The sequence below is a fragment of the Xiphias gladius genome, unplaced genomic scaffold (assembly GCF_016859285.1).
Source record: "Xiphias gladius isolate SHS-SW01 ecotype Sanya breed wild unplaced genomic scaffold, ASM1685928v1 HiC_scaffold_884, whole genome shotgun sequence".
Taxonomy (NCBI): domain Eukaryota; kingdom Metazoa; phylum Chordata; class Actinopteri; order Istiophoriformes; family Xiphiidae; genus Xiphias; species Xiphias gladius.
The window spans coordinates 1-53591 of NW_024402612.1; the positions used below are offsets into that span (position 1 = coordinate 1).

At 42.1% G+C, this 53591-nt stretch overlaps 4 long non-coding RNA genes across 6 annotated transcripts; all 4 read left to right on the forward strand.

The window, feature by feature from the left end:
• The first annotated feature begins 2250 nt into the window (after positions 1 to 2250).
• Positions 2251 to 4723, forward strand: LOC120787947. Its single transcript, XR_005707135.1, has 3 exons — positions 2251 to 2645; positions 3648 to 3680; positions 4594 to 4723. It is a non-coding gene; the product is annotated as an uncharacterized LOC120787947 (long non-coding RNA).
• A 10302-nt stretch (positions 4724 to 15025) lies between these two features.
• Positions 15026 to 20499, forward strand: LOC120787944. Of its 3 annotated transcripts, XR_005707131.1 has the most exons (5): positions 15026 to 15072; positions 18224 to 18338; positions 18457 to 18596; positions 19667 to 19736; positions 20105 to 20499. It is a non-coding gene; the product is annotated as an uncharacterized LOC120787944 (long non-coding RNA). The 3 variants fall into 3 exon arrangements; XR_005707130.1 differs by lacking the exon at positions 15026 to 15072 and having other exon boundaries at positions 18151 to 18338; XR_005707132.1 differs by lacking the exon at positions 15026 to 15072 and having other exon boundaries at positions 18151 to 18338; positions 19695 to 19736.
• Positions 20500 to 23789: 3290 nt separating this feature from the next.
• LOC120787945 lies at positions 23790 to 25655 on the forward strand. The gene is made up of 4 exons (XR_005707133.1): positions 23790 to 23946; positions 24098 to 24170; positions 24281 to 24453; positions 25313 to 25655. It is a non-coding gene; the product is annotated as an uncharacterized LOC120787945 (long non-coding RNA).
• Positions 25656 to 40972: 15317 nt separating this feature from the next.
• Positions 40973 to 42815, forward strand: LOC120787946. The gene is made up of 3 exons (XR_005707134.1): positions 40973 to 41037; positions 41156 to 41295; positions 42368 to 42815. It is a non-coding gene; the product is annotated as an uncharacterized LOC120787946 (long non-coding RNA).
• Positions 42816 to 53591: the final 10776 nt, after the last annotated feature.

Below are 53591 nucleotides of genomic sequence, written 5' to 3' on the forward strand. Positions count from 1 at the left end.
TAACTTTCTACAACTTCAACTTTACATTCTAACTGAAACGTCTAGAACTCTATACAATTTATTAATTTTATTTTCTAGAACTGTATTTTAACATTCCAGAACTGAAACTTAACATTCTAGAATTGTAACCCGAATTGAAACTCCAGGTATAAATGTTAAACTCATAATTGTTGAATGGTACATTCAAATTCTATAACTGTTCCACTATTGTAACCTTACTCTCTACAACTATACCTTGACAATCGAAAAGTGAAATCAACATAGTTGAAATTCCATTCTTGTGCTGTGTATCAATAGAAAACTGTAACTTAACATACTTACAAGCTTTTGTAGGTAGATAGATCATTGCTAGTGTTTGTAAATATTTAAAATATAATAATAATAATAAATAATGTTTTATATTTAGTGTAAAATATTTTTGTATTTAACTTTCTACAAAGTACTTTACGCACATGGGAAGTTTCTACCTGCCTCACCTCAGTTGATTCCTCAACAGAACTGACAAAGTATAATGCATCAGACTGAGTCATCCATTTTCGCTAACCTTAAAATGCTCTTTTTTTCCTTTTTTTGCTGCAGCGGCGAACTCCTCAGTGCTATAGGTTCGGGTTGTTACTTATTCACGTTGCATCGCTGTTGATGCTAGGTATGCAGCGACAACACAAAAAAGCCGTGATTTTTATTTGTCTAGAATTTGCCGATTGGACTTGGGATTGCATGAATCGGGGTTAACGGTTCTGATAAGGTCCATCTCGTGAGCTCACCGAGTTACCAGGATGTAGGCTAATATAGAGTCAGCTAATTAGCAAAGTAATATGGATCTAATTGTACTTTGGTGAGTTATTGTGATGGCCCAGCAACTCCAGCTCCAGGTACCGTCAGGGAAGCGGGAGATGGAATGAGCCCGGAGCCTCTACGCTACCCTCAGTTAACACTCAACCGTGGAGTGGCTCTCAAGCTGTACGACGTCCACGTGGCAGGCAGAAAGTGGCCATTACGATGTCGCCGGCTGCACTGCAGCCACGCTATGCGTGACGTGGCCACGCAGGGGGGCCGAGCGGCTACCGCGGACAGTGAGAGGCCGAGGCCTGCCGGCCTGTCCCATTCCCTTGCCTAGCCAGGAACACCAGGCAGGACACTGACAATTCCCCCCCGAACCAAAGAGGTCGGTGACCGGCTGTCCCAAGTCACGCCGCAGTTAACCGTACGTACAGGTGGAGTCGCAACACGAGGCCCCCTGAAGGCCCCTGAACATCACACCCGCTATATAACTGTACTGTATGCCTGCCCCGTAGCTGCTGAGAGTGAAGCTGTACATTCTGTCGACGTGCATTTTATTTTATGGCGAGCGCGTTAACTGATGAATAGGTTACCTGAGGAGAGCAGATTGTATTTTCAAGTACAGCAGCAATACGCGGTACGTCGAAGCACTCTTCTCCGAGTGCATGGCTATGTCGATATCTATGCATGTTTGTAATGTACTGCTGTTCTATCCTTACGCTTGTTGAGTCCATGCTTCAAAACATCAGGACTCGCAAGATTCGCTTAGTGAAGTATGCAGGACGCAAAAACTTAAATCCACATCTATTTATTAAAATACGGCCGTGTCTTAAAGATTGAGGTTGCTCACGGAGCTCTGGACCAGACTGTGCATCCCTGACAAGCATACGGCGTCCACATCAGTTCACCAAGTCTGAGTGTCTATTCTCTCCCCGGTCCAGCAGATACCAGGTTTAAACATTGCAAATAACATCGTCGGCAGGGTCATCTTCTTATTCACTCCTCAGGTACGTGCCTCCCTCGTAGGGAGATTTGCCTCTGGACATGATCGACTCTCCCACTTAAGGACTTATCTGTAGGAAAAGAGGTAGAAAAGACGAGACACAGGACAGCACCCAAGGACAGTCCTGCCGCCTCCATATAAGGGGTCGCTTTGTCACATATAGACAACCATATGTGTTTGGGTGCATTCCTTGCAGAATAACACCTCGGTTTAGTACCAGCACCTGAGTGTAATAAGCACCACAAGCCACTTTCTTTTAGTCTCCTAAGGAGATAATATGTAAAAACACATAAAAGTAGCCTTTCACACTCCACTACATTTAAGGAGGGAACGTTTTTACTCCACTACATTCATTTGCTTACCGTAGTTCCTCACCGATCAGCAAGTAAGTCACGGTCGATGACCACAAGTTGAAAGGAGACTTTCACTCACCAAGGAGTATGTAAAGTTGCCAACGATAGCTCCACCTTTGCCAGCTGCAACGACCGAGTGTCTTCGTACTGTGATACTGCTACTTTCACTGATTTGCATACTGTGTATATGGTTCGACTTTGCTCTCAAGAGAGGGACTTGAACGTTAAGCGACAAATGGGACCGGTCTTTCGTTTTCCACAGTCAAGAGAGGGTTAAGAGTTGGAGAACACTGTGGTGTCCCCTCCCTGCCCTCAGCTCAGCCTTAATTGACGGCCCATCGAGGAGAGGGGCACTCCCCCCGCACCTGCGCTGCCGCCGCCTCAAGGGGCAGTTCAGTAAGGGCAGCGTGCAGTCAGGAGCTACAGGGAGCGGTCCCGACAGCGACCTGGAGAGATTTACGGGAAGACCGGGACGACTAAGACGGTTTGCCCGAAGCCTTTCTGCGCAGGTAGCAGTCGGTGCTGTTTGCGCAGCATCATTTTATCAGGCGCGTTTGTTGAATTTTGGCGCTATCGCGGTCTACCGCATCTTTAGCTGCGACTAAAATGCTTAAGCTAAACGGCGCTTTGAAGACACCTGAGCTACACTTTAGAGAAGTCACTGCAGTAAACGCAGAAGAGTCTCTCGTGGCTTGTTTGTAAACTGAACACGTAGCAGCTACCGTTAGATGGATGTCGGGCCATTTGTACAGGCTCCTCTTACTCAGGCCAATACGGTATTTAAGTTTTGCCCGCAATGAGTTTCACAAAGTTACCGGATAAAGCTACTGTTCTGGCGTAAAGTCCGATGCACAAAGGCGCCTAGCATTCCGCCCTGCTGATGGATGCAGGGAGCGCCGTGGAAAAATGTGAATACTACTCTCATCTGCAGAAAGCACTGGCCTTCGGTGGTAAAACGATGCCGGGGCATGGCCTTCCTCCCCGCAGCTGCGATGGAACAATTGCTACGGTTCCCTTCCGTACTCGCTAAAGTGTAGAAACGCTTACTAAGTGTTGCGCTCTTTGCTCATGGCCGTGTGACCTTTGATCTCCGTATGCTTGAGACCATCTGCAGATGATGAATTCCACTTACCAGAAGACGAGAGTCGACTCCTAGTACCTCATGGAACAGAGAGGACGTCGATAAAGAAATGAATACAGAAAAAATACATAGAAAGAAATGAGTAAATAATAATAGAGGAAGAGAAACACCTCTAATGTAAAATTTAATGGCAGAGCTAAGACTCAAACCAAAAGGTGATCGGCTTTTGAATTTGTCATTGATACATTCAGTTTTAAACGTGGTATGAAATTAAGATTTGAAATGTCTTCGTGTCACGAGAAGATGAATGTAGTACTAAAACGTATAACGTATAACACACCGCTACTTTCTGCCCGTGAATGGAATTACTTGGTTTGAATTATTCAAACGATATCATGAAATACGTTGTCCATCTTATCTTTGGTGTTAGGTCCGGGAAGTGATGGCTGCGAGGCCGAGACCGGTAGGTGCCTTCATGAAATCTTCACTATCCTTGTGTAGACTCTTCACTAGACTAGTTGCTAGTAGTTATAATTCAGCGTGTAAAGAGGAGTTTTAAGTATCAATGAGACACCGTGAAAGCAGATAAGTTCATACTCATAAGTGATCAATGTGGCAACTATTCCTTTGAGGTTGACTGACACAAGGCTCAGATTCCTAGCTCTACTATTAGGCTCCTATGACTCTTTTTCTGGAAAACCCTCAGCACACAGAAACCATCACCGCTCATACGCAACGTCACGGATGACGGTAATGTCCAAGTAACCAACGCGGGATCAAAAAACTGTGCCCGACTGCAAGTTAAAAGGATCGACCTCATGACTTGTCGCTCGGTGAGCAGATGAGATGCTGTAAGTTCGGCTATTTACGGGGACCTAAGAAACACAAGATGGACGGCTCAAGTTTTATACGATAGAGGTGCCAAGTCAACTCTGTGGTGACACATTTTAGGGGACAGTTTCATGGGTCTTATCCGTACGTCCAAATTAATACAACTATAGAGCAGTTTCAGTGTGCTAGATGAATTACAACTAACTCTAAATAGAAGGCTAAATATATATATATATATATATATATATATAATACACACATATATGTGTGTGTGTGTATTTATGTAGCTTATTTGTAGATCTTAAAACCCATTGTACAAGGGTTGATGGTGTTCACTGACGTTTGTCTTCTGACTGTGATAAAACTGTTTTTCAGCATGAATGAGTAATCAAAACATCTTGACATCGGCCTTTTCCAAACAAATCATTTTGAGATTTTCCAAAGGATATTTTAATCTCACGTTTTCAATATGAAACTGATGACAGTCATGATGCTAAGCATGGTGAAATTGACGACTTTCTCATGGTTATGCTTTATACTTACAGGGGGACTTTGTCCTTGATGAGGCAGAGTGCGATTCCTCCGTGTCTGAACTGTTCAGCCGTACGGGATCGGACCCAGAGTCCAGTCCACGTCAGGATGCATCATCGTCCGGTGACGAGGAAGATTTGAAAAGCCCGGCAAAGCTGAGAAATTGTCCAGGAAGATGAAGCTGCTTAAAAGGCAAGTGTACCGCCGAAAAACACAAAAACCCAACACCTTATGGGAAAAGACAAAATAAAGAACGAAAGAGGAACAAAAAAGGTGAGTTGAATTTAACTGCGACCTTTAAAAACGTGCACAAAGAGATAAGACGACAAAAGAGTACGGTACAAAAGACATCATTGCCTCTGCTTTGGCCACTCGAACTTGAAGATGGCGAGGCATTTGCAGATAAAGCGTATGGAGAACAAGGATGGAGCATAAGCCCTCGGCTTTCCTTTTGGATCAACTGCGAAATAAAGTCGATTTCAAGCACAGTAGCAAAATCCTGGAACAAGGCAGGGGACAACTGGTGACATGGAAGCAGCCCTCTGAAAAAGGAATGTTTGCTAAAAAGGGTTTTGTGGAGCAGATGCTGTAAGTTCAGTCCTCATGCAAAAGTAAAACGTCAGGCGTGAGAGAAGACAAAAGAAAAAGACGGGAAAAGTACAAGGTCGTGCTGCACGCCTGCTTTCAAATAACGACTTCCTCCGGCGGATGCCAGAGTAGCAACAACAACATGCAACCAGATGACGTGTCCTTGATTTGCAGATATGGAGATTCACTGTATGCAAAACATGGCCGTGTGAAGTCTAGGCCCCAGTACGTTGCACAAAGAGTCAGGGCGCTTGGCAGCTTCATGTTGGTTGCGAAACATTGGGACAAGACTGCGAGGGGCCCTGGAGGATTTACGTGCACCGTCAAAATTTCAACTTGTTGTCAGTGTAGCTGAGAGGCCTAAAGACTTAAGTCCAGGCAAAAATGAGACCGGAAAACCTTCAAAGGCGGTCGAAATTGGGTTCTGTCTTAAAGGAGCAGTGGAGGTCCTGATTGGACAGACTCGAGTGATGATGACCGGCCGAGAAGAAGGCAAAAACCCCTTGGAAAACAGATGGATTTAAAACGAGATGAATTCCCCCTCACCAAAACTGTGTTGGCTCTGAGAAATCATCAGTATCCCCCTCACAAAGCAGGGGGATACTGACGCAACAGTAGCGCTTCAATCGCATCCTCTATTGCTTTGTTTCAAATCCATTGAGGTGGTGTTCAGAGGCCAAATTACAAATATTGTGTCACTGTCCAAATACTAATCTACCTCACTGTACTTCAAAGCTACCATTAGACGCTTTCTGTCAGTAGGTGCTCCTGAATTATTTTATCGCTCGTCAAACACAAAGCAACAAACGCTCTACACGTTTGAACAACCCCCACATTTCATGGCAGCAATCAGTGGATACCTACTGGCGAAAACTCTCGCATATCGATAATTATAGGCCTCTCTGCAGATACAGATTCATGCTTTCAGTATGTCTTCCTTTCGTACATACTCCTTGTTTGCTCTCGTTTTTCAGTTGGGCGTTCTGAGCTCTTCTCACCCAAAAAGAGTCCTGATCCCTGTGGTGAGGATGGGAGTACAGATATAGATGGTGAGTTAATGTTTATTACGAAATGTACAGAAACTCCTGCCTTTTGGCAAAGGAACCTGCTGGTTGTTTTTCATACTTTAATCTATCAGTTAAAGAACAAGTAGAGTACTACTTTACTGTCAAGAGTTTGAATTACAGTACTTGTCACGATTCAGTTCTTTAATTTCAGTAGGGATTTTTATAAGTTTGAGTAAATAATTAGTGTCCAATTTTATGGCAGTTGAATTATTTTCCCATGTTGACCCATTTGTGAGGATGAACTGTCTTGTAATGTTCAAGGAGACGCTGCTGCTGCGTACAGTTTTGCCCTCTGAAATTTACGTGTTAGCAGCCAACTGCAGATGCCTCCAGTCAGGACACGAAGAGTCACTGAATGGTTTGATGAGATGATGTGAATCATATGCTGTGGCCTTCGCAGCCACCGGATCTCAACCCAGTTGAACACCCATGGGAGATTTTGGACTGACACGTTAGAAAGCGCTCTCCACCACCATCATCAAAACACCAAATGAGGGATTGTCTTTTGGAAGAATGGTGTTCATCCCTGCAGTAGACTTCCAGAGACTTGTAGAATCAATGGCAAGGCGCACTGAAGTTTTTCTGGGGGCTCGTGGTGGCCCCAACACCTTACTAAGACGCTTTATGTTGGTTTTTCCTTTGTCAGTAGGTGCTCCTGATTATTTTATCGCTCGTCAAACACAAATCAACAAACGTTTTACACGTTTGGACAACCCACACATTTCATGGCAGGTATCAGTAGATACCTGTTGGGGAAAACTCTCGCGTATCAATAATTTCGGTCCTCTGCAGATACAGATTTATGCTTTCAGTATGTCTTCCTTTCGTACATACTCCTTGTTTGCTCTCGTTTTTTCAGTTGGGCGTTCTGAGCTCTTCTCCCCCAAAAAGAGTCCTGATCCCTGTGGTGAGGATGGGAGTGCAGATATAGATGGTGAGTTAATGTTTATTACGAAATGTACAGAAACTCCTGCCTTTTGGCAAAAGAACCTGCTGGTTGTTTTTCATACTTTAATCTATCAGTTAAAAAACAAGTAGAGTACTACTTTACTCTCAAGAGTTTTAATTACAGTACTTGTCACGATTCAGTTCTTTTTTTTCAGTAGGGATTTTTACAACAATTTTGAGTAAATAATTAGTGTCCTTTTTATGGCAGTTGAATTATTTTCCCATGTTGACCCATTTGTGAGGATGAACTGTCTTGTAATGTTCAAGGAGACGCTGCTGCTGCGTACAGTTTTGTCCTCTGAAATTTACGTGTTAGCAGCCAACTGCAGATGCCTCCAGTCAGGACACGAAGAGTCACTGAATGGTTTGTTGAGATGATGTGAATCATATGCTGTGGCCTTCTCAGCCACCGGATCTCAACCCAGTTGAACACCCATGGGAGATTTTGGACTGACGCATTAGACAGCGCTCTCCACCACCATCATCAAAACACCAAATGAGGGAATGTCTTTTGAAAGAATGGTGTTCATCCCTGCAGTAGACTTCCAGAGACTTGTAGATACAATGGCAAGGCGCACTGAAGTTTTTCTGGGGGCTCGTGGTGGCCCCAACACCTTACTAAGACGCTTTATGTTGGTTTTTCCTTTGTCAGTAGGTGCTCCTGAATTATTTTATCGCTCGTCAAACACAAATCAACAAACGTTCTACACATTTGAACAACCCCCACATTTCATGGCAGGTATCAGTAGATACATGCTGGCGAAAACTCTCATGTATCAATAATTATAGGCCTCTCTGCAGATACAGTTTTATGCTTTCAGTATGTCTTCCTATCGTACATACTCCTTGTTTGCTCTCGTTTTTCAGTTGGGCGTTCTGAGCTCTCCCCCCCCAAAAAGAGTCCTGATCCCTGTGGTGAGGATGGGAGTGCAGATATAGATGGTGAGTTAATGTTTATTACGAAATGTACAGAAACTCCTGCCTTTTGGCAAAGGAACCTGCTGGTTGTTTTTAATACTTTAATCTATCAGTTAAAAAACAAGTAGAGTACTACTTTACTCTCAAGAGTTTTAATTACAGTACTTGTCACGATTCCGTTCTTTTGTTTCAGTAGAGATTTTTACAATTTTGAGTAAACAATTAGTGTCCTTTTTTATGGCAGTTGAATTATTTTCCCATGTTGACCCATTTGTGAGGACGAACTGTCTTGTAATGTTCAAGGAGACGCTGCTGCTGCGTACAGTTTTGTCCTCTGAAATTTACGTGTTAGCAGCCAACTGCAGATGCCTCCAGTCAGGACACGAAGAGTCACTGAATGGTTTGTTGAGATGATGTGAATCATATGCTGTGGCCTTCTCAGCCACCGGATCTCAACCCAGTTGAACACCCATGGGAGATTTTGGACTGTCGCATTAGACAGCGCTCTCCCCCACCATCATCAAAACACCAAATGAGGGAATGTCTTTTGAAAGAATGGTGTTCATCCCTGCAGTAGACTTCCAGAGACTTGTAGATACAATGGCAAGGCGCACTGAAGCTTTTCTGGGGGCTCGTGGTGGCCCCAACACCTTACTAAGACGCTTTATGTTGGTTTTTCCTTTGTCAGTAGGTGCTCCTGAATTATTTTATCGCTCGTCAAACACAAATCAACAAACGTTCTACACATTTGAACAACCCCCACATTTCATGGCAGGTATCAGTAGATACCTGCTGGGGAAAACTCTCATGTATCAATAATTATAGGCCTCTCTGCAGATACAGTTTTATGCTTTCAGTATGTCTTCCTTTCGTACACAGTTTTTCTTTTGCTCTCGTTTTTCAGTTGGGCGTTCTGAGCTCTCCCCAAAAGAGTCCTGATCCCTGTGGTGAGGATGGGAGTACAGATATAGATGGTGAGTTAATGTTTATTACGAAATGTACAGAAACTCCTGCCTTTTGGCAAAAGAACCTGCTGGTTGTTTTTCATACTTTAATCTATCAGTTAAAGAACAAGTAGAGTACTACTTTACTGTCAAGAGTTTGAATTACAGTACTTGTCACGATTCCGTTCTTTCGTTTCAGTAGAGATTTTTACAATTTTGAGTAAATAATTAGTGTCCTTTTTTATGGCAGTTGAATTATTTTCCCATGTTGACCCATTTGTGAGGACGAACTGTCTTGTAATGTTCAAGGAGACGCTGCTGCTGCGTACAGTTTTGCCCTCTGAAATTTACGTGTTAGCAGCCAACTGCAGATGCCTCCAGTCAGGACACGAAGAGTCACTGAATGGTTTGATGAGATGATGTGAATCATATGCTGTGGCCTTCGCTGCCACTGGATCGATACCCAGTTGAACACCTATGTGAGTTTTTGGACTGACGCATTAGACAGCGCTCTCCACCACCACCATCATCAAAACACCAAATGAGGGAATGTCTTGTGAAAGAATGGTGTTCACCCCTGCAGTAGACTTCCAGAGACTTGTGGATACAATGGCAAGGCGCACTGAAGCTTTTCTGGGGGCTCGTGGTGGCTCCAACACCTTACTAAGACGCTTTATGTTGGTTTTTCCTTTGTCAGTAGGTGCTCCTGAATTTTTTTATCGCCGTCAAACGAAAATCAACAAACGTTTTACACGTTTGGACAACCCACACATTTCATGGCAGGTATCAGTAGATACCTGTTGGGGAAAACTCTCGCGTATCAATAATTATAGGCCTCTCTGCAGATACAGTTTTATGCTTTCAGTATGTCTTCCTATCGTACATACTCCTTGTTTGCTCTCGTTTTTCAGTTGGGCGTTCTGAGCTCTCCCCCCCCAAAAAGAGTCCTGATCCCTGTGGTGAGGATGGGAGTGCAGATATAGATGGTGAGTTAATGTTTATTACCAAATGTACAGGAGCTCTTGCCTTTTGGCAAAGGAACCTGCTGGTTGTTTTTAATACTTTAATCTATCAGTTAAAAAACAAGTAGAGTACTACTTTACTGTCAAGAGTTTTAATTACAGTACTTGTCACGATTCCGTTCTTTTGTTTCAGTAGAGATTTTTACAATTTTGAGTAAATAATTAGTGTCCATTTTTATGGCAGTTGAATTATTTTCCCATGTTGACCCATTTGTGAGGACGAACTGTCTTGTAATGTTCAAGGAGACGCTGCTGCTGCGTACAGTTTTGTCCTCTGAAATTTACGTGTTAGCAGCCAACTGCAGATGCCTCCAGTCAGGACACGAAGAGTCACTGAATGGTTCGATGATATGATGTGACTCATATGCTGTGGCCTTCGCTGCCACTGGATCTCAACCCAGTTGAACACCTATGGGAGATTTTGGACTGTCGCATTAGACAGCGCTCTCCACCACCATCATCAAAACACCAAATGAGGGAATGTCTTTGAATGAATGGTGTTCATCCCTGCAGTAGACTTCCAGAGACTTGTAGATACAATGGCAAGGCGCACTGAAGTTTTTCTGGGGGCTCGTGGTGGCCCCAACACCTTACTAAGACGCTTTATGTTGGTTTTTCCTTTGTCAGTAGGTGCTCCTGAATTATTTTATCGCTCGTCAAACACAAATCAACAAACGTTCTACACATTTGAACAACCCCCACATTTCATGGCAGGTATCAGTAGATACATGCTGGCGAAAACTCTCATGTATCAATAATTATAGGCCTCTCTGCAGATACAGTTTTATGCTTTCAGTATGTCTTCCTATCGTACATACTCCTTGTTTGCTCTCGTTTTTCAGTTGGGCGTTCTGAGCTCTTCTCCCCCAAAAAGAGTCCTGATCCCTGTGGTGAGGATGGGAGTACAGATATCGATGGTGAGTTAATGTCTATTACGAAATGTACCCTCCTTTGGCAAAGTAAACCGCTGGTTGTTTTTCATACTTTACCCACTTTTTGACCTCTGAAATTTACGTGTTAGTGGCCAACTGTCAGATTTGGGTAGTCACATTTTACAGTCAGCATTTAAATAGACATCATGCCATCATACCTGAGATTTCACTGACTCACGTAACGGATGCTAATGTTGAGTAGTGTAGAAAGAACTGTGTGTGGCTGTACTTGTCTCAACTGTACTGGATCTTAAAGCAAAACCACAATAGGAGTCAAGAAATCTACACTGAGCTTTATGTATTTAAGGTTACAAAATCTACATTGTCTTCTCTTTCATTTGTAGAGCGAACCATAGTGAAGGCGAAGAGGCCGTGGAGTGAAGTAGAGAGGAGTGCGGTAAAGAAACACTTGGCATAGTTTATTAAAGAGCGCCAAGTTCCTGGAAAAGAACCCTGCATGCAATGTGTAAAAGAAGAGAAAGCCTTGGATAAAAGATCCTGGAAAGATGTTAAGAACTTTGTGTGCAAGACAATTGTCTCTTTGAGCCACAGGTCTGCTTCAAAGCAGCTTTACCACTGAAGATCTTCAATGTACCGCTGTGTTCTAGTTAATATTGTCTGGTTCAGCCAATAGTTGCTACGTTTTAATCCTGTTTACCGCCGTTTGGTTTGTGCAGTACTGTTTCGGTAGTGTTTCAGAACATAACAGTAAGACTTATTTAATGCTGCAACTAACATTTATTTTCAGCATCCATTTATCAGATAAATATTTTCTCCGTTAATTTGTTATATAAAATGTCGGAATGTCATTTATTTTGTCCAACTGACAAAGCAGCAAATACTCAGTTGAGAAGTTTGAACAAAATTAAATAAAGATAATTCTGGTCACATGCAGTGATGTTTAAATTATGTGTCCGTCGGTTTGTGACATGCAATCACATATTGTGCAGCTAAGTCTGCTGATGTCTCTCCCCTAATAGAATCTGTTGCTTTTCACCGTCATCAGCTCTGTGAAGTTTGGGATTAACAGATCGAATTTCTCAAAGTAGGAGGAGGAGCAGCCGGTCTGAGAGCAGCAGCAGCAGCAGCAGCAGGAGGAGCTCTTCGTACCACAGGTGATGCCGGCGGAGGACGAGAAGATGCTGTGAATCACAGAAAAGGAAATTTAAGATTTATCCTGTTTTACACACAATCGGATAAAGTAACGCAAGCACCGATTCATGAAACACTCACAAGGCTACGCGTCGTACCACCTGCTCCCTCTCCCTGTACCGACTACATGAAAAGGAAAAGACAACGCTGGCGCTGCCCTTATACACGGCTAGATAACGACTGAGGCTGCACCTCAGCACGATTAACGTGACGCGGCGAAACACCTGCCGCTGAGGCCTCTGATAGCGCAGAGTAACTGACGCTGGCGACAGTTACTGGCTGGCAAAGGAAGAAACAGGTGGCATCTGATTGAAACTGGGTGATTTAGCGCAGTAAATCAGCTGAATGGCACACATCCATGTTGCCTTTACTAACACAAAAACTTCCTCAAAGCAGAATTTGAATCAGCAAATCATTATCACGGTAATTCTTTAAATTGGCTTGTTCACCTGAGCGGCTGGTGGAGGCACTGTTCGTAGGGCTGCGTGTCCGTCCTCCTGGCAGCGAGAGGGCGATGGTCTGCCTCCTGACCCGCTGCACCCTGGTTGTGGGGGACTACGACACCATCCGGAACGTGGTCACCGTGCACCTAAGAACCAGAACACCTATCCAGCTGTTTGTGGTGAACCGGGACACCCTCTCTCCACCGTGAGACTCTCTTCTTGATTCACAGCTGACTCAGGGATTATAACCTTTAGTGTCTTCGTGACATTTAGCACATCTGATGGTCAACACTAACCGTTCTGTGTTCACCCTGCAGGCACAACAGGTTCACAGCCTCCCAGGAGAGGACCACACTGTCCACTGCAGCTGCATCGCCCTGATGGTAAAAACACACTAGCCATTTCAAAACATGCACTCGACACATTTCAAACTTCATTTATATAGAAAAATTCTGTGCTGTTTGGTCATTATAATTATTCCTCTAAACCGTCTCCTGTAACTTGCTCATCATAGTTGCTGAATGTGCAGAGCCAATAACCTCCTTCCTTTGCTGCCTGTTTTGTGCTCATGCAGAGACGACTGAATGCTCTGATCTATTAAAAAAATAAACAACTATTTACTCGATCAAACAAAAAAGAAAAAGGAAACTTACCACATGCATTCGTCCTTTAATCATTTGATCTTGTGTCTTGATTGCTTTTGTTCATCCCAAGTGCTTGTTAGTAGTTCTATTTCACGTCCCTGAATGTTATTGTTTTCTCTCATTGATCCCTCTGCTCTTGCTGTTAGTTACTTTCATCGTAACTGTTGAAATGTGGGATTCAGATTTTGTCAGGAGGGTAAATTGTTTGTTGTCTGTAGTTCACCGTATGTAGTCTAGTTCACTGTATATATTCCAGGTGAGGACCACGTCATCAGGAGGGTGGAAGGAGGGAGGAGGCCGGGACAAACCCTGAGAGGAATATACGATTACATCGGGAGGGCAAGCTGCCTTTTGTTTGATTTTGTACATAGTTTTTGACAAATTAGTTTTTACATGGATCATTAGAGGAATGTTCATCATGGTAAGTTTCCTTTTCCTTTTGTTTTCGTTTTGTAAATAGTTTTTGGTGTTTTTCAATATATCGTTAGAGGACAGTTAGTTTCCTTTTCCCTTTTTTTTGGATTTTGTAAATAGTTTTTGTTTTTTTGTTTTTCTTCATCACAAGGTTTTGTAAATAGTTGTATTTCATGTATCTTTTTTATTTGTCCGCTTTTATTATGGTAATTTTTTTTATTTTGTACATAGTTTTTGATAAATTAGTTTTTACATGGATCATTAGAGGAATGTTCATCATGGTAAGTTTCCTTTTCCTTTTGTTTTCGTTTTGTAAATAGTTTTTGGTGTTTTTAAATAGATCGTTAGAGGAAAGTTTTCAATGTTTTTCGTGGATCGTAGAAGAGAAAATTATCATGGTAAGTTACTTTTTTTAAGTTACAGTTTTTTTCCGTTTTTTTGAAATTTCATGAATAGTTTTGGATTATTTTTTCCCTTTGGATACAGTTCACTTGTATATAGGTCTGGTGCCGACCACATCATCAGGTCCCTCTGGTGGAGGCCCGTCTGTCACTGCAGCTTGTTAGACGCAGGAGAAAAACTGTAAATGATTTGATATAGCAAAAGAACATTAATCAACAGATGACAAATAGTTAAAACTTTAAATTGCATTTCAGCGGGGATGATTTTTTTTGTTTTTTTTGTCCATTACTTTCAGGTTTTTTTTCCTTTTTCAGTTCTTGTTTGAACAGATTATGAAGGGTTGTCATCGATGCTTTATGATGCCTTAAGATCAGTAACACAGTGTAAAAAGTGTGATAGTATCAGTGAGAGCATGTAGCGTTTTTCTCTGCATCTGTGCTCAGTGGATTTCTTGTTCATTCTACCAACACTACTAACATTTCTACTTGTACTTCAATGACCTCTTCCTCTTCTTGTGTTCCTGTATGTTCAGACCGGCTCATCAATTTGAGATGGTCACATCGAGCGATCAGCTGATCTGTGCTGCTGACGATGAGGGGAGTCTGCAGACTCACCTGGTCCATGTACTGAAGGTAAACCTGACTCTGTAAGTGTGTTCTCCTCTCTGTGTGAGGACTGGTTTCAGTTTTGAAAACTGAGGAAGAAGCGAAGACAGTAAGTGTTCATTTCTTCAGATGTCCGTTTCAGGGTTTAGCCTTGGATTTCGGGTTCAGAATCAGGTATTCTAGTTTTTAATATGCCCTGAGTTCTTGTTTGCAGGTGATTCTTCCAGGAGGCGTGTCTTATGCAGAGGTGGGCGGGCTTCTGCGGTCAGTAAAGTACACGCGTTGAAGTGGGCAGAGCCAGGAGTCATTCCGATGCCTGGTTGTTACTGGGGGGAGGATGGAGTCAGTGTTCACCCGTTCACAGATACTCAAAACAGGGTCTGAGGATGCTACTGAGCACGCTCATTCACCACGGTAACAGTCTTTTAACTATTCACACCTCGCACCTCCTAACACCTGAAGTTTTATGAATTTCTCGTGAGCTCCACCTGCAGGAACACGTCGGAGTCAAAATTGATCCAAACTGGTCTGCTCCTTCTAATCAATCAATCAATTGTAATTTTGTTTGTCTATTATTCATTTTTTAAATGATAAAAATATGGATAAATATAGATATTTCATTTGTTTAATATAAGGTGCAGAAGGGGGCCTGTGTAAGCTCCATCCGTCTGTGTAAGACTCCAGATGGAGTCCCACAAGGCTCATTTCTAGTTCCTCTAAGGTTCTTATGTTAATTCAGCAGACTGTGTTAGTCTCTGTGCAGAAAACAGACAACTCTGTACAACTGTTGATGATCTGAGCCTGTTTACTGCTATTAAAATGTACCCGAAATCTGTGTGAGGATGTGAAAACATCTTCCAGCTGAGTCAGGACCTGCATATGTTTTTAAAAGAGAAACCAAGTTCACAGTTAAGTAAATATCAACACGTTTTGCACCACAGCTGAGAAATCTGAGCATTATTATTGGCTCTCAGTTAAGAGTCCATTCACATCGTATAAGGAAAGAAAACAGTATTGTTGTATATAAAGAAACTTATGCTTGATGAGGTCACTGCATTAACAGAGCCAGAAGACATTTCTGTTACTGTCAGACTGTGTGGAAAAAGTTTTTTTTTTTTAACTTTAAAGAAACGTGTAGGGATACTTTAACTGGGAGTTTAAGAGGTTGGACTCAATTAATGACTGGAATCAGTTTTATTTAAAATGTGATGATCAGTTTGAATGAAGCATCCAACTGTTTACTGATTTGTCATTCGGAAATGGTGCCATGTGAAAACATCATCACCATGGTAACCGGAGACAGGCGTGCGACACACACACACACACACACACACAATCAGATTTAAAGAATGTGAAATTACAAATCAAGCAGCTCATGAAATCAGCGGTACGTTTAACGAAACAACTAAAGACAGAAAGTTGTTGATTTTAATTTTAAGGATTTTATGTTTCCTGCGTTCTCATTGGCTGAGCGCACCACAGGTATATATGACCATTAAAGGTAACATCTTGTTGTTCCTCTCTTCAGGAGTGTGTCTTTGAGCTTCGAGGAGCAGCGCAGCTGTCATTGCTGGTCCAACCACCTGCAGAGAGCTCTTTCCAATCCGAGCTCATCTCCAAGCTTTCCATCCTGCAGCCACTGAGAGCTCAGCTCGTCGGTCTCTGTACCCGTCGATGGAGTTGGGGTCAAGAGGTCCGGTACCGACTGGCATCGAACCTGCATCTCCGACATCAGCTCTGCGATGACTCGTCCTCCCAGAGGCGGTGTCACGCTTACGTTCCCCCAGGGCATGCTTTCCAGAAGAGGCCAGATGTCACATGCCCAGTCGTCTATTTTCTAAGACAAGTTCCTAAATAACCGTACGTTGTTACAAATAAATACACCGAATAAAAATCTGGAGTCCCGATACCCCCGGTGATTACAGTGAGACCAGACATCACCTGTTTATCTCTAATGGTAATGGAAATATTGATACATGAGTTTATTAGACATACAACCTGCAGAATTTAGTTATAAATGCCAGTAAATCTCTTCTCTAACCGAGAAAACCAATGTACACATTCAAACAGTAAGAAGAGTAATAAAGTTACTGACACTACAGCATTTTTGGAGCATGGGAGAGAGACAATCAGAAAGAGGGTATATGAACTATCTGGGGGATGTGTTTGTTGACTGGCTGTAAAGTTATTTGTTCAGACCCACTCTTTAGTGTGGTAGTTCTATCCTGGGGTCTATTGGTTCAAAAGTGAGGTTGCATCTTTTGGGGACAGCCTGGAAATGCAAAACAGCTGTCTCTTGTGTTCTGCTCAAAGGTATAGGCATCTTACTACAACAACAAGAACATCAATGAAGGAAAGTCACGGTTCATTGATTTTCCTGTCATTATAAAACAGTGAATTGGTGACTTGTCGATTATATGGAATACTGAGTGAAAAGCAGCACCCCGAGACCGGTATGTGGAGAACGATCTATCCCCCCTGGAAAAGTACCGCAGAGCCCCCCATGCAGTTAGTCAAGATCCCGGCGCATCCCCCGGCGGATGAGAAGATAAAAGGTTCCAAGCGTGCCTAGGTTGCGATGCATCCGAGACCTGGTCACCTAAGATGGACCAGGGGATGGAAAGGGGGGGGGGGCAGATTAGCCAGGCATAATGCAAGATGGGCTGTTGCAGTGGTCCTCAATGATCAAGGTCCTGACGCCCTGGACCACCACTTACTGTGCATATCCCAGCTTCCCCAATATTCCAAAAAATTGAAGAACACTCAGTGAAACCCCTATGTGTTTTCGTGGGATAGCCCCATTCCAGCTCATATCAACAAAGCAGCCCCAGGCTTCCCAAGGGCAGGCCTGGTCAAAGGCTGTCCCATGACCAAAAACGGGCATTGTAAAAAAAACCCCTTGCTCCCACGGCGGGGGGGTATGTGTTCAAAACAAACTGGGAGACGGTTAGGGTTAGGTGGTAGGGTTAGGGTTAGGGTTAGAAAACAAATACAATGACTCTCCCCATGCAGCCAGTCAACTACATGGTTTGGAGTAGTCCCATAGCCAATTGGGTTTTTGTTTGTGTTAAAAGTGTCAAGTCCTTATTGGAGTTTAGCCTGTTTTTCATGTGGGAAAAAAAAAATAAAATAAAATTGTAATTTAAATTGTATAAATTGTAAGTTTTGTTTTTGCGATGTATTGTACAGTTACCCAAAAAAAAGGCAAAAAAAAAAAAATTGAATTTCAGACTCACCCGTGATGCTGTGTTCTTGTGTTCCCCCCATCCAGGAAGTAAGTGAGATACCTCTTAGAATACTAATTTTTTGCTATATATTTGTCCACATGCTGAAGAAGGGTAATTGGGTTTAAAAATACTAATTACAGCCCCGGGAGATCGTGAGACAGCTGTGTGAAGCACTTTGGCCATTCTTCTTCCTCAATTTATATTCCAGGTCGGGTTGTTGCTCAAAGTTGGAGGGTTAAGGTTAGAGGTTAGGAGTTAGGGGTTAGGATTAGGGGTTAGGGAGGGTTAGGGTTTAGTGGTAGGAATAGGAAACTAAAACAGTGGCTCTCCCCATGCAGTTCAACAACTACATGGTTTGGAGTGGAGAGCCAAAGGCAAGGCACGGGCCGGTGCATGTCACTTTGGGTTCCGCATACTGTGTACAGCCCCAAAGGAGAGGTGAGGAGAGGAAAGGTAAGTCAGATTCCCTAACGATGGGCAATGGAACTCTAATGTACATTTGGAAGTCGTGATTAATTACAAGAGTGGGAGGGTTTTTAGAGTTTCTATCTTTTTGTTGTTTAAATTTTAGGACACATCACTAGTAGTGGACCCAAGGATCATGGAGTGTTTTGGCCATTATCACAAAACACCCTCACCTGAGGAAGGCCCTGCCGAGGTTGATCAAGCCCTGGAGTGTGTCCCATATCCAACTGGAGTCTTGTTGCTGAGGTAGGTTCAAACGTGTAAAGGTAATTTGCCATGCGTCCAGCGCAGAATTATTACTTGTTTAAGGGGCAAAGTTCAGGATGAAGGCGTAGAGTTGGGTTGTAGGAATCATTTTGAAGAAATTGGATACTACACCAGTCCAGAGTGGCGAATGTCAGGGCAAAGAGCCCGTTAAGGGCTCAAACATCTTTTGTTTTCACAAATGCCATACAATTCATAACCTCTTGTAGCTCCGAGATTTGCTGAGCACGGCGCCTTTGAAAGCAGCTGACGGACGTGACACTGCACTCAAACCTTTAGAAATTACAATGGTAATAGAGAAATATTGGGAAAACTGGAATCGCCACAGATGAACATTTGGAAGGGCTTGACTGGCATCATATCTGAGCGAGAAAAGCGCTACGAGGCATGAGACAAACGCCCATGGAAAGCTCTTGAGGAGGTCCGTGGACCCCGCCAGGTGGTGTCCTTCTGGACCTAACGCCGACAGAAGTAGCTAGCGACATGGGGATAAGCGTCCCCGAAAGGACTCGAGATGCTCAAACACACACATCGGCCTCGTACACGTACCGTCCAAATGTTGGACCAAATGTATGTCTTCAAAATTTCACCATAGCCACTCCTTGACAAGCTCAATGACATATGTTGCGCATGCCTGCCTAACTCACCTTTGAAAGTGTGATAAATTTTGGCTTGACACACTGAAACACACTTCTGGCTGGCAAACACTTGGAAGGCTGGCAGATTGGGGGATGGGCAAATAGGAAACTTTCTCATACTTGGTCATAGAGCCACACTGAAGGCATCTATGGAAAGCTCTCAAACAGATCTGTCACGTGTGTCAGCCCCATCCAGGTGGCGCTCTTGTGGACCTAACTCTGTAATGTTTCATAGTCTAGTTGTATGTTGTATGAAGCAAAGAGATGTATGAATAAGTATGTTATTGTATGCATTTGTTATTAATAAGGTTTTTTTGGGGAGGTAAGAGGAAACAATAATGCCAATAAACTGAAACTTGTAAGACAAAAACTGAACTTCCGGTTTTCAAGCTATTGTATAATGTATGTATACAGAGCTAAAGTTGGACTTCCTGTGTCACAGGAAGTAGGAAGTGGGTAGATGGCCAGCAGTGTTGACCGCATGGTGAGTGACTTTCATGAGCTCTCTAAAATTTTGATGAAAACTCTTCAAAATGTGTAGTGAACCTTTTGAAACTTGTGTGTAGTAGCTTTATCTCAAGTCTGCAAGTTGTTTTCAATTTATTACGCTTGTTAAATAGATTGAAATTTGGAACTTGAAGCAGGTTGACTTTTGAAATTCAGTGTTAATTTTGGGGCACTTTCTGGTGACCCAGAATTATGACAAAATTTGACAGACATATTTGGTAGGACGCTCTCTCTCAGCCAGAAGGGGGTTGCAACTCTCTAGAACATTGTATGGCCAAACAGGGCTGAAATAGTATGGGGATTAGGCTTCCTTTGACTTAATATTCTGACCTCTTGACATGTCAGCGCCACCACTCGAGCCGATCCCCGTATGCGTGCTAGCGCCCTCGGCCACGCAGACCTCCGGGTGCGTGCCAGCGCCCTCGTCCGAGCCGATCCCCAACTGTGTACCAGCGCCTTCGGCCGAGCTGACCTCTGGGTCTGTGCCAGCGCCACCTGATGAGCTGTCCCCCAACTAAGAATAATAGTGTTCCATTAATGTATTTCCAAATAAAGTCCTTCAATTTTGTTAATTATATTGTTATAACAGCTGTGTACAGATGTTTTTATTTTATGTTTTCTTTATCGTATTTTTTAAACGATTATAGATGTATATAGATCAAACGTAACATTTATATATTACCAACTACAGAGTGAAAATTATTTAATCATGAAATGAAATATATTGTAAAATATAATGTATGAAGCATCTTATATATATATATGATTAAATATAAAATACAATTATGAAATATTATATATAAACATTTTTGTAATTATTTTATCATTTACTTTTCTGTTTTGTTTTATATTATATTTAAAATATTTATCATAGGTTTAATATATTTATTTCATGGATTATTTAAAATTTCTATTTTTTATTTGATTTTATTTATTTCTATATATATTTATTTGATTTTATTTCATTGTAAACACGGCAAATTTTAATGCTGTGAAATGCTCAAGGACATAAATGTTCTTATGTTCAATGTTTGTATCTGCTCCTTGTGTTGAGTTCTTAAGAGTCAAACTTATTCCTAAAGTCACTCTAGAGAGCTTTCAGTCAAACATGGTCCCATCACTCGAGGTGCTCCTTGTGAGGAGTTACCGGAGCACAAAATACTTCCAAATTCTCATTTATGATCTTGGTCGTAGGTGAGAATTTATTAACTTTTTCCAAAGGGTAAACTTTTCCAATAATAGACATAACTCTTTTAGCACTGCGAAACAAAAAATACTGAAAAATTTAAGAAAAAAACACAAGAATGCGCAAAAAGCACCACATCACTCATTGTGGCCTTTCCAAAATCGTTTGTGTCACGACTGTAGCTTTATTCTATGAGATACAATGATGCTGCAAAGTTGCACCAAAGTTCAAAAGTCAGAGGTGGGATGAAAGGTTCACCTAAATAATCATGAATCCAGATCATGTGTGGGAGCGAATTCCAGGCCACAGTGGAAGAAGTTTGTCGTGAAGGTTTTTCTGTCCCATACATGTGGTGGGTCTTTGACATTTGCTGCATGGGTTCTGGGACCTGGAAGGAGCTGATCATGTTCCCGTACAGCTATAGGCACCAAATTTGGTGTATGTATTTTACAGGGGGCTGAGCAGAGTGGACTTGGTCTCAAGTCTCTAGGACCTTGCTGAAAAATTTCAGGAAAAATACCACAAGGGGGCACAATCGAGCCCCGCAGTCTGACAGTACTGACGTTGGCCTTTCCAAAAATGTGTTTGCTCATTTTCGTAGCTCCCATTTATGAAAAGCTACGACGCCACAAATTTACACCCAACTTCAAAAGTCAGCGGCGGGATCGAAGCATCACCTGAAAAATCACTACTCCAGAACATGCGTGGCAGCGCAAATCAGACCCATTCCCATGCCGGCGGAATAGGTTTGTCGTTACGTTTTTTTCTCTCCCACATATGTGGCGGGTCTTTGACATTTGCTACTTGGGTCCCGGTACCTGGAAGGAGACTTGGAATTGAGCTTTTGATGATTTTCCCATGCAGATGCAGGTATCAAATTTGGTTTGTACACCATTTGAAAGGGGGGCCAAGTGGAATGGACTGGGTGCCACATCTCTAGGATCTTGATGAAAAAAAATGTGTCATCTGGAAGCAATTCAATTAAATTTCAGTTTTATTTATATAGAACCAATTCACAAGCCAGAGAAACGTTGTTTCCTCAATTACTTTATGCTCTTATTTTATAGAGGTAGTGGAGAGAAACAGATAATTTGGGGAATTAGAGTAGAGGAATGACATGCAGCATACGGTCCAGCCAGTAGATTGAACGGGGACTTGCTGCTCCGGGGATTTGCACCCATGTGGTATGTGCCCTAACCACTTGGCTACCGGGCCACTCCGTGGCCTTTTTTTATTGGATAAGTTGGATAATGGCAATTTAAGAGCAAACATCTAATTCAGTGTTTACTCACCTTTTGAGTAACTATCAAACAAATTGTTACAATGATTATGAAAACAGAAATTGAATAACCAAATAGTCTAGTCTAGTCTACATATTGCATTAAGCAAAGAGATGTATGAGTAAGTATTGTTATTAATAATGTTATTACAATTATTACAATAATGTTATGATCATTTTTATCGCTTTTATGTAGAAGGTAAAAATGTTGTAAAAATGGCATAGATTGAAATTTGGAACCATAGGCTTCAGTTCCAAATCTCAATCTGTTACACGTTTTAAATAGGTTGAAATTTGGAACTTGAAGCAGGTGGGCTTTTGAAATTTGAGGTTAATTTTGGGGCACTTCCTGGTGACCCAGAGTGACATATTTGGACACACACATTCAGTAGGACACTATCTTTCAGCCAGAAGGGGTTGCAAGTCCGTAGAAAACATTGCATGGCCAAACGGGGCTGAAATAGTTTGTGGACTGGGCGTCCTTTGGCTTACATTTTGATCTCTTGACCTTTTCAACCCTTCATCTCTAAATCCAGAGGTATCTGATGTGTACGTGGTCTCAGTTACAAGAGGGTAAGTAGATCTCAACAGGTATGTGTATTTTATGTGACTTTATTTTATGTGATTTTAAGAGACTTTGCAGACGATGCAAAGCCACAATTTGAAGTGTTATTTTTCATTATTTACAGGGTGATGAAGTATGCAGTTCCCGAAAAAGAGCAAGCAATAGGTGGAAGTGGAGAGGAGAAACTCCCTTTTTAACAGGAAGAGCCAGACTCAGGGTTGGTGGCTGTCTGCCTCGACCAATTGGGATGAAAAGAGAAAAATGAGGTAGAGAGGTGGGAAAGGGGGGAAAGGGGAAGAGAGAAGACAGTGAACAGTTAGTTGATCTTTCTCACCTCTGGGTTTTGTGGGATTTGAAAACTGATTGATATTGTCTTCGTTACCGCAGAGAAGATTCTTCAGGACTTTGAAAACTTTTGCATGGGGCCACGGACGGCAAGAAAAGACGGGAAAAATACACGCCAGGCATGTGGCCGCGCGCATCGCTTCTGCACGGACATGGTCTCTGGCTGCTCTGTTTCTGCTGGGGAACATGACATGAGATTCCTCGACCGGGTGGACAAGTTGCACTTGCAAGTCAAAAGTCTTTCTTCTTTCATATCTTTCTTAATGGAAAAATGTATCACTCTCACCTATGCAGTAGCCGATCTAAGCGTATTCAAGCTTTGATAACACAGCGACCATTGGGTGCAGAGACATTGGGCTTTGATCGTCAGACGGGGCTGTTTGAGAGCTTTCAGACAAATGTGGTCCCATGTCTCTAGCTTTTTCCTGTGAGAAGTTATCAAAAACCTCTCCCAAATTTATATCTTTGGATTTCCAAACTCTCATCTGTGCAATAGATACTCCAGGGCATTTAAGCCTCGATAACACGGCAACCAAAGAATGTAGAGACATTGGGTTATTCTGAAAATTGGTAGCAGAACTGTTTGATTGGCCTTACAAATATTTCAATGAGAAACAATGAGTTCTTACTGCCTTACTTTTTTCCATAGGTGGCCCATGCTTACCAACGTCGTGATGTTCTTCAAACACATTGGCAAGTCCTTCCAGAAGGTCAGCAAACTGAAGCAGAGCGGCAAGCTCTTATAGGAAATGAAAAGGATACAGGCTGAATTGTCAAAGAAAGTGGCTGCCCACCGGCAGGAAGTACTGCGGGTAAATGTTGACACAGTCTGCCAGTCTGCTGGTGCGTTCTTTATAAAATATACATTGTATTTCATGTAAATATATTTTACGCTCTAAAGAAACTTTCACTTTAATTTGAAACTTTATAAAGATGTGACACATGTGAAAACTGTTTTCACAGAGAATCAGCTTGACGCAGCTCAGGAGATCAAATTTGTGATGGCTGCTAGGGAAACTATTTCCAAAACTGTTTGGTAAGTAGAGTTAATGGTTGAGGTTGTATTTCTTCATCTTATGTAGTTTTCGTTGTTTACGATCTACGTATTGTTTTATTTTTTTACATGTATCTTGGTATGCTTTGCAGAGCGCCTCACCAAGAATCCAGGCTCACTGTTTGACCACAATAAGCTCGTGGGCAGCACGATGGGGTTCCTCTGCATCCTCTCTGGACACAGATCAGTTGTCATGACAAATATGACAAAAGAAAACGTCATGAACCCAGACATTTGGCATAATGGCGAGAGGTTTCAGGTTCTGGTAAGATTTTTATTTTTATTTTTATTTTTTTTAACTTTTGACAAAGTAATAAACAATTTCATCAATTAACTTTATCTCACTGTCCTCATTTGGGTTATGGCTCTTAAGTCAAATAGGCTGGATATGCCGGTCGCCTGTGACTGTTTGGCAGGATTCAAATCCACCTACCTACAGAAAAATGCCAATTTTGTGAGATGTTTCTTCTCATTTGGTCAAGCAGCCATGTTTTTGAACGAGGAGGAGTATGGGTGGCTTGCCAAACTGGCGAAAACCCCCTGTTGTACAAAAGGTGGGAGCTGCAAGTATGTATTCCACACAGTCGCTGGCATGCAGATTGTGAAGGCCTCCAACTTCCTCCTAGAGGCATGGAAAGATGCTGGCAGGAAGGGGGATGTGAACTTCAATCAGATCCGGAGCAAGAAAGCACTCCATATCATAAATTCAAGTTTATTTAGAGCTGTGATAAAAAGTTAGAGACACAGAGCTTTGTTTGTCAGAAAGGACTCTTCAAGAGCTCCCAAAAGAGTCTCACCCCATGCCTCTAGCTGCTTCCTGTGAGCAGATATCCAGGCCCAAACTTCTTCCAAATTTCAGTCTATGGACTTCAAAATTCTCATCTATGCAATAGATACTCAAGGACATAATTTAAGCCTTCGATAACACTCGAAGTAAACGGGAAAATAATGCAGGATGACCCTCCGACTGAAACTGTCAATAGTGGTCAATCTGTGGATTTAGCACATTTTTTTGTCCTTCTGTTTGTTTTTCTCTTTCTCTCACGCTCATCATTATTAGCCTACAAACCAAAACGCAAGGTTTTTTTTGTTTTTGTTTTTTTGTCTTTGTTCCTTTTTTGCAGGGCAACATGTACCTCACGAGTGAGCAGAGGGAGCAGGTGGCAAAATCTATGTGGAGGAACCCATCTTGGACAATGAGCCAGTTTGCAAGACGTCAAGGATCTTTGCCAGAAGCGCTGTGACTATCGAGTTGACCCCCTTTCATCTGACGAAGAGCACCTCTCAGCACAACCTTCGGCCACAAAGAGGAAGTTGAATTTCACCGTGAAGTCACCTTCAAATTGCGTTGTCAAGCTCAAACGCTTGAAACAGAGCATTGCTGATTTCTATATGTACAAAATTAAAGCATCAGTACCCCAAGCTGAGCAAACTCCCCAATGCATGACAGCAACCCCGGCCGATCCGACCTCCGTGTGCGTGTAATCACATCTGACTGAGTAGACCCCTACTCATTCATATATATATATATATATATATATATATATATGTGTATACATTACAAAATTTAAGTCAAAATTATTGAAAAAAATAAAAATAATTATTATGAAAATTATAAGAATGATGAATCTTATTATATATATATATATATATATATATATATATATATATAAATATTAAATACTATAGTGAAATCAACATAGTTGAAATTCCAGTCTTGTGCTGTGTATCCATAGAGAACTGTAAGTTAACATACTAGTGTGGTGACTTACCGTTTTATTACCTATATCTTACCATTCCAGGATTATAACGTCGAATTATAGAACTGTGACCTAACACTCTAGAATGTAACCTAACATTCTAGAAATAGTAATGTTTTGGAACTTAAATTCCAATTGTTGAATTGTACATTTACACTTTAATATAATATATTACATAGATTATATGTATATATATATATAATATATTTATATGTCGATAGACTACTGTGGATGTTTAGCTTAACAATCTAGAAATGAGATTTCCACATTTGGAATTGGAAATTCCAATTCTTCCACTGGTATTTAATTTTCACGAACTGCAACTTCACTCTAGAACTGTGATTAACATTCTAGGTATGTGACCTGACACTCTAGAATTTTAATTTCCCGTTCTACAGCTGTAGATTAACATTTCTCGAATTGAAATGTAAATGTACATTTGAAACAACCAATTACTGAACTGTATATTTAAATTTGATACCTGTTCATGTAATGTAATTTAACATCCTAGAAATATACTTGCACAACCTAAATTTGCACGGTTTGAAATTTAGGTTGACGCTGTTCTTCTTTGTAATAGACCTTTATATGCAATCAAGACGGTGTGAGCAGAGTCTCCCTGGTCCTCTTCACATCATCAACACCATCTAATAAACTACAATAACTTTAATAACTTTCTACAACTTCAACTTTACATTCTAACTGAAACGTCTAGAACTCTATACAATTTATTAATTTTATTTTCTAGAACTGTATTTTAACATTCCAGAACTGAAACTTAACATTCTAGAATTGTAACCCGAATTGAAACTCCAGGTATAAATGTTAAACTCATAATTGTTGAATGGTACATTCAAATTCTATAACTGTTCCACTATTGTAACCTTACTCTCTACAACTATACCTTGACAATCGAAAAGTGAAATCAACATAGTTGAAATTCCATTCTTGTGCTGTGTATCAATAGAAAACTGTAACTTAACATACTTACAAGCTTTTGTAGGTAGATAGATCATTGCTAGTGTTTGTAAATATTTAAAATATAATAATAATAATAAATAATGTTTTATATTTAGTGTAAAATATTTTTGTATTTAACTTTCTACAAAGTACTTTACGCACATGGGAAGTTTCTACCTGCCTCACCTCAGTTGATTCCTCAACAGAACTGACAAAGTATAATGCATCAGACTGAGTCATCCATTTTCGCTAACCTTAAAATGCTCTTTTTTTCCTTTTTTTTGCTGCAGCGGCGAACTCCTCAGTGCTATAGGTTCGGGTTGTTACTTATTCACGTTGCATCGCTGTTGATGCTAGGTATGCAGCGACAACACAAAAAAGCCGTGATTTTTATTTGTCTAGAATTTGCCGATTGGACTTGGGATTGCATGAATCGGGGTTAACGTGTCTGATAAGGTCCATCTCGTGAGCTCACCGAGTTACCAGGATGTAGGCTAATATAGAGTCAGCTAATTAGCAAAGTAATATGGATCTAATTGTACTTTGGTGAGTTATTGTGATGGCCCAGCAACTCCAGCTCCAGGTACCGTCAGGGAAGCGGGAGATGGAATGAGCCCGGAGCCTCTACGCTACCCTCAGTTAACACTCAACCGTGGAGTGGCTCTCAAGCTGTACGACGTCCACGTGGCAGGCAGAAAGTGGCCATTACGATGTCGCCGGGCTGCACTGCAGCCACGTTGCGTGACGTGGCCACGCAGGGGGGCCGAGCGGCTACCGCGGACAGTGAGAGGCCGAGGCCTGCCGGCCTGTCCCATTCCCTTGCCTAGCCAGGAACACCAGGCAGGACACTGACAATTCCCCCCCGAACCAAAGAGGTCGGTGACCGGCTGTCCCAAGTCACGCCGCAGTTAACCGTACGTACAGGTGGAGTCGCAACACGAGGCCCCCTGAAGGCCCCTGAACATCACACCCGCTATATAACTGTACTGTATGCCTGCCCCGTAGCTGCTGAGAGTGAAGCTGTACATTCTGTCGACGTGCATTTTATTTGCGATGAGCGTTAACTGATGAATAGGTTACCTGAGGAGAGCAGATTGTATTTTCAAGTACAGCAGCAATACGCGGTACGTCGAAGCACTCTTCTCCGAGTGCATGGCTATGTCGATATCTATGCATGTTTGTAATGTACTGCTGTTCTATCCTTACGCTTGTTGAGTCCATGCTTCAAAACATCAGGACTCGCGCATTCGTTTAGTGAAGTATGCAGGACGCAAAAACTTAAATCCACATCTATTTATTAAAATACGGCCGTGTCTTAAAGATTGAGGTTGCTCACGGAGCTCTGGACCAGACTGTGCATCCCTGACAAGCATACGGCGTCCACATCAGTTCACCAAGTCTGAGTGTCTATTCTCTCCCCGGTCCAGCAGATACCAGGTTTAAACATTGCAAATAACATCGTCGGCAGGGTCATCTTCTTATTCACTCCTCAGGTACGTGCCTCCCTCGTAGGGAGATTTGCCTCTGGACATGATCGACTCTCCCCACTTAAGGACTTATCTGTAGGAAAAGAGGTAGAAAAAGACGAGACACAGGACAGCACCCAAGGACAGTCCTGCCGCCTCCATATAAGGGGTCGTTTGTCACATATAGACAACCATATGTGTTTGGGTGCATTCCTTGCAGAATAACACCTCGGTTTAGTACCAGCACCTGAGTGTAATAAGCACCACAAGCCACTTTCTTTTAGTCTCCTAAGGAGATAATATGTAAAAACACATAAAAGTAGCCTTTCACACTCCACTACATTTAAGGAGGGAACGTTTTTACTCCACTACATTCATTTGCTTACCGTAGTTCCTCACCGATCAGCAAGTAAGTCACGGTCGATGACCACAAGTTGAAAGGAGACTTTCACTCACCAAGGAGTATGTAAAGTTGCCAACGATAGCTCCACCTTTGCCAGCTGCAACGACCGAGTGTCTTCGTACTGTGATACTGCTACTTTCACTGATTTGCATACTGTGTATATGGTTCGACTTTGCTCTCAAGAGAGGGACTTGAACGTTAAGCGACAAATGGGACCGGTCTTTCGTTTTCCACAGTCAAGAGAGGGTTAAGAGTTGGAGAACACTGTGGTGTCCCCTCCCTGCCCTCAGCTCAGCCTTAATTGACGGCCCATCGAGGAGAGGGGCACTCCCCCCGCACCTGCGCTGCCGCCGCCTCAAGGGGCAGTTCAGTAAGGGCAGCGTGCAGTCAGGAGCTACAGGGAGCGGTCCCGACAGCGACCTGGAGAGATTTACGGGAAGACCGGGACGACTAAGACGGTTTGCCCGAAGCCTTTCTGCGCAGGTAGCAGTCGGTGCTGTTTGCGCAGCATCATTTTATCAGGCGCGTTTGTTGAATTTTGGCGCTATCGCGGTCTACCGCATCTTTAGCTGCGACTAAAATGCTTAAGCTAAACGGCGCTTTGAAGACACCTGAGCTACACTTTAGAGAAGTCACTGCAGTAAACGCAGAAGAGTCTCTCGTGGCTTGTTTGTAAACTGAACACGTAGCAGCTACCGTTAGATGGATGTCGGGCCATTTGTACAGGCTCCTCTTACTCAGGCCAATACGGTATTTAAGTTTTGCCCGCAATGAGTTTCACAAAGTTACCGGATAAAGCTACTGTTCTGGCGTAAAGTCCGATGCACAAAGGCGCCTAGCATTCCGCCCTGCTGATGGATGCAGGGAGCGCCGTGGAAAAATGTGAATACTACTCTCATCTGCAGAAAGCACTGGCCTTCGGTGGTAAAACGATGCCGGGGCATGGCCTTCCTCCCCGCAGCTGCGATGGAACAATTGCTACGGTTCCCTTCCGTACTCGCTAAAGTGTAGAAACGCTTACTAAGTGTTGCGCTCTTTGCTCATGGCCGTGTGACCTTTGATCTCCGTATGCTTGAGACCATCTGCAGATGATGAATTCCACTTACCAGAAGACGAGAGTCGACTCCTAGTACCTCATGGAACAGAGAGGACGTCGATAAAGAAATGAATACAGAAAAAATACATAGAAAGAAATGAGTAAATAATAATAGAGGAAGAGAAACACCTCTAATGTAAAATTTAATGGCAGAGCTAAGACTCAAACCAAAAGGTGATCGGCTTTTGAATTTGTCATTGATACATTCAGTTTTAAACGTGGTATGAAATTAAGATTTGAAATGTCTTCGTGTCACGAGAAGATGAATGTAGTACTAAAACGTATAACGTATAACACACCGCTACTTTCTGCCCGTGAATGGAATTACTTGGTTTGAATTATTCAAACGATATCATGAAATACGTTGTCCATCTTATCTTTGGTGTTAGGTCCGGGAAGTGATGGCTGCGAGGCCGAGACCGGTAGGTGCCTTCATGAAATCTTCACTATCCTTGTGTAGACTCTTCACTAGACTAGTTGCTAGTAGTTATAATTCAGCGTGGAAAGAGGAGTTTTAAGTTGCAATGTGACACCGTGAAAGCAGATAAGTTCATACTCATAAGTGATCAATGTGGCAACTATTCCTTTGAGGTTGACTGACACCAGGCTCAGATTCCTAGCTCTACTATTAGGCTCCTATGACTCTTTTCTGGAAAACCCTCAGCACACAGAAACCATCACCGCTCATACGCAACGTCACGGATGACGGTAATGTCCAAGTAACCAACGCGGGATCAAAAAACTGTGCCCGACTGCAAGTTAAAAGGATCGACCTCATGACTTGTCGCTCGGTGAGCAGATGAGATGCTGTAAGTTCGGCTACGTTACGGCGGGGACCTAAGAAACACAAGATGGACGGCTCAAGTTTTATACGATAGAGGTGCCAAGTCAACTCTGTGGTGACACATTTTAGGGGACAGTTTCATGGGTCTTATCCGTACGTCCAAATTAATACAACTATAGAGCAGTTTCAGTGTGCTAGATGAATTACAACTAACTCTAAATAGAAGGCTAAATATATATATATATATATATATATATGTGTGTGTGTATTTATGTAGCTTATTTGTAGATCTTAAAACCCATTGTACAAGGGTTGATGGTGTTCACTGACGTTTGTCTTCTGACTGTGATAAAACTGTTTTTCAGCATGAATGAGTAATCAAAACATCTTGACATCGGCCTTTTCCAAACAAATCATTTTGAGATTTTCCAAAGGATATTTTAATCTCACGTTTTCAATATGAAACTGATGACAGTCATGATGCTAAGCATGGTGAAATTGACGACTTTCTCATGGTTATGCTTTATACTTACAGGGGGACTTTGTCCTTGATGAGGCAGAGTGCGATTCCTCCGTGTCTGAACTGTTCAGCCGTACGGGATCGGACCCAGAGTCCAGTCCACGTCAGGATGCATCATCGTCCGGTGACGAGGAAGATTTGAAAAGCCCGGGCAAAGCTGAGAAATTGTCCAGGGAAGATGAAGCTAAGCGAAAAGGCAAGTGTACCGCTCGAAAACACAAAAACCCAACACCTTATGGGAAAAGACAAAATAAAGAACGAAAGAGGAACAAAAAAGGTGAGTTGAATTTAACTGCGACCGTTAAAAACGTGCACAAAGAGATAAGACGACAAAAGAGTACGGTACAAAAGACATCATTGCCTCTGCTTTGGCCACTCGAACTTGAAGATGGCGAGGCATTTGCAGATAAAGCGTATGGAGAACAAGGATGGAGCATAAGCCCTCGGCTTTCCTTTTGGATCAACTGCGAAATAAAGTCGATTTCAAGCACAGTAGCAAAATCCTGGAACAAGGCAGGGGACAACTGGTGACATGGAAGCAGCCCTCTGAAAAAGGAATGTTTGCTAAAAAGGGTTTTGTGGAGCAGATGCTGTAAGTTCAGTCCTCATGCAAAAGTAAAACGTCGTGCGTGAGAGAAGACAAAAGAAAAAAGACGGGGAAAAGTACAAGGTCGTGCTGCACGCCTGCTTTCAAATAACGACTTCCTCCGGCGGATGCCAGAGTAGCAACAACAACATGCAACCAGATGACGTGTCCTTGATTTGCAGATATGGAGATTCACTGTATGCAAAACATGGCCGTGTGAAGTCTAGGCCCCAGTACGTTGCACAAAGAGTCAGGGCGCTTGGCAGCTTCATGTTGGTTGCGAAACATTGGGACAAGACTGCGAGGGGCCCTGGAGGATTTACGTGCACCGTCAAAATTTCAACTTGTTGTCAGTGTAGCTGAGAGGCCTAAAGACTTAAGTCCAGGCAAAAATGAGACCGGAAAAACCTTCAAAGGCGGTCGAAATTGGGTTCTGTCTTAAAGGAGCAGTGGAGGTCCTGATTGGACAGACTCGAGTGATGATGACCGGGCCGAGAAGAAGGCAAAAAAAACCCTTGGAAAACAGATGGACGAAACGAGATGAATTCCCCCTCACCAAAACTGTGTTGGCTCTGAGAAATCATCAGTATCCCCCTCACAAAGCAGGGGGATACTGACGCAACAGTAGCGCTTCAATCGCATCCTCTATTGCTTTGTTTCAAATCCATTGAGGTGGTGTTCAGAGGCCAAATTACAAATATTGTGTCACTGTCCAAATACTAATCTACCTCACTGTACTTCAAAGCTACCATTAGACGCTTTCTGTCAGTAGGTGCTCCTGAATTATTTTATCGCTCGTCAAACACAAAGCAACAAACGCTCTACACGTTTGAACAACCCCCACATTTCATGGCAGCAATCAGTGGATACCTACTGGCGAAAACTCTCGCATATCGATAATTATAGGCCTCTCTGCAGATACAGATTCATGCTTTCAGTATGTCTTCCTTTCGTACATACTCCTTGTTTGCTCTCGTTTTTCAGTTGGGCGTTCTGAGCTCTTCTCACCCAAAAAGAGTCCTGATCCCTGTGGTGAGGATGGGAGTGCAGATATAGATGGTGAGTTAATGTTTATTACGAAATGTACAGAAACTCCTGCCTTTTGGCAAAGGAACCTGCTGGATGTTTTTAATAATTTAATCTATCAGTTAAAAAACAAGTAGAGTACTACTTTACTCTCAAGAGTTTTAATTACAGTACTTGCCACGATTCAGTTCTTTAATTTCAGTAGAGATTTTTACAATTTTGAGTAAATAATTAGTGTCCATTTTTATGGCAGTTGAATTATTTTCCCATGTTGACCCATTTGTGAGGATGAACTGTCTTGTAATGTTCAAGGAGACGCTGCTGCTGCGTACAGTTTTGCCCTCTGAAATTTACGTGTTAGCAGCCAACTGCAGATGCCTCCAGTCAGGACACGAAGAGTCACTGAATGGTTTGATGAGATGATGTGAATCATATGCTGTGGCCTTCGCAGCCACCGGATCTCAACCCAGTTGAACACCCATGGGAGATTTTGGACTGACACGTTAGAAAGCGCTCTCCACCACCATCATCAAAACACCAAATGAGGGAATGTCTTTTGGAAGAATGGTGTTCACCCCTGCAGTAGACTTCCAGAGACTTGTAGATACAATGGCAAGGCGCACTGAAGTTTTTCTGGGGGCTCGTGGTGGCCCCAACACCTTACTAAGACGCTTTATGTTGGTTTTTCCTTTGTCAGTAGGTGCTCCTGAATTTTTTTATCGCCGTTTAAACGAAAATCAACAAACGTTTTACACGTTTGGACAACCCACACATTTCATGGCAGGTATCAGTAGATACCTGTTGGGGAAAACTCTCGCGTATCAATAATTATAGGCCTCTCTGCAGATACAGTTTTATGCTTTCAGTATGTCTTCCTTTCGTACACAGTTTTTGTTTGCTCTCGTTTTTCAGTTGGGCGTTCTGAGCTCCCCCCCCCCAAAAAGAGTCCTGATCCCTGTGGTGAGGATGGGAGTGCAGATATAGATGGTGAGTTAATGTTTATTACGAAATGTACAGAAACTCCTGCCTTTTGGCAAAGGAACCTGCTGGTTGTTTTTAATACTTTAATCTATCAGTTAAAAAACAAGTAGAGTACTACTTTACTGTCAAGAGTTTTAATTACAGTACTTGTCACGATTCCGTTCTTTTGTTTCAGTAGAGATTTTTACAATTTTGAGTAAACAATTAGTGTCCTTTTTTATGGCAGTTGATTTATTTTCCCATGTTGACCCACTTGTGAGGATGAACTGTCTTGTAATGTTCAAGGAGACGCTGCTGCTGCGTACAGTTTTGTCCTCTGAAATTTACGTGTTAGCAGCCAACTGCAGATGCCTCCAGTCAGGACACGAAGAGTCACTGAATGGTTTGATGAGATGATGTGAATCATATGCTGTGGCCTTCTCAGCCACCGGATCTCAACCCAGTTGAACACCCATGGGAGATTTTGGACTGTCGCATTAGACAGCGCTCTCCACCACCATCATCAAAACACCAAATGAGGGAATGTCTTTTGAATGAATGGTGTTCATCCCTGCAGTAGACTTCCAGAGACTTGTAGATACAATGGCAAGGCGCACTGAAGCTTTTCTGGGGGCTCGTGGTGGCCCCAACACCTTACTAAGACGCTTTATGTTGGTTTTTCCTTTGTCAGTAGGTGCTCCTGAATTATTTTATCGCTCGTCAAACACAAATCAACAAACGTTTTACACGTTTGAACAACCCCCACTTTTCATGGCAGGTATCAGTAGATACATGCTGGCGAAAACTCTCGCGTATCAATAATTATAGGCCTCTCTGCAGATACAGTTTTATGCTTTCAGTATGTCTTCCTATCGTACATACTCCTTGTTTGCTCTCGTTTTTCAGTTGGGCGTTCTGAGCTCCCCCCCCCCAAAAAGAGTCCTGATCCCTGTGGTGAGGATGGGAGTGCAGATATAGATGGTGAGTTAATGTTTATTACGAAATGTACAGAAACTCCTGCCTTTTGGCAAAGGAACCTGCTGGATGTTTTTAATACTTTAATCTATCAGTTAAAAAACAAGTAGAGTACTACTTTACTGTCAAGAGTTTTAATTACAGTACTTGCCACGATTCAGTTCTTTACTTTCATTAGAGATTTTTACAATTTTGAGTAAATAATTAGTGTCCATTTTTATGGCAGTTGAATTATTTTCCCATGTTGACCCATTTGTGAGGACGAACTGTCTTGTAATGTTCAAGGAGACGCTGCTGCTGCGTACAGTTTTGTCCTCTGAAATTTACGTGTTAGCAGCCAACTGCAGATGCCTCCAGTCAGGACACGAAGAGTCACTGAATGGTTTGATGAGATGATGTGAATCATATGCTGTGGCCTTCGCTGCCACTGGATCTCAACCCAGTTGAACACCTATGGGAGATTTTGGACTGTCGCATTAGACAGCGCTCTCCACCACCATCATCAAAACACCAAATGAGGGAATGTCTTGTGAATGAATGGTGTTCATCCCTGCAGTAGACTTCCAGAGACTTGTAGATACAATGGCAAGGCGCACTGAAGCTTTTCTGGGGGCTCGTGGTGGCCCCAACACCTTACTAAGACGCTTTATGTTGGTTTTTCCTTTGTCAGTAGGTGCTCCTGAATTATTTTATCGCTCGTCAAACACAAATCAACAAACGTTCTACACATTTGAACAACCCCCACATTTCATGGCAGGTATCAGTAGATACATGCTGGCGAAAACTCTCATGTATCAATAATTATAGGCCTCTCTGCAGATACAGATTTATGCTTTCAGTATGTCTTCCTTTCGTACACAGTTTTTGTTTGCTCTCGTTTTTCAGTTGGGCGTTCTGAGCTCTTCTCACCCAAAAAGAGTCCTGATCCCTGTGGTGAGGATGGGAGTGCAGATATAGATGGTGAGTTAATGTCTATTACGAAATGTACCCTCCTTTGGCAAAGTAAACCGCTGGTTGTTTTTCATACTTTACCCACTTTTTGACCTCTGAAATTTACGTGTTAGCGGCCAACTGTCAGATTTGGGTAGTCACATTTTACAGTCAGCATTTAAATAGACATCATGCCATCATACCTGAGATTTCACTGACTCACGTAACGGATGCTAATGTTGAGTAGTGTAGAAAGAACTGTGTGTGGCTGTACTTGTCTCAACTGTACTGGATCTTAAAGCAAAACCACAATAGGAGTCAAGAAATCTACACTGAGCTTTATGTATTTAAGGTTACAAAATCTACATTGTCTTCTCTTTCATTTGTAGAGCGAACCATAGTGAAGGCGAAGAGGCCGTGGAGTGAAGTAGAGAGGAGTGCGGTAAAGAAACACTTGGCATAGTTTATTAAAGAGCGCCAAGTTCCTGGAAAAGAACCCTGCATGCAATGTGTAAAAGAAGAGAAAGCCTTGGATAAAAGATCCTGGAAAGATGTTAAGAACTTTGTGTGCAAGACAATTGTCTCTTTGAGCCACAGGTCTGCTTCAAAGCAGCTTTACCACTGAAGATCTTCAATGTACCGCTGTGTTCTAGTTAATATTGTCTGGTTCAGCCAATAGTTGCTACGTTTTAATCCTGTTTACCGCCGTTTGGTTTGTGCAGTACTGTTTCGGTAGTGTTTCAGAACATAACAGTAAGACTTATTTAATGCTGCAACTAACATTTATTTTCAGCATCCATTTATCAGATAAATATTTTCTCCGTTAATTTGTTATATAAAATGTCGGAATGTCATTTATTTTGTCCAACTGACAAAGCAGCAAATACTCAGTTGAGAAGTTTGAACAAAATTAAATAAAGATAATTCTGGTCACATGCAGTGATGTTTAAATTATGTGTCCGTCGGTTTGTGACATGCAATCACATATTGTGCAGCTAAGTCTGCTGATGTCTCTCCCCTAATAGAATCTGTTGCTTTTCACCGTCATCAGCTCTGTGAAGTTTGGGATTAACAGATCGAATTTCTCAAAGTAGGAGGAGGAGCAGCCGGTCTGAGAGCAGCAGCAGCAGCAGCAGCAGGAGGAGCTCTTCGTACCACAGGTGATGCCGGCGGAGGACGAGAAGATGCTGTGAATCACAGAAAAGGAAATTTAAGATTTATCCTGTTTTACACACAATCGGATAAAGTAACGCAAGCACCGATTCATGAAACACTCACAAGGCTACGCGTCGTACCACCTGCTCCCTCTCCCTGTACCGACTACATGAAAAGGAAAAGACAACGCTGGCGCTGCCCTTATACACGGCTAGATAACGACTGAGGCTGCACCTCAGCACGATTAACGTGACGCGGCGAAACACCTGCCGCTGAGGCCTCTGATAGCGCAGAGTAACTGACGTTGGCGACAGTTACTGGCTGGCAAAGGAAGAAACAGGTGGCATCTGATTGAAACTGGGTGATTTAGCGCAGTAAATCAGCTGAATGGCACACATCCATGTTGCCTTTACTAACACAAAAACTTCCTCAAAGCAGAATTTGAATCAGCAAATCATTATCACGGTAATTCTTTAAATTGGCTTGTTCACCTGAGCGGCTGGTGGAGGCACTGTTCGTAGGGCTGCGTGTCCGTCCTCCTGGCAGCGAGAGGGCGATGGTCTGCCTCCTGACCCGCTGCACCCTGGTTGTGGGGGACTACGACACCATCCGGAACGTGGTCACCGTGCACCTAAGAACCAGAACACCTATCCAGCTGTTTGTGGTGAACCGGGACACCCTCTCTCCACCGTGAGACTCTCTTCTTGATTCACAGCTGACTCAGGGATTATAACCTTTAGTGTCTTCGTGACATTTAGCACATCTGATGGTCAACACTAACCGTTCTGTGTTCACCCTGCAGGCACAACAGGTTCACAGCCTCCCAGGAGAGGACCACACTGTCCACTGCAGCTGCATCGCCCTGATGGTAAAAACACACTAGCCATTTCAAAACATGCACTCGACACATTTCAAACTTCATTTATATAGAAAAATTCTGTGCTGTTTGGTCATTATAATTATTCCTCTAAACCGTCTCCTGTAACTTGCTCATCATAGTTGCTGAATGTGCAGAGCCAATAACCTCCTTCCTTTGCTGCCTGTTTTGTGCTCATGCAGAGACGACTGAATGCTCTGATCTATTAAAAAAAATAAACAACTATTTACTCGATCAAACAAAAAAGAAAAAGGAAACTTACCACATGCATTCGTCCTTTAATCATTTGATCTTGTGTCTTGATTGCTTTTGTTCATCCCAAGTGCTTGTTAGTAGTTCTATTTCACGTCCCTGAATGTTATTGTTTTCTCTCATTGATCCCTCTGCTCTTGCTGTTAGTTACTTTCATCGTAACTGTTGAAATGTGGGATTCAGATTTTGTCAGGAGGGTAAATTGTTTGTTGTCTGTAGTTCACCGTATGTAGTCTAGTTCACTGTATATATTCCAGGTGAGGACCACGTCATCAGGAGGGTGGAAGGAGGGAGGAGGCCGGGACAAACCCTGAGAGGAATATACGATTACATCGGGAGGGCAAGCTGCCTTTTGTTTGATTTTGTACATAGTTTTTGACAAATTAGTTTTTACATGGATCATTAGAGGAATGTTCATCATGGTAAGTTTCCTTTTCCTTTTGTTTTCGTTTTGTAAATAGTTTTTGGTGTTTTTAAATAGATCGTTAGAGGAAAGTTTTCAATGTTTTTCGTGGATCGTAGAAGAGAAAATTATCATGGTAAGTTACTTTTTTTAAGTTACAGTTTTTTTCCGTTTTTTTGAAATTTCATGAATAGTTTTGGATTATTTTTTCCCTTTGGATACAGTTCACTTGTATATAGGTCTGGTGCCGACCACATCATCAGGTCCCTCTGGTGGAGGCCCGTCTGTCACTGCAGCTTGTTAGACGCAGGAGAAAAACTGTAAATGATTTGATATAGCAAAAGAACATTAATCAACAGATGACAAATAGTTAAAACTTTAAATTGCATTTCAGCGGGGATGATTTTTTTTGTTTTTTTTGTCCATTACTTTCAGGTTTTTTTTCCTTTTTCAGTTCTTGTTTGAACAGATTATGAAGGGTTGTCATCGATGCTTTATGATGCCTTAAGATCAGTAACACAGTGTAAAAAGTGTGATAGTATCAGTGAGAGCATGTAGCGTTTTTCTCTGCATCTGTGCTCAGTGGATTTCTTGTTCATTCTACCAACACTACTAACATTTCTACTTGTACTTCAATGACCTCTTCCTCTTCTTGTGTTCCTGTATGTTCAGACCGGCTCATCAATTTGAGATGGTCACATCGAGCGATCAGCTGATCTGTGCTGCTGACGATGAGGGGAGTCTGCAGACTCACCTGGTCCATGTACTGAAGGTAAACCTGACTCTGTAAGTGTGTTCTCCTCTCTGTGTGAGGACTGGTTTCAGTTTTGAAAACTGAGGAAGAAGCGAAGACAGTAAGTGTTCATTTCTTCAGATGTCCGTTTCAGGGTTTAGCCTTGGATTTCGGGTTCAGAATCAGGTATTCTAGTTTTTAATATGCCCTGAGTTCTTGTTTGCAGGTGATTCTTCCAGGAGGCGTGTCTTATGCAGAGGTGGGCGGGGCTTCTGCGGTCAGTAAAGTACACGCGGTTGAAGTGGGCAGAGCCAGGAGTCATTCCGATGCCTGGTTGTTACTGGGGGGAGGATGGAGTCAGTGTTCACCCCGTTCACAGATACTCAAAACAGGGTCTGAGGATGCTACTGAGCACGCTCATTCACCACGGTAACAGTCTTTTAACTATTCACACCTCGCACCTCCTAACACCTGAAGTTTTATGAATTTCTCGCGAGCTCCACCTGCAGGAACACGTCGGAGTCAAAATTGATCCAAACTGGTCTGCTCCTTCTAATCAATCAATCAATTGTAATTTTGTTTGTCTATTATTCATTTTTTAAATGATAAAAATATGGATAAATATAGATATTTCATTTGTTTAATATAAGGTGCAGAAGGGGGCCTGTGTAAGCTCCATCCGTCTGTGTAAGACTCCAGATGGAGTCCCACAAGGCTCATTTCTAGTTCCTCTAAGGTTCTTATGTTAATTCAGCAGACTGTGTTAGTCTCTGTGCAGAAAACAGACAACTCTGTACAACTGTTGATGATCTGAGCCTGTTTACTGCTATTAAAATGTACCCGAAATCTGTGTGAGGATGTGAAAACATCTTCCAGCTGAGTCAGGACCTGCATATGTTTTTAAAAGAGAAACCAAGTTCACAGTTAAGTAAATATCAACACGTTTTGCACCACAGCTGAGAAATCTGAGCATTATTATTGGCTCTCAGTTAAGAGTCCATTCACATCGTATAAGGAAAGAAAACAGTATTGTTGTATATAAAGAAACTTATGCTTGATGAGGTCACTGCATTAACAGAGCCAGAAGACATTTCTGTTACTGTCAGACTGTGTGGAAAAAGTTTTTTTTTTTTAACTTTAAAGAAACGTGTAGGGATACTTTAACTGGGAGTTTAAGAGGTTGGACTCAATTAATGACTGGAATCAGTTTTATTTAAAATGTGATGATCAGTTTGAATGAAGCATCCAACTGTTTACTGATTTGTCATTCGGAAATGGTGCCATGTGAAAACATCATCACCATGGTAACCGGAGACAGGCGTGCACACACACACACACACACACACACACAATCAGATTTAAAGAATGTGAAATTACAAATCAAGCAGCTCATGAAATCAGCGGTACGTTTAACGAAACAACTAAAGACAGAAAGTTGTTGATTTTAATTTTAAGGATTTTATGTTTCCTGTACAGTTACCCAAAAAAAAGGCAAAAAAAAAATTGAATTTCAGACTCACCCGTGATGCTGTGTTCTTGTGTTCCCCCCATCCAGGAAGTAAGTGAGATACCTCTTAGAATACTAATTTTTTGCTATATATTTGTCCACATGCTGAAGAAGGGTAATTGGGTTTAAAAATACTAATTACAGCCCCGGGAGATCGTGAGACAGCTGTGTGAAGCACTTTGGCCATTCTTCTTCCTCAATTTATATTCCAGGTCGGGTTGTTGCTCAAAGTTGGAGGGTTAAGGTTAGAGGTTAGGAGTTAGGGGTTAGGATTAGGGGTTAGGGAGGGTTAGGGTTTAGTGGTAGGAATAGGAAACTAAAACAGTGGCTCTCCCAAAGCAGTTCAACAACTACATGGTTTGGAGTCGAGAGACAAAGGCAAGGCACGGGCGGTGCATGTCACTTTGGGTTCCGCATACTGTGTACAGCCCCAAAGGAGAGGTGAGGAGAGGAAAGGTAAGTCAGATTCCCTAACGATGGGCAATGGAACTCTAATGTACATTTGGAAGTCGTGATTAATTACAAGAGTGGGAGGGTTTTTAGAGTTTCTATCTTTTTGTTGTTTAAATTTTAGGACACATCACTAGTAGTGGACCCAAGGATCATGGAGTGTTTTGGCCATTATCACAAAACACCCTCACCTGAGGAAGGCCCTGCCGAGGTTGATCAAGCCCTGGAGTGTGTCCCATATCCAACTGGAGTCTTGTTGCTGAGGTAGGTTCAAACGTGTAAAGGTAATTTGCCATGCGTCCAGCGCAGAATTATTACTTGTTTAAGGGGCAAAGTTCAGGATGAAGGCGTAGAGTTGGGTTGTAGGAATCATTTTGAAGAAATTGGATACTACACCAGTCCAGAGTGGCGAATGTCAGGGCAAAGAGCCCGTTAAGGGCTCAAACATCTTTTGTTTTCACAAATGCCATACAATTCATAACCTCTTGTAGCTCCGAGATTTGCTGAGCACGGGCGCCTTGAAAGCAGCTGACGGACGTGACACTGCACTCAAACCTTTAGAAATTACAATGGTAATAGAGAAATATTGGGAAAACTGGAATCGCCACAGATGAACATTTGGAAGGGCTTGACTGGCATCATATCTGAGCGAGAAAAGCGCTACGAGGCATGAGACAAACGCCCATGGAAAGCTCTTGAGGAGGTCCGTGGACCCCGCCAGGTGGTGTCCTTCTGGACCTAACGCCGACAGAAGTAGCTAGCGACATGGGGATAAGCGTCCCCGAAAGGACTCGAGATGCTCAAACACACACATCGGCCTCGTACACGCACTGGCCCAAATGTTGGACCAAATGTATGTCTTCAAAATTTCACCATAGCCACTCCTTGACAAGCTCAATGACATATGTTGCGCATGCCTGCCTAACTCACCTTTGAAAGTGTGATAAATTTTGGCTTGACACACTGAAACACACTTCTGGCTGGCAAACACTTGGAAGGCTGGCAGATTGGGGGATGGGCAAATAGGAAACTTTCTCATACTTGGTCATAGAGCCACACTGAAGGCATCTATGGAAAGCTCTCAAACAGATCTGTCACGTGTGTCAGCCCCATCCAGGTGGCGCTCTTGTGGACCTAACTCTGTAATGTTTCATAGTCTAGTTGTATGTTGTATGAAGCAAAGAGATGTATGAATAAGTATGTTATTGTATGCATTTGTTATTAATAAGGTTTTTTTGGGGAGGTAAGAGGAAACAATAATGCCAATAAACTGAAACTTGTAAGACAAAAAACTGAACTTCCGGTTTTCAAGCTATTGTATAATGTATGTATACAGAGCTAAAGTTGGACTTCCTGTGTCACAGGAAGTAGGAAGTGGGTAGATGGCCAGCAGTGTTGACCGCATGGTGAGTGACTTTCATGAGCTCTCTAAAATTTTGATGAAAACTCTTCAAAATGTGTAGTGAACCTTTTGAAACTTGTGTGTAGTAGCTTTATCTCAAGTCTGCAAGTTGTTTTCAATTTATTACGCTTGTTAAATAGATTGAAATTTGGAACTTGAAGCAGGTTGACTTTTGAAATTCAGTGTTAATTTTGGGGCACTTTCTGGTGACCCAGAATTATGACAAAATTTGACAGACATATTTGGTAGGACGCTCTCTCTCAGCCAGAAGGGGGTTGCAACTCTCTAGAACATTGTATGGCCAAACAGGGCTGAAATAGTATGGGGATTAGGCTTCCTTTGACTTAATATTCTGACCTCTTGACATGTCAGCGCCACCACTCGAGCCGATCCTCAGATATAGCGCCTCGGCCACGCAGACCTCCGGTGCGTGCCAGCGCCTCGTCCGAGCCGATCCCCAACTGTGTACCAGCGCCTCGGCCGAGCTGACCTCTGGGTCTGTGCCAGCGCCACCTGATGAGCTGTCCCCCAACTAAGAATAATAGTGTTCCATTAATGTATTTCCAAATAAAGTCCTTCAATTTTGTTAATTATATTGTTATAACAGCTGTGTACAGATGTTTTTATTTTATGTTTTCTTTATCGTATTTTTTAAACGATTATAGATGTATATAGATCAAACGTAACATTTATATATTACAAACTACAGAGTGAAAATTATTTAATCATGAAATGAAATATATTGTAAAATATAATGTATGAAGCATCTTATATATATATATGATTAAATATAAAATACAATTATGAAATATTATATATAAACATTTTTGTAATTATTTTATCATTTACTTTTCTGTTTTGTTTTATATTATATTTAAAATATTTATCATAGGTTTAATATATTTATTTCATGGATTATTTAAAATTTCTATTTTTTATTTGATTTTATTTATTTCTATATATATTTATTTGATTTTATTTCATTGTAAACACGGCAAATTTTAATGCTGTGAAATGCTCAAGGACATAAATGTTCTTATGTTCAATGTTTGTATCTGCTCCTTGTGTTGAGTTCTTAAGAGTCAAACTTATTCCTAAAGTCACTCTAGAGAGCTTTCAGTCAAACATGGTCCCATCACTCGAGGTGCTCCTTGTGAGGAGTTACCGGAGCACAAAATACTTCCAAATTCTCATTTATGATCTTGGTCGTAGGTGAGAATTTATTAACTTTTTCCAAAGGGTAAACTTTTCCAATAATAGACATAACTCTTTTAGCACTGCGAAACAAAAAATACTGAAAAATTTAAGAAAAAAACACAAGAATGCGCAAAAAGCACCACATCACTCATTGTGGCCTTTCCAAAATCGTTTGTGTCACGACTGTAGCTTTATTCTATGAGATACAATGATGCTGCAAAGTTGCACCAAAGTTCAAAAGTCAGAGGTGGGATGAAAGGTTCACCTAAATAATCATGAATCCAGATCATGTGTGGGAGCGAATTCCAGGCCACAGTGGAAGAAGTTTGTCGTGAAGGTTTTTCTGTCCCATACATGTGGTGGGTCTTTGACATTTGCTGCATGGGTTCTGGGACCTGGAAGGAGCTGATCATGTTCCCGTACAGCTATAGGCACCAAATTTGGTGTATGTATTTTACAGGGGGCTGAGCAGAGTGGACTTGGTCTCAAGTCTCTAGGACCTTGCTGAAAAATTTCAGGAAAAATACCACAAGGGGGCACAATCGAGCCCCGCAGTCTGACAGTACTGACGTTGGCCTTTCCAAAATGTGTGTTTGCTCATTTTCGTAGCTCCCATTTATGAAAAGCTACGACGCCACAAATTTACACCCAACTTCAAAAGTCAGCGGCGGGATCGAAGCATCACCTGAAAAATCACTACTCCAGAACATGCGTGGCAGCGCAAATCAGACCCATTCCCATGCCGGCGGAATAGGTTTGTCGTTACGTTTTTTTCTCTCCCACATATGTGGCGGGTCTTTGACATTTGCTACTTGGGTCCCGGTACCTGGAAGGAGACTTGGAATTGAGCTTTTGATGATTTTCCCATGCAGATGCAGGTATCAAATTTGGTTTGTACACCATTTGAAAGGGGGGCCAAGTGGAATGGACTGGGTGCCACATCTCTAGGATCTTGATGAAAAAAAATGTGTCATCTGGAAGCAATTCAATTAAATTTCAGTTTTATTTATATAGAACCAATTCACAAGCCAGAGAAACGTTGTTTCCTCAATTACTTTATGCTCTTATTTTATAGAGGTAGTGGAGAGAAACAGATAATTTGGGGAATTAGAGTAGAGGAATGACATGCAGCATACGGTCCAGCCAGTAGATTGAACGGGGACTTGCTGCTCCGGGGATTTGCACCCATGTGGTATGTGCCCTAACCACTTGGCTACCGGGCCACTCCGTGGCCTTTTTTTATTGGATAAGTTGGATAATGGCAATTTAAGAGCAAACATCTAATTCAGTGTTTACTCACCTTTTGAGTAACTATCAAACAAATTGTTACAATGATTATGAAAACAGAAATTGAATAACCAAATAGTCTAGTCTAGTCTACATATTGCATTAAGCAAAGAGATGTATGAGTAAGTATTGTTATTAATAATGTTATTACAATTATTACAATAATGTTATGATCATTTTTATCGCTTTTATGTAGAAGGTAAAAATGTTGTAAAAATGGCATAGTATGTCTTCCTATCGTACATACTCCTTGTTTGCTCTCGTTTTTCAGTTGGGCGTTCTGAGCTCCCCCCCCCCAAAAAGAGTCCTGATCCCTGTGGTGAGGATGGGAGTGCAGATATAGATGGTGAGTTAATGTTTATTACCAAATGTACAGGAGCTCTTGCCTTTTGGCAAAGGAACCTGCTGGTTGTTTTTAATACTTTAATCTATCAGTTAAAAAAAAAGTAGAGTACTACTACTACTACTTTACTCTCAAGAGTTTTAATTACAGTACTTGCCACGATTCAGTTCTTTACTTTCATTAGAGATTTTTACAAGTTTGAGTAAACAATTAGTGTCCATTTTTATGGCAGTTGATTTATTTTCCCATGTTGACCCATTTGTGAGGATGAACTGTCTTGTAATGTTCAAGGAGACGCTGCTGCTGCGTACAGTTTTGTCCTCTGAAATTTACGTGTTAGCAGCCAACTGCAGATGCCTCCAGTCAGGACACGAAGAGTCACTGAATGGTTTGATGAGATGATGTGAATCATATGCTGTGGCCTTCGCAGCCACTGGATCGATACCCAGTTGAACACCCATGGGAGATTTTGGACTGACGCGTTAGAAAGCGCTCTCCACCACCATCATCAAAACACCAAATGAGGGAATGTCTTGTGAAAGAATGGTGTTCATCCCTGCAGTAGACTTCCAGAGACTTGTAGATACAATGGCAAGGCGCACTGAAGCTTTTCTGGGGGCTCGTGGTGGCCCCAACACCTTACTAAGACGCTTTATGTTGGTTTTTCCTTTGTCAGTAGGTGCTCCTGAATTATTTTATCGCTCGTCAAACACAAATCAACAAACGTTCTACACATTTGAACAACCCCCACATTTCATGGCAGGTATCAGTAGATACATGCTGGCGAAAACTCTCATGTATCAATAAATATAGGCCTCTCAGCAGATACAGATTTATGCTTTCAGTATGTCTTCCTTTCGTACACAGTTTTTCTTTTGTTCTCGTTTTTCAGTTGGGCGTTCTGAGCTCTTCTCCCCCAAAAAGAGTCCTGATCCCTGTGATGAGGATGGGAGTACAGATATAGATGGTGAGTTAATGTTTATTACGAAATGTACAGAAACTCCTGCCTTTTGGCAAAAGAACCTGCTGGTTGTTTTTCATACTTTAATCTATCAGTTAAAGAACAAGTAGAGTACTACTTTACTGTCAAGAGTTTGAATTACAGTACTTGTCACGATTCCGTTCTTTCGTTTCAGTAGAGATTTTTACAATTTTGAGTAAATAATTAGTGTCCATTTTTATGGCAGTTGAATTATTTTCCCATGTTGACCCACTTGTGAGGACGAACTGTCTTGTAATGTTCAAGGAGACGCTGCTGCTGCGTACAGTTTTGTCCTCTGAAATTTACGTGTTAGCAGCCAACTGCAGATGCCTCCAGTCAGGACACGAAGAGTCACTGAAAGGTTTGATGAGATGATGTGACTCATATGCTGTGGCCTTCGCTGCCACTGGATCGATACCCAATCGAACACCTATGTGAGTTTTTTTACTGACGCATTAGACAGCGCTCTCCACCACCATCATCAAAACACCAAATGAGGGAATGTCTTGTGAAAGAATGGTGTTCACCCCTGCAGTAGACTTCCAGAGACTTGTGGATACAATGGCAAGGCGCACTGAAGTTTTTCTGTGGGCTCGTGGTTGGCCCCAACATCTTACTAAGACACTTTAATTTGGTTTTTCCTTTGTCAGTAGGTGCTCCTGAATTATTTTATCGCTCGTCAAACACAAAGCAACAAACGTTCTACATGTTTGAAAAAAAACCCCACATTTCGTGGCATCAATCGGTGGATACCTGCTGGCGAAAACTCTAATGTATCGATAATTATAGGCCTCTCTGCAGATACAGTTTTATGCTTTCAGTATGTCTTCCTTTCGTACACACTTTTTGTTTGCTCTCGTTTTTCAGTTGGGCGTTCTGAGCTCTTCTCCCCCAAAAAGAGTCCTGATCCCTGTGGGGAGGATGGGAGTACAGATATAGATGGTGAGTTAATGTCTATTACGAAATGTACAGAAGCACCTTCATTTGGCAAAGTAAACCGCTGGTTTTTTTTCATACTTTACCCACTTTTTGACCTCTGAAATTTACGTGTTAGCGGCCAACTGTCAGATTTGGGTAGTCACATTTTACAGTCAGCATTTAAATAGACATCATGCCATCATACCTGAGATTTCACTAACTCACGTAACGGATGCTAATGTTTGTCTGTTACCGTTGTAGATCAGTGTCCAGGAACAAGCTTGGTTAAGAGGCCCTCACAGAAGAAGAAAAGAGGAAAACGGACCAAGGCTATGGGGGCAATGGGTAAGTTCTTTAAAAAGGGGCAAGAAGCATTTACTTCCAAACCAGCATTTGATGCTGTTTGTGTGTGTGTCTTTAAGCCATGCAGTTGGTTGGCAACATTGATTCCATCAATGTTTCTCGATATTTGGGTAGCAGGAATTGTGCAGTGGGCCCTCCAGTGCCAATTGTGTACATAGACAGACACAAAACTGAGAAAGATGAGTGACAAATTAAATGAAAAATCTGAATAAATGAGTGGAGAAACATAGCAAATACAGATGCCTCCAGTCAGGACACGAAGAGTCACTGAATGTTTTGATGAGATGATGTGAATCATTTGCTGTGACCTTCGCAGCCACTGGATCTTAACCCAGTTGAACACCCATGGGAGATTTTGGACTGACGCGTTAGAAAGCGCTCTCCACCACCATCATCAAAACACCACATGAGGGAATGTCTTGTGAAAGAATGGTGTTCATCCCTGCAGTAGACTTCCAGAGACTTGTAGAATCAATGGCAAAGCGCACTGAAGCTGTTCTGGGGGCTCGTGGTGGTCCCAACACCGTACTAAGACGCTTTATGTAGGTTTTTCCTTTGTCAGTAGGTGCTCCTGAATTATTTTATCGCTCGTCAAACACAAAGCAACAAACGTTCTACACGTTTGAAAAAAAACCCCACATTTCGTGGCATCAATCAGTGGATACCTGCTGGCGAAAACTCTCGCGTATCAATAATTATAGTTTTCACTGCAGATACAGTTTTATGCTTTCAGTATGTCTTCCTTTCGTACACACTTTTTGTTTGCTCTCGTTTTTCAGTTGGGCGTTCTGAGCTCTTCTCCCCCAAAAAGAGTCCTGATCCCTGTGGGGAGGATGGGAGTACAGATATAGATGGTGAGTTAATGTCTATTACGAAATGTACAGAAGCACCTTCATTTGGCAAAGTAAACCGCTGGTTTTTTTTCATACTTTACCCACTTTTTGAACTCTGAAATGTACGTGTTAGCGGCCAACTGTCAGATTTGGGTAGTCACATTTTACAGTCAGCATTTAAATAGACATCATGCCATCATACCTGAGATTTCACTAACTCACGTAACGGATGCTAATGTATGTCTGTTACCGTTGTAGATCAGTGTCCAGGAACAAGCTTGGTTAAGAGGCCCTCACAGAAGAAGAAAAGAGGAAAACGGACCAAGGCTATGGGGGCAATGGGTAAGTTCTTTAAAAAGGGGCAAGAAGCATTTACTTCCAAACCAGCATTTGATGCTGTTTGTGTGTGTGTCTTTAAGCCATGCAGTTGGTTGGCAACATTGATTCCATCAATGTTTCTCGATATTTGGTTAGCAGGAATTGTGCAGTTGGCCCTTCAGTGCCAATTGTGTACATAGACAGACACAAAACTGAGAAAGATGAGTGACAAATTAAATGAAAAATCTGAATAAATGAGTGGAGAAACATAGCAAACTGCAGATGCCTCCAGTCAGGACACGAAGAGTCACTGAATGTTTTGATGAGATGATGTGAATCATTTGCTGTGACCTTCGCAGCCACTGGATCTTAACCCAGTTGAACACCCATGGGAGATTTTGGACTGACGCGTTAGAAAGCGCTCTCCACCACCATCATCAAAACACCACATGAGGGAATGTCTTGTGAAAGAATGGTGTTCATCCCTGCAGTAGACTTCCAGAGACTTGTAGATACAATGGCAAGGCGCACTGAAGTTTTTCTGTGGGCTCGTGGTTGGCCCCAACATCTTACTAAGACGCTTTAATTTGGTTTTTCCTTTGTCAGTAGGTGCTCCTGAATTATTTTATCGCTCGTCAAACACAAAGCAACAAACGTTCTACACGTTTGAAAAAAAACCCCACATTTCGTGGCATCAATCAGTGGATACCTGCTGGCGAAAACTCTCATGTATCAATAATTATAGGCCTCTCTGCAGATACAGTTTTATGCTTTCAGTATGTCTTCCTTTCGTACACACTTTTTGTTTGCTCTCGTTTTTCAGTTGGGCGTTCTGAGCTCTTCTCCCCCAAAAAGAGTCCTGATCCCTGTGGGGAGGATGGGAGTACAGATATAGATGGTGAGTTAATGTCTATTACGAAATGTACAGAAGCACCTTCATTTCACATAGTAAACCGCTGGTTTTTTTTCATACTTTACCCAATTTTTGACCTCTGAAATTTACGTGTTAATGGCCAACTGTCAGATTTGGGTAGTCACATTTTACAGTCAGCATTTAAATAGACATCATGCCATCATACCTGAGATTTCACTAACTCATGTAACGGATGCTAATGTTTGTATGTTACCGTTGTAGATCAGTGTCCGGGAACAAGCTATGTTCAGAGGCCCTCACAGAAGAAGAAAAGAGGAAAACGGACCAAGGCTATGGGGGCAATGGGTAAGTTCTTTAAAAAGGGGCAAGAAGCATTTACTTCCAAACCAGCATTTGATGCTGTTTGTGTGTGTCTTTAAGCCATGCAGTTGGTTGGCAACATTGGTTCCATCAATGTTTCTCGATATTTGGGTAGCAGGAATTGTGCAGTGGGCCCTCCAGTGCCAATTGTGTACATAGACAGACACAAAACTGAGAAAGATGAGTGACAAATTAAATGAAAAATCTGAATAAATGAGTGGAGAAACATAGCAAATGCAGATGCCTCCAGTCAGGACACGAAGAGTCAGTGAATGGTTTGATGAGATGATGTGAATCATTTGCTGTGGCCTTCGCAGCCACTGGATCTTAACCCAGTTGAACACCCATGGGAGATTTTGGACTGACGCGTTAGAAAGCGCTCTCCACCACCATCATCAAAACACCAAATGAGGGATTGTCTTTTGGAAGAATGGTGTTCATCCCTGCAGTAGACTTCCAGAGACTTGTAGATACAATGGCAAGGCGCACTGAAGTTTTTCTGTGGGCTCGTGGTTGGCCCCAACATCTTACTAAGACGCTTTAATTTGGTTTTTCCTTTGTCAGTAGGTGCTCCTGAATTATTTTATCGCTCGTCAATCACAAAGCAACAAACGTTCTACACGTTTGAAAAAAACCCCCACATTTCATGGCATCAATCAGTGGATACCTGCTGGCGAAAACTCTCATGTATCGATAATTATAGGCCTCTCCACAGATACAGTTTTATGCTTTCAGTATGTCTTCCTTTCGTACACACTCTTTGTTTGCTCTTGTTCTTCAGTTGGGCTTTCTGAGCTCTTCTCCCCCAAAAAGAGTCCTGATCCCTGTGATGAGGATGGGAGTACAGATATAGATGGTGAGTTAATGTCTATTACGAAATGTAGAGAAGCTCCTTCCTTTGGCAAAGTAAACCGCTGGTTGTTTTTCATACTTTACCCAGTTTTTGACCTCTGAAATGTACGTGTTAGCGGCCAACTGTCAGATTTGGGTAGTCCCATTTTACAGTCAACATTTAAATAGACATCATGCCATCATACCTGAGATTTCACTAACTCACGTAACGGATGCTAATGTATGTCTGTTACCGTTGTAGATCAGTGTCCAGGAACAAGCTTGGTTAAGAGGCCCTCACAGAAGAAGAAAAGAGGAAAACGGACCAAGGCTATGGGGGCAATGGGTAAGTTCTTTAAAAAGGGGCAAGAAGCATTTACTTCCAAACCAGCATTTGATGCCTTTTGTGTGTGTGTCTGTAAGCCGTGCAGTTGGTTGGCAACATTAATTCCATTCATGTTACTCGATATTTGTGTAGCAGGAATTGTATAGTGGGCCCTTCAGTGCCAACTGTGTACATAGACAGACACAAAACTTAGAAAGATGAGTGACAAATTAAAGGAAAAATCTGAATAAATGAGTGGAGAAACATAGCAAATGCAGATGCCTCCAGTCAGGACACGAAGAGTCACTGAATGGTTTGATGAGATGATGTGAATCATATGCTGTGGCCTTCGCAGCCACCGGATCTCAACCCAGTTGAACACCCATGGGAGATTTTGGACTGACGCGTTAGAAAGCGCTCTCCACCACCATCATAAAAACACCAAATGAGGGATTGTCTTTTGGAAGAATGGTGTTCATCCCTGCAGTAGACTTCCAGAGACTTGTAGATACAAAGGCAAGCGCACTGAAGTTTTTCTGGGGGCTCATGGTGGCCCCAACACCTTACTAAGACGCTTTATGGTGGTTTTTGCTTTGTCAGTAGGTGCTCCTGAATTATTTTATCGCTCGTCAAACACAAATCATCATATGTTCTACACGTTTGAACAAGCCCCACATTTCATGGCAGCGATCAGTGGATACCTACTGGCGAAAACTCTCGTATCAATAATTATAGGCCTCTGCAGATACAGTTTTATGCTTTCAGTATGTCTTCCTTTCGTACTCAGCTTTTGTTTGCTCTCGTTTTTCAGTTAGGCGTTCTGAGCTCTTCCCAAAAGAGTCCTGATCCCTGTGGTGAGGATGAGAGTGCAGATATAGATGGTGAGTTAATGTTTATTACCAAATGTACAGAAACTCCTGCCTTTTGGCAAAGGAACCTGCTGCTTGTTTATAATACTTTAATCTATCAGTTAAAAACAAGTAGAGTACTACTTTTTCTCAAGAGTTTGATTACAGTACTTGTCACAATTCCGATTTTTGTTTCAGTAGAGATTTTACAATTTTGACTTAATAATTAGTGTCCATTTTTATGGTAGTTGAATTATTTACCATGTTGACCCATTTGTGAGGACGAACTGTCTTGTAATGTCCAAGGAGATGCTGTTGCTGCGCACAGTTTTGCCCTCCTCTGAAATTTACGTGTTAGCAGCCAACTGCAGATGCCTCCAGTCAGGACACGAAGAGTCACTGAAAGGTTTGATGAGATGATGTGAATCATATGCTGTGACCTTCGCTGCCACTGGATCGATACCAGTTGAACACCTATGGGAGATTTTGACTGACGCGTTAGACAGCTCTCCACCACCATCATCAAAACACCAAATGAGGGAATGTCTTTTGAAAGAATGGTGTTCATCCCTGCAGTAGACTTCCAGAGACTTGTAGATACAATGGCAAGGCGCACTGAAGTTTTTCTGGGGGCTCGTGGTGGCCCCAACACCTTACTAAGACGCTTTATGTTGGTTTTTCCTTTGTCAGTAGGTGCTCCTGAATTATTTTATCGCTCGTCAAACACAAATCAACAAATGTTCTACACGTTTGAACAAGCCCCACATTTCATGGCAGCGATCAGTGGATACCTACTGGCGAAAACTCTCATGTATCAATAATTATAGGCCTCTCTGCAGATACAGTTTTATGCTTTCAGTATGTCTTCCTTTCGTACACACTTTTTGTTTGCTCTCGTTTTTCAGTTGGGCGTTCTGAGCTCTTCTCCCCCAAAAAGAGTCCTGATCCCTGTGGGGAGGATGGGAGTACAGATATAGATGGTGAGTTAATGTCTATTACGGAATGTACAGAAGCTCCTTCATTTGGCAAAGTAAACCGCTGTTTTTTTTTCATACTTTACCCACTTTTTGACCTCTGAAATGTACGTGTTAGCGGCCAACTGTCAGATTTGGTTAGTCACATTTTACAGTCAGCATTTAAATAGACATCATGCCATCATACCTGAGATTTCACTAACTCACGTAACGGATGCTAATGTTTGTATGTTACCGTTGTAGATCAGTGTCCAGGAACAAGCTTGGTTAAGAGGCCCTCACAGAAGAAGAAAAGAGGAAAACGGACCAAGGCTATGGGGGCAATGGGTAAGTTCTTTAAAAGGGCAAGAAGCATTTACTTCCAAACCAGCATTTGATGCTGTTTGTGTGTGTGTCTGTAAGCCATGCAGTTGGTTGGCAACATTGATTCCATCAAAGTTTCTCGATATTTGGGTAGCAGGAATTGTGCAGTGGGCCCTTCAGTGTCAACTGTGTACATAGACAGACACAAAACTGAGAAAGATGAGTGACAAATTAAATGAAAAATCTGAATAAATGAGTGGAGAAACATAGCAAATACAGATGCCTCCAGTCAGGACACGAAGAGTCAATGAATGTTTGATGAGATGATGTGAATCATATGCTGTGGCCTTCTCAGCCACTGGATCTTAACCCAGTTGAACACCCATGGGAGATTTTGGACTG